Source organism: Coregonus lavaretus, assembly GCF_964263955.1.
Source record: "Coregonus lavaretus genome assembly, chromosome: 27".
Classification (NCBI taxonomy): Eukaryota; Metazoa; Chordata; class Actinopteri; order Salmoniformes; family Salmonidae; genus Coregonus; species Coregonus lavaretus.
The window spans coordinates 18,513,550-18,585,638 of record NC_140014.1 but is presented as its reverse complement, the minus strand read 5'-3'; the positions used below and the strand labels follow the sequence as shown (position 1 = coordinate 18,585,638).

Below are 72,089 nucleotides of genomic sequence, written 5' to 3'. Positions count from 1 at the left end.
CTGTTTGGCCATAATGACCATCGTTATGTTTGGAAGAAAAAGGGGGGTGCTTGCAAACCGAAGAACACCATCCCAACCGTGAAGCACAGGGGTGGCAGCATCATGCTGTGGGGGTGCTTTGCTGCAGGAGGAACTGGTGCACTTCACAAAATAGATGGCATCATGAGGAAGGAAAATTATGTGGATATATTGAAGCACATCTCAAGACATCAGTCAGGAAGTTAAAGCTTGGTCGCAAATGGGTCATCCAAATAAACAATGACCCCAAGCATACTTCCAAAGTTGTGGCAAAATGGCTTAAGGACAACAAAGTCAAGGTATTGGAGTGGCCATCACAAAGCCCTGACCTCAATCCTATAGAAAAGTTGTGGGCAGAACTGAAAAAGCCTGTGCGAGCAACGAGGCCTACAAACCTGACTCAGTTACACCAGCTCTGTCAGGAAGAATAGGCCAAAATTCACCCAACTTATTGTGGGAAGCTTGTGGAAGGCTACCCGAAATGTTTGACCCAAGTTAAACAATTTAAAGGCAACGCTCCCAAATACTAATTGAGTGTATGTGAACTTCTGACCCACTGGGAATGTGATGAAATAAATAAATGCTGAAATAAATCATTCTCTCTGCTATTATTCTGAGATTTCACATTCTTAAAATAAAGTGGTGATCCTAACTGACCTAAAACATAGCATTTTTACTAGGATTAAATGTCAGGAATTGTGAAAAACTGAGTTTAAATGTATTTGGCTAAGGTGTATGTAAACTTCCGACTTCTACTGTAAATATGTATAGCAGCCTTGACGTAGGTAAATGGGAGTTTCTTCCCTGTCTATAGGCTGTGTGTCTGCACTGCGGAGGCCCATTGAAGGCTTTACCACTTTGGGCAATCAGAACGTCGGGAAAAAAATCCAAATTCACTGTGTGTCTGCCATCAATGTTCATAGAACTCCATGGAACCCTTCTTGTGCAGTGGAACCCAAAACGATATGTGACCACTTGGTAACTGCGACACCATTCTGCCAAGAAGACCAAACCCAGTGGCCACCGCAAAGCCCAAGGAGCCTGACCCTCTCTGGAAGTTGCTGTAGCCTTGCTTGTGATATTTAGCCTACATTGGCTATTGGTTGCGATGCTTGGTATGTCAGGGTGGGCAATTGAAAATGTGAATTACGCCAAGTTGGAGGTAATAATGCATTTAGGTTATAGTTTATTAAGATGCATGAATACACCACACCAAAAGCTTAATTCTAAGACTGTTTTAAAGCACATTTCCTGCAATTCTATGTAGTAATGATTTATGTTAACTACTTGGTCAATTGAATTGATAGCATGTTTAATCTAGGCAAATAAATTATATGAATTGATAGTTCACCTGTTTTATTTTATTCTGTAATAGGGTATACTGTACCCATGTGTTCAAGCTAATCAAATCTAAGTTTATTTATGATAAAGTGTGTAAGATACACAAAACAATTAAATGCCTACCCACAATAAAGCTCTCCTTGTAAACAGTGCAACGATATTAAGCTATATGTATTTGTATTTACATTAGGCTATAGCCTACAAGTAGCTATACCACGTAGCCGTTGGCCTATTAAGCTATAGGCCTACTGCTAATTATTGTTTGTTCCTGAACTGGCCGAATGGCAGAGCTATCCTTCAGCACCACAAGTTGGTTCAACTTCTTTAACATCATTGCGCAATCCTGGCACTGTCCTTTCAGCACCACGAAGGGCACTCCAATCGCTTAAAATGACACCTCATCAAGATCTGTTGCGCTACGCCTAATAGTCATTCTCATCACTTATTACAAATAGAAGATTATCACTTCTCACAATGGTGCAGTGCTCATTTATTAAAGTTAGATCAAAGCTGAATGAATGTCTTGCAAGATCACATAATGATTAATTAGCATTTTGCATAACAGAACTGAATATAATACCATAGCATAGTAGGCCTATAACGTTACTGTTACACCAAAAACACCTAATTTCGAATTAAATGGTTAGCTGAAGCTGAAAAGTCCCCCCAAAAATATCATGCCCCAAAACTCAACACAACGTGCCACTAGGCAGGATACAGCACCTTCAGAAAGTATTTATACCAATTGACTTATTCCACATGTTGTGTTACAGCCTGAATAAAAAATTGAAGTAATCGTTTTTTTCCCCTCACCCATCTACACACAATACCCCATGATGACAAAGTGAAAACATGTTTTTAGAAATAAAAATGTATTGAAAATTAAATACAGAAATATCTAATTTCCATAAGTATCTACACCCATGAGTCAATACTTTGTAGAAACACCTTTGGCAGCAGTTACAGCTGCGAGTCATTCTGGGTAAGTCTCTAAGAGTTTTCTACACCTGGATTGTGCAGCTTTTGCCCATTATTCTTTAAGAAATTCATCAAGCTCTGTCAAATTGGTTGTTGATCATTGCTAGACAACCATTTTCAGGTCTTGCCATAGATTTCCAAGTATATTTAAATCAAAACTGTAACTCGACCACTCAGGAACATTCACTGTATTCTTGGTAAACAACTCCAGTGTAGATATGGCCTTGTGTTTAAGGTTACTGTTCTGCTGAAAGGTGAATTCATATCCCAGTGTCTGGTGGAAAGCAGACTGAACCAGGTTTTTCTCTAGGATTTTGCCTTTGCTTAGCTCCATTCCGGGTTTTTTTCTCCAGAAAAATGTACCAGTCCTTAACGATTACAAGCATACAGAAAATAGAAATTAAAACATGACTAATATTTACACCTTTGAGACTTAGGGCCTCTGTCTAATCCTTACCCAAGGCTTAAGGCCCTGGTCTCAACATTATAATCACACTCTTAATAAATCCCCCTATCTGTCATTACCCCTCCTACTGTACAACTGATAATGATGTTTCAGCTGGAGCTTTAGACTTTCTCTTCCTCCTTCGGGTTCCTAAGAGAGTGATAGCAACAGACTTGGAAAGAGAGAGAGAACACAAAATATTGCTGTTGTTATTAATGCGTTAAGCTCAACATAAGCATATATGGCAAAAAATCAAAGTTTGACATCATGATTCCCACTCTCCCTTATCCTGACTCTATACCGTTGGGATACATTCTGCTGGGGTCCACAAAAATAAAGGCTCAATACACCTCCTAATGCTTGTACCCAGACATCCTCCTCAGGCTGTAGGTTTACAGGTGTTCCTTCGCCATATCATCCTCACTTCGCCCTCAGTCTCCCTCCACGGCCACACGATACACACGTGCTGTAGCCTTAAATCAGCTTTACCTCATTTTGGGGCAAATCTGCACTGTATACCTGTTTCAGCATCAAAGCTTTCAGAAGGTGATATACTAGCAATGCCAACGTTACTCCTGCTACCACTAACACTGCCCATGCTACATACTTCAAGACATTCCTCACTTGTTCAGTGGTCCAATTCCAGGATGTTGCTATAGCATTCTTCACCACCCCTACAGCTCCCTCAGTTGTCCACTCTCCTATCCATTGTATTGGCCTTGAATTGCAGTCATTATCATTGTTCCCATAGGTCACTACTGCTAGTGCTAGGAATACGGTTATCAGTGCACAGGTGGATGCTGTTATGACAACACTTTCTTAACATAACTCCTTCTCTCCAGTCTTGCCTCCTCCAGCTCACCCGTTAGTCAGCCGAAACTCATTTCAGATGAGAAGTATGGACCCACCTGAGGAGAGGCTGTGTTTTTCACTGCTGTGGGCGCGGTGAGGAGAACAGTGCAAGCCTGGACCAGTGCTGTCCGGACACTCCGGCCTGGTGGACCTTGATGTTCACTCGGTTCCCCGAACTCAGCCCTTGCTCTCGGTTATCTCCGGAGGTCTGCTCCTCATGTGCTGCGTTCACCTTTGATTACACACACTGCAATGCATGGGTCATTTTCTGACAGTATGACAACATTAATTCACCCATAATTGCCAAATCACTCATTTGTGACATATGAATTATATAGCTTAGGACTCTTGTCGGTCTCCAGTTACCACCTCATTAGGTGCGAGTCCTGTGATTGCATTTGTTAATGCCCTCCATCTGCAGTGACAGAGGGTCTGTTTGGTAGCGGCAGCTGTTTGATGGGTGTAGACACTGTGGGTGCAATGTTACATTGTGCAGACACATTGTTTAATCTTAACCAACTCTCCCTGCCCCCACCACATGGTCTTGAACTGAGAGTACATTTCCACCTCTGTTTGGTGGGTCGGTTCGTGATACATTTCAGCAAGAGTAGTATGAATCCCATTTGGCGCCACTGGTTTCCCATTGGTCGTATTATACCACACCCCCTCTGTGTCTACTTTACACCCGCTCTCTAACCACGCCCATATTTCTCCCCTAGGTGTTTGTTGCAGAAGTTCTCTCAAACTGAGAATCCCAGCCTTGTATTTACAATATTTACATGCGGTTTGATAGTATTCTCTATTTTAGATAGTGCCACCGCCTCGTCTGCTTGGCGACTCCCTTCTGCTATTTTATCCGTATGACTGGTGTGCGCTTCACATTTTACAGCGGCTAATTATTGGGTAATAGATGCATTTCCAGTAGGCCTAATGCCTCTACTTCACACCCATTTTCAATTGGTGTTACAACGTTTACTTTTTTATTTGGGGCTATAGCAGTCAATTGAAAAACATTCTAAAAGTATTTCTGATTGTCTTCTCAACTACCCATCACATACTTTTAATGTGGGGCTATGACAGTCAATTGCAAATTAGTCTGACATAATGTCTCTTAACTCACCACCAATGAGATGGGTGTGCTCGATGCATGTTGCGTCGGAGCTTCTCAAAGTCAGGGGGCGTAGTCGACAGTGCGCACCTCATCTCAGCAGTCACATCCAACCTGGATCAATATTTGGTTTTAATGCAGACGAGAGCACTAAATCCAGCTTCACACAGATATGAGCTGGTGAAGGGGAGCCTACCATGAGTTTTATGGTGCTTTCAAGACAACTGGGAAATCCGAAAAATAAGAGGTCAAATCATGATTTCAGTGATCTTTAGGTCAGGAAGTCAGAGCTCTAGAAAGATGCCTGAGTTCCCGAGTTGGAATTCCAAGTTGGATGACCGTTCAAAACTATTTTTCACAGTCGGAGCTCGTTTCTATCCGAGTTCCCAGTTGTCTTCAATGCACTGAAGTCTGAGCTTTCAGAGTTCCCAGTTTTTTTGAAGGCAGCATTCAGGCTCAGGGGGAGACAGCAGGGTATTTATTCCTTTTGGCCTCCCTGCTGTCCCGTGATAGATTTTACATTTACGTCATTTAGCAGACACTCTTATCCAGAGCGACTTACAGTTAGTGCATCCTTTTTCTTTTTTTTTTATACTGGCCCCCCATGGGAATCGAACCCACAACCCTGGCGTTGCAAGCGCCATGCTCTACCAACTGAGCTACACAGGGCTAGATCTGTGCAAAAGCCCACCACTTGATCCCATTCGGAATCTGTTTTTCGTCAATATAGCCACACAGCACAGTGAACATCCCATATGGGATCAAATACTGGCCCCCCGTGGGAATCGAACCCACAACCCTGGCGTTGCAAGCGCCATGCTCTACCAACTGAGCTACACAGGGCTAGATCTGTGCAAAAGCCCACCACTTGATCCCATTCGGAATCTGTTTTTCGTCAATATAGCCACACAGCACAGTGAACATCCCATATGGGATCAAATACTGGCCCCCCGTGGGAATCGAACCCACAACCCTGGCGTTGCAAGCGCCATGCTCTACCAACTGAGCTACACAGGGCTAGATCTGTGCAAAAGCCCACCACTTGATCCCATTCGGAATCTGTTTTTCGTCAATATAGCCACACAGCACAGTGAACATCCCATATGGGATCAAATACTGGCCCCCCGTGGGAATCGAACCCACAACCCTGGCGTTGCAAGCGCCATGCTCTACCAACTGAGCTACACAGGGCTAGATCTGTGCAAAAGCCCACCACTTGATCCCATTCGGAATCTGTTTTTCGTCAATATAGCCACACAGCACAGTGAACATCCCATATGGGATCAAATACTGGCCCCCCGTGGGAATCGAACCCACAACCCTGGCGTTGCAAGCGCCATGCTCTACCAACTGAGCTACACAGGGCTAGATCTGTGCAAAAGCCCACCACTTGATCCCATTCGGAATCTGTTTTTCGTCAATATAGCCACACAGCACAGTGAACATCCCATATGGGATCAAATACTGGCCCCCCGTGGGAATCGAACCCACAACCCTGGCGTTGCAAGCGCCATGCTCTACCAACTGAGCTACACAGGGCTAGATCTGTGCAAAAGCCCACCACTTGATCCCATTCGGAATCTGTTTTTCGTCAATATAGCCACACAGCACAGTGAACATCCCATATGGGATCAAATACTGGCCCCCCGTGGGAATCGAACCCACAACCCTGGCGTTGCAAGCGCCATGCTCTACCAACTGAGCTACACAGGGCTAGATCTGTGCAAAAGCCCACCACTTGATCCCATTCGGAATCTGTTTTTCGTCAATATAGCCACACAGCACAGTGAACATCCCATATGGGATCAAATACTGGCCCCCCGTGGGAATCGAACCCACAACCCTGGCGTTGCAAGCGCCATGCTCTACCAACTGAGCTACACAGGGCTAGATCTGTGCAAAAGCCCACCACTTGATCCCATTCGGAATCTGTTTTTCGTCAATATAGCCACACAGCACAGTGAACATCCCATATGGCGTTTCATGCTCGGGAATTGTGAGACAGAATAATATGTCCTAATGAATAGCATCCCCCTACATGTATAGTGAACAAAAGTCAATGCATGGGCATCTCAGCCCTCACAGCTAACGTCCATTTGGAGAGCATAAGCTGGGGAGTTTGAGTCATTCAGTCAGTTTCCTCTTGATTGCTAGCAATAGCATAAATTCTTCGTTTAACTGTATTATCTGACAAAGGGATTGATGTGAGTTTCTGTGCCTCTGCCTCTCCACACATTGCTTTCACCATATCAATTGCGGCTGGTAATATCAAAGTCTCTGCAATAGTGTGTGGTTTCATAGCGTAGCGGGCCTAGCCATTCACAGTGGGAATGATTCAAGTGCAAAGGTCAAGTGCTGCCTTTTTCCATGATCTAAGGGCGCTCTCTGGTTGAGTTTAATCTTTTAGATTTGAATAATTTTCATTTAGATTTTTAAGGTTAACCACATAACAATGATTTTGAGATACAAAGACGATATTATAATATACATATTATAATATACCCCATTTTCATATCAGGCGACCCCACATGGGGTTGCGACCCCTAGTTTGGGAACCGCTGCTTTATCCCATTGTAGATTTGTTTCTTGCAGATAGAGGCGTGGTTTTGGAGTGATTTGGTCTGAGTCACACATGAGGTTCTCTCTCATCGGGCAAGGGCATTAATGACGCAGGATTCAGAGCACCAACTTGGAACGGCAGAATTTCACTAACTGCTCTCCCAAGACAGCAACCTCACAAAGCATTTCAAAAGGAGCGATAGGAACACCACATCCTCTCCTGAAAGAGAAAATAAACATTTTTAGTTTTCACTATGCCAAAATCTTAAATCAGTCCTAAAAATCTTACTTTCTTACTCACTTCCACTCTTCCCAAAAGGAAAAAGCCCTCTAATACTTTACCAGGTGAACCAAAAAGCTTTTAATTACAGAAGAAAAAAAAACATGATCACTTCTGTTCACAGGGAGGCCACTGTCCCCTCTTTATTATTTTCTTATTGGAATCTGTATTTTAATGTACCCTAACGTTTTACTGTATAAATTATATTTATTACCAATCTCCGTTGGATAGTCACTATTTGCTTCACACTCATTCATGTCTATTATTTTTGCATTAATATGTAATGCGCCCACATTATAAAACACATTAGCCAGATACCAATGTTCACCTAATTAAAACGTACTGTGTCGGTTGTACTACCCCCTACCGCTTTCTATGTTGTCTCCCATTTTTGTCCAGCGGGCGCTAGTAACGTACAAGCTTTGTACTTTTACCGATAATCGCTACTGCATGTTGAACATACAAACATACTTTTTTACCCATAATAATCGAAGCGGTGTTATGCAGAATAACCATTTCGGTTGTTTGAACTAATAGGCACGGTGGCCTTCCTCTTGCCACTGAGTATAAAGATTTCCTCCAGTACCTGGACTGGTCTGCTTTTCCTCCATGATTCTACGTAACTACAGCGCTACAGTGCCCATCCTATTCATGCACAAAAATGTAAAAAGGTAATTCTACCCCAATGTAGGCGCTTAACACAATTGTTTCTCTAACTCTACAAACGCTTCCTCACAATCTTGATTCCATTCTATTTTGTCGTGAAGACGCCTCCTCCCTTTCTTCAATTCTGTAACAATATTTCAGAATAAGACGGAATAAAGTGTTAAGAAATTACAAACACCCCCAAGGACTTTCTGAGCTTGCAAGGAGTGTTTGGTCGTGCCAACATTAACTTGTTACCTTTTAGAATTCATTCCCCTGGCATTTCGCACAGATTATCCAAACCCGGTTTTACCCCAGCTACCATAAATAATGAGCCCTGTAGTATAATATAATAATAATATGCAATTTAGCAGACGCTTTTATCCAAAGCGACTTAAAGTCAGGTGTGCATACATTTTTACGTATGGGGGGTCCCGGGGATCGAACCCACTACCCTGGCGTTACAAGAACCATGCTCTACCAATTGAGCTACAGAGGACCACAACAGAGGACTGTACTGTTACTGGACCCATTGTAAACGGCATGGTTAGTAGTTGTATTACTTTTGATTCTGTCCTTGTTACGCCACTGAACGTAATTATTTTTATTGTGGTAAATGTAGGCAATTTGAACCAAACACCCCTATGCGTTATCCCCAACCCCGGCCGCTTTAGTAATGTTTGCTGTTGCTCACAAGTCAGTGAAGAAAATGACTACATACCGGCACTTACCCCAGAATGAGTCTTCTTCTTTGAGGTTTAATGGAAGACTACACTCATAAAGTGTATTGCCGTTACCTACTGTACGAGGTTGTAAAATATCCCCAAAAACAAAACATGTTTTGGATGAACAAATTCATACTAACTACCAAAAACACTAACAAAATTCCAATCTGATCCCTACACAAGCTCAGGAGCCTGGGAGGGTGGTACTTCTTCAGTCGTCAGAATGAGTTGGCGCAGAGGGATCAGGCACCACCGTACAGTCTCTCACCCAATTACCAAACGCACCGCATTAGTGACAGGGTTTGGTGGCTTTTCGCTGCCAAATGCTTTTGCTGCCAGATTTACCACTCAGCTTTCTTTTATTTTCCTTACTCTTGAATCCATTATCGGTGCTTGGGGTATGGAGAGCAGCGACAACACGCACTGCTGTGCTTACCTTGTTTTGGTGCTGCCTCCTGGTCCACTGATTTGGACTCTCCAGTTCGACTGTAAATCGTGATGAATCCTGCCAACAACGCCTACTGTTGTACAAACAGAGTAAAACTCAGACGGACAACTAGAAAAAGCTCAAACCAAGTTTATTCAACCAACTGGGTGCCTCAGCTGCAAGCACATTTTGCACATGATCAAACAACCATTTCTACTGAATGTCAGGACGAGGGTAGGGGTGTTGTCTGCCGTCGAGCAGTCTGGTAGCAGTTCCTCTTTATCCGGTCACTACTCCATGATGTTTATCAGTGATCTCGTGTCCACCTTCCTCAACAGACCTGGGTCATATGCTCTTTTCTCTCACAAAGTTCCTATACACTCTTCATTGACCCCTAAAATGTAAATGTATTATACATGTCAATTAATCAATAACTAATACTGTACAGGGTAATAAAAAATGTGATTAACAAATTCATACTAATTACAAAAATCTAATAAAAAAATTACCAAAGTCACGCTACTACCCTGAATTTTCAACAAAAAAACTGTACTATTCAGCTCCCTACACAGGCTCGGGAACCTGGGAGGGGGAGGACCTCTTCATTCAGTACTTCCTGTAACATTTTGGCTGTAAAGTCCTGGAGATCCAGAAATCTATTTGCTACCTTGACAATGTCTAGTTTCTTTGATTTGTTATTAGTTTGACTAGTGCAATTAATCACTTGCGCTATAAAAGCAACAAAGTCCACCTTCTTTCCTATTAGTTTGTCGGGATCCTTCTCCTGCACGGAATTCACTGCAGACTGTGGGACATCCATTACCATCTCTCTACTCACTCCAGCTATTTTCACTGCCTCCACATAGGAGACCTGCTGGATGGCCCTAATCCTAGCTACTGCAACCTCCTTCATCAGTACAGAGCACTTCGGTAACTCGGGAACGTGATTCCCATCACAATTACAACAACATGCTTAATCTGACTCTTCAACTACTACATATTTATTCCTTCGACAAACACTTGCTACGTGTCCAAACTTTTTACAATTGTAACACTGCAGCGGCTTCTGTACATACGGTATCACCGCATACCCAGGTTTTACATAAATTGGGAGAACCACTTAATCAAACGACAGTAAAACCGATAGGCTTTGCTCCTTCTTTCCGTCTATCATTCGATTCAAGCGACGTGCGTCTACCACTCCTGGAATGTTATCCCTAAACCACACAGCCTCTATGTCCAACGAGACACCAGAGATGACACCTTTAACCGGTGCCCAACTCTGTAAATCATGGCTGTCGACATCTTGTTGAGCACAGAGCTTTCTCCTTTTGCGCTTTTGACACACACGAAATCAGCATCATACCGCTCCTGGTCACCTATTCCACTTTACCCAATTCGATTCCACTTTACCCAATTCGTCCTTCACCATTTTCGACACCGCAAACGGGTCCCCCAAAAAAACATTGTTGCGCTAAATTCACAGCTGATCTCAATTGCAACCAATATCGGTCACCTCATTACCACGCCCTAAAAGATGACATCACTGTTACTTTAGTCAGAGATCTATATATAATGAAGAGATGCTCATGTTTCCTCCATAACAATGGGAGTCATTGTCCCAAAGGCAGGAAGGCAGGCAAAAAGCATAGGTCTGCATATTAAAGCCTTCAGAAACGCATTGGGTTTATTCTGGACAGATTTTGGTGAGCGTGTGCCCTCTCGCTTCACCTCTTCCTATAATATATAAAATTATATGCCATTTAGCAGACGCTTTTATCCTAAGCGACTTACAGTCATGCGTGCATATATTTTTGTGTATGGGTGGTACCGGGGATCAAACCCACTACCCTGGCGTTACAAGGGCTGTGCTCTACCAGCTGAGCTACAGAGGACCTATTTGCTTGCAACCAGTCTTTCAACATATGTTCGCAACTTAGTCCCTTTTTAACAGTCTAAGGGCGATTTATCTATTTGACAATCATTCCGTACAATATAAATAAAGTATTTCCTCGTTTACCACGATAAATCAACAGTGGGAATTTATCCGACACTTTGTATGTATGGAAACTAATGTTGGTTTAGCCTATTGTTCATATTTTATTCGTTTCCTATTTATGTTATCCAAAATAGTCTGGTATGGTCATTTCTTGTCAAGATCTGGGGTAAAATATCGCTGGACTGTCCATATTTTAAATGTGTAACTAAATCAAGTCAAGTCGGTAGATCTAATTATTTGTGCCAGTAAGGCATGGGCTGGACTCGTGCGGCCTATATGTGCGCGCAAAAGACAGCGGCCCTAAACGCTCGACCACCCCAGGCCACGATTAAACTACATTTTGACAGTTAATTCATTAATAACCTTAGGATACGCTTCACACTTGTATGTCGTAGCCTAGTGGAGACCAATATATATCGTGTGTTATTAAGCTATATAAAACGACGGTTGTTGATGTGTATGGCTGCATTTCAGATGCATGTTTGAATATTTGAATGTTGCAGTAATAGGACCTCGGCCTAACGTTTGACTGAGCGAGAGAACATTATCACAGAGTTTCTAAACCTAGAGTCGCAACACCGCGAGACTTCGGGGAAAACTTGCGAAACAGACCAAGAAGACCAGGCCGGGGTTTGGGTTTTGAGAAGACAATGAGAGAAGTGAAACATTATTCCTTAGTTGTTCATTTTCTCGAAATCTAAAGGCACAACCTAGATTCGGCCCAATGTCTTACGTAGTTCAAAATGTTGTTACTCCAACCTCTTGAAAGCGACAAACTGACACGTTTTCATTTTCATCAAAAACAACTTTATATCGAATGAGTGCCTTTGATTTGTCACGTGCCGAATACAACAGGTGTAGACCATACCTTGAAATGCTTACTTACAAACCCTTCCAATTAAGTTTTAAGAAAAACAAGAGTTAAGAAAATATTTACTAAACAAACTAAAGTTTAAAAAATTCACACAATAAAATAAAAATAAAGAGGCTATATACAGGGGGTCAAATCACATTTTATTTGTCACATGCACCGAATACAACAGGTGTAGACCTTACAGTGAAATGCTTACTTACAAGCCCTTAACCAAAAATGCAGTTCAAGAAATAGAGTTAAGAAAATATTTACTAAATAAACTAAAGTAAAAAATAAAATAAAAAGTAACACAATAAAATAACAATAACGAGGCTATATACAGGGGGTACCGGTACCGAGTCAATGTGCAGGGGTACAGGTTAGTTGAGGTAATTTATACATGTAGGTAGGGGTAAAGTGACTATGCATAGATAATAAACAGAGAGTAGCAGCAGCTTTAAAAATGGATGACCTTAGACCCAATGATGTGTTTCTACGCATGTGTTTACAGATGTAGGATCTTAATTTGACACTCAATCAACACTTTTTTGTTGCTGAGAATTTTCCTGCACGGCAGGAAAGGCAAACTTGTAATGTATTTGAGTTTTTAAAAGGCTTCTAAAGTTTGTCAATTCCACTGTGAAATGTCAGACTTGATTTGCCCTAACGAAAAATGTATCAACCCCTACAAAAATGTCCATTAATTATAAACCACATAATAATTCACATTTCCTGTTGCAGCAGGATTATTTTACTGCTGTAGCAAACTGGCTCAAATTAAGATCCTACATCTGTAGGTAGCCAACATCACCATGACATCACCTACATGTGTGATCGGGGATTTCTATTGGAGAAACAGTGTCTGCCTCTCTTCATACTGTACTGTGTTTGATATTATTTTGATAGCAGGCCTGATCCCAATGACTCAACTGCCCGCGCATGGAGAAAGAGAACTGATCATTTTCAACGAATCACAAGGCTCATTTGAATTTCCTGGTGCAGAAGGAAAGTTCTCAGTGACAAAAATAGTGATCAAGTTAAGATCCGACATCTGTACAAGATGACATGTCGTTATACCCTGGGTTGTTCTGAACAGAATGGGCCTATGTTTGTTTATTGTGAAGAAAATGTGCTGTGGCACACGCACCTGAACGCACTCATGACTCTTTTTTATGTGCACCCAAATTACAATATTTTTCTCTGAATTGCCTTGTGAAAGCCTAACGCTGTAAGATCATATTTTATTACTTAGCTAGTCATGTTGGCAATAGAACAAGCTTTCAAATCATGCCCACCTGACCCAGATTGCGATGGACCGTTTTTGGATTGCGTAAACAACAACAGTAATTATGTGATGTCGGGGTTGCAGGGTTGGGGATGCAAGTGTGCTTTCTCTAGTTCCTCAACAGCACATCTAGGAAAGCAACAAAAAAAGTACCTCATAGTTGAAGACTCTTCTTGAGTCATAACAGTGCATTGAAATTGCTTAGGAACTGTGCAGTGTGCACACTTTGGAGAGGTGTGTAGCCACTTGGAGACACCAGTTTATCCTCTCACTCAAACCCTTATAATTGTTTTGACTTATGTGGCACATACCCCACGTCTTGCAGGAATAGTTTTATCATGTTACTGAATGTATCCAGAATATTTTCAGATTTCGTTATCAACAAATGAGGCGATGTGTACAGTAAATGTAAAATGCCTCTCTCACTCTGAGTCACTCACCGTCACTCACTCACTCACTCACTCACTCACTCACTGATTCCCTCACTCACATACACTCACTCACTGATTCCCTCACTCACATAATTTCCATATGGTTTGAGTTTCCTAGTAAAAAATTATTACAGGAGGATGAAGTATCATGTGTGCATGTGTTTAGTTGACATTGGAGCTCCAAAATCATAGGCTTTGTGTTGACAAGCAACATTATGTCTGTCAACATAAGGCAAAAAATAGTTGTGTGAAGTAGTATTGTGACTTAGTTTGTGAAAATGAGGTCAATATCACACACTGTATGAATGTAGCATCCTGAGTTCAAAGCCTCTGATTAACCTGTTTGTTGATTCTAATGAAAATGAACATATTTTTTATCTTAGTATAGGCCTAAGACAAAAGTTGCCTGGGGCGATTGTGTACAGATTAATGAGAGGAAACCCCTCCCTGTCAGTCCTCATGACTGTTTTCCTCTATGCAGTGACCTACATTGGCTTCGGAAAGTATTCAAACCCTTGACTTTTTCCACATTTTGTTACGTTACAGCCTTATTCTAAAATGGATGAAGAAAAAAAAATCATCAGCAATCTACACACAATGTATCATAATGACAAAGCGAAAACAGGTGTTTAGAAATGTTTGCAAATTTATTACAAATAAAAAACAGAAATACCTTATTTACATACGTATTCAGACCCTTTGCTATGAGACTCGAAATTTAGCTCAGGTGCATCCTGTTTCCTTTGACCATCCTTGAGATGTTTTTGCTAGGACTGTCTCGGAGAGGACTGAGTGGGGAGGGGAAAACGGAAAACTATCTGTTTGGAACTCTCTTTCTTATTGGTCAGTTAACAAACGTACTGCCTGGTGATGTCACTAGGCAGGCCAAAATAGGCTGAAATTTCAGGTGGCCTTTTCAAACAGCTCTTACAGTAAAAGGGCATTAACATCATTATCACAATTATACACTATTATTCCAACCTCAAAGTGTGGATATATATATAAAACACAGGAAAATCACGTTTTCTGACTGCACTGGGGAACAATGGATACATGGCTATAATGTCGAGAGGAAGCTCTAGCAGCCTGGTCCCATTACTTAAATGTCCCCCCATAGACACGTTTCCAAACACTCACACTAATAGAACTAACACACAAACAAGCATGCACACGCACACATTTATGTACACACACATTAACACAACTGTGTGTGTTTTATGTGTCAGTATGACGGATCAATCCTGAGATAAACGTCATAAAACACCCAGTCTCAGTGAAGAAAATTGCTTAATGTCGCAATCTCTTGGACAGTTAGTTATAGAGTAATTTCAGTTTTACTTCACACAATCCAATAACGATGTCAGAAAATAATGTAGAAATAAAAACGTACGCTCATCTATGTGAATGGATGCTATGCCTGTCTTTTTCGCTCCCTACATGAATAAGTGTTTACCAATAATCAACACCAGATGGCAGTCAAACTCAGCCAATGCAGACACCAAGTTGAAGACATCTGTACTGATGTCCTCTCAGTCAGTCTCCTTTATACATCTACCTTTTTCTCTGTGACACTTTTCTATGATGTGTGTTACCGTAAAAACATGCACCATATCACTTGGTGTAAGCTGGAAACAATGACTTCTGACTGTCTGAGACTTCAATTACAAATCTCTCTCTAAAGTGCAATATTTTCCAAAGACACCTTTCTAAATATGTTTTATAGACACTTTGGAATGACCTTTTTTTCTGCTAGTGGAAATGTAAACTGATGTTTGTGTTTTTGTGCAGTACTCTATGAATCATCAGCGCAGTGCTCTACTTACACAACACAAGGATCAGAAAAGAGTTGTCAGTTTAGACAGACAACATAGTCTGTTATCTTTCTATCAATCCAATAGATGATTCCAATCAAATTCTCAAGATTTTAGTATTCATTATATTCATACCATTATTATACCATGCTAGAGATGGTTTCACCATACTAGTCATGATCACACCGTACTGAGAAGGTGTGGCAGAATATGGTGCAATACTTCCCTCGGGAGCAATAATCGTTTTCTATTAGGTTTTATTATTTTTACTCTGCTAAAACTTTCTCCAAGCAGAGGGTGACAGGACACCTTTGACTTTTTTAAAAAGATGGTATATATTAGAGTGGGAGGAGAAGTTCAGGGGTCAGGGGCTAGGGTGTTAAAGGAGTTGTGGGGAATGGAAGGGTACCAGACAAAGGGACACTTCCAGGGATGTTCTGAGAACCCCTGAATTCCAGAAGTGCATTCTAATGTCTCTGTCACTGTGCCATCTTTTTATGGGTGGCTGAGTGTAGGTGTTAAATGTGCCCTGCTTGACTTCTCTCCAAAAGTGAGTCTCCTCCCCCACCCCCTACAGCCCCCCCCCCCCCCATGTCTTCCTCCTCTTCACACACATATGCTACTCTGACAATACGGGACAATGGGAGCCACTTGAAGTGAAGCTGGAGTTGACTTGGGGAGCTACCCCCGTGAGGCTATTGTTAGTGTTAAGCATTGTTACGCCAACAATAACCCTGCTGAGGAAAGACTAAAAGTTTTCATTCCTTATGAAAGAAGAGGAGAAAGAGGAGGAGTAAAGCCCCCTATTGGAACTGTATGAATCCAAAAGGCTTTTGTTCTTAGTGGTGGGGAAACATTTCTCCAGAAGTAGCAGATTGGAGGGTAGTCCTCTATGCACAGTGTGATGAGCCTGAGTAGGGTCTGTGTGAGACTGTGGTCCTGGCTGCAGTGCAGAAGAGATGAGCTAGTCCACACAATCAGTTCTACATGTAGACATCATAACTGTCCCTTCTGAGCTGTTTGATTACTGTCGCCACCTCACTACATGCCTGATTTCAATGCATTTTATATTACTCAAGTTGAAATTCCCACACAACTCCCATCTTTATTCACTAGCCTGTATTCATCAACCCAACTCTTATGATACATTCAGGGACACAAGCTGACTAAGACTGAATATGTCATAGGTAAGGCCAGGACCTTTCTGGACCACGTGACCTGATAGGAAAAACTCAGGGTCCCATGGTCTTAATTTGGACAGCAGGAGTGGACAGAAGCCACACTGTGATAGTGACCTGAGGATCCCGCCTGGGACGTCGTTCCCTCTAGCTTGGGGTGGTGACACCACATGGTAGAAGTGTGTTTGACCTAAGGCTTGTCTGTTACAACAGATGTCCATCACTAATCAATGTCATTACTTTGTCCTGTACGGACAGGGCCCTTGGGGGTCTCCCTCTAATACAATGATATATAATTATTCAAATCAAATCAAATTAGGGAGAAGATGGAGTAAGCCAAGGTCCGCTCTGATCAATATGATGGGTAGGGGTGGAGGAGTAGAGGAGTGAAGGGGATAGTGTTCTATGATGGCGACCTTGTCTTGTCTCCTCTGCAGACGTTGGTGACCTTTAACTCAAACTCTGTGAAAGGCTAGAGTCCGACTCACCATTTATCTCCCCTTCACTGACTGCAACCCAGACCAGACTGGCGACCTCAGAGTTTGGAATTAAATTGGTTTGTCTGTCTACTTCATCAATGTTGTGTTTTAATTGTGCCAATGAAGCTAGATGAACCAGGCCAGTCTGTTGCTACCAAAGCCACAGCAGCTCATAGAGCAGTCATCTGCCATTGCATCTTATTTTACCAGAAGATTTAAAAGGCTTTATAATCCCTTCAGAAGTGGTTAGACATTCACTTCTAAATGAGAAAACCCCTAGTTAACAATGAATGGCGGAAGTGTTTTCCCTCATCTCTTTGCTGTGGTAAGGAGCATTTCAATCTGAGTCCTTTAAGGTGAAAAGAGGGAAACTGACTTTAATTACACTCAAAGACAATTCAGCTCCCCCACTCGAAACATTAGTTGTATCTTTCTGATGTTTTTAGTTGTGTTCTGTTTGGTTATTTTGTATTCCTAAACTCCTGTACATTCTCTAGTCTCAAGGACCCACTTTTTAACAGTCTCAAGTCACAAACAGATGACATGTCAGCTGCACTAATTTGCAACTCCCCCTCATTTACATTCTCCACTGTGTGAATGTTGTGCAAATAAAGGGATGTTCCTTGCATATACTGCATAGCTATTCAGTGAAGTGATAGTTCTGCCCAATGTTCTCTGGCACTGCTTTCCTTTTAGAATGCAAAAAGAGTGATCAACACCATATTAAAAGCTTGCTTATCACTTTTCACCCATTTTTGGGCAATCAACTGAACACCCCATTTATCTGGCATGGACACGTATGACATACTGTATCTTGATAGGTTATGCTTTTTTAAAGAGTGGGAAATTTTTTAATTAAACCAGTTGGTTCATCAGATTAAATCAATATTTCAAGTTAAGACTTCCAGTGAGCGTTGGTTTTTCATTTCTATACTATACCAGAAACCTCTCTGTGCCTCTGCAGTGCGTAGATGGTTGGGGTCACACTGGCAGATGGGGTGTGGAGGGTAGGACCAACTAACCAACGTTTTGCATCAGGGTTAGCACATGCCCATCTTCACCACAGGATAACCAATATTGGTTATTGATCATAGAGATTATATGCATCACTAAAACAAGAGGCACACAGAGACATCTGCCCTGCAAAGACACACGCCACCCTTCACTCAGAACTCTCCATCTGGGACTGAACCAAGCTGTTCCGCAATATGATTTCGAACACATCATTGACTCAAAAGGTTAAATTATGGATGCAAAGAAAAGGTTTATGTTTTTCAAAAGCAAGTTAATGACCATTGCAGTACTGTATAGCCTAAATATAATTTACATGATCGACAACAGCCATCTTCTCATCCACTCTGTAATTGTTCTATCATATGGATACTTCAATAGAGGTTACATTATACTCAAAACCACAGAAAATGTCATCCATAGGGATTTGCTTCTCTAAAAGACCTATCAATTGTTGTGGTTTTAATGTGTAGCTTTAACTGGGCGTGTCCGTGTATGCTAATGAACCTCGGGGTTTACTCGGATCTAGCACTGCAGATATCTACTCCCTACTTTATCATCTTCACACTGGCGCGAAAAACGCTCTGTGTGGCTTCTATTTACCAGACTGTAAGTGGAGTCTATTGCACCACTTTTTCCACACTCCACTGCTGAAATAAATACCGAACTTTTAAACTTTGTTTTCATACATTTCGTTGGGAGTGACCTCTTTTACTTATTTTTTTTTATGAGGAGTTCAAACTACTAGCTAGCATACCAGCTGATACGGAGTAGACACCCATGCCGGAATTTGCGGATTGTGAGCCTAGATAAACCGGTGAGTGTTATAGACAACTAATCTAGCTACCTAGCGTAATGAAGAGAATATGGAATTGTATTTCTCTAAGAATAAGTAGTTGCTACCCATTCCCTTTTAACATCCATACAAGGCGAATATAGCCGACTTTAGTGAAGTAGCCTAGCCTACTTTGTTTTGTCTGAATGCACGGCTGCCTGAGACGGCGCTTTCAGCATTTAATGTCACCCGACAGCGCATCTACAGAACATTTTAAGTCTCTGCTTAATGGCCAATTATGCAATCACCTGTAAGGAATTGTGCAAAAGTCTTATTTTAAAAAAACCTTTATTTAACTAGGCAAGTCAGTTAAGAACAAATTCTTATTTACACCGATCAAACCCGGACGATGCTGGGCCAATTGTGCGCCGCCCTATGGGACTCCCAATCACGGCGGGTTGTGATACAGCCTGGAATCGAACCAGGGGGTCTGTAGTGACGCCTCAAGCACTGAGATGCAGTGCCTTAGACCGCTGCGCCACTCGGGAGCTCATTGCTTGCATTGTCGAAGGTTGAACCGGAGCATAAAACTAGATTACGTAGCTAATAACCTTGCCATGTCTGGACAGTCTATCAATGCAAAGCGCCCACAAGATGAAATCAATTATTAATTTAGTCCCATTTGTAGACAGCACCAGGCTAAGATTAGAACAAGGGTGAAATTGAGGGGGTTGAGCCGTAGATGGGGTCCCAGGGATTGACATGATTTATTATACCTCCCTTAAGTGGAAGACCCCCCCTCCCCCTCCCCCATTTCACATTTTGCCATGAGGATGATAAATCATTTTTCAGTTTTAAAGTAACTTTCCAGTGAAAATCTCACTTTTAAATGTTCGTATGCTGTTAACTCATACCCAAATAATGTTGACCATTCTATACTCGTATCTGTGGCCAAAGTAATAAATTGTAGGGGGAAAAAACACCACCTCAAACTTGTATCTCAAAGAGACCGTTTCAAACATGCTTGCTATTTCCTCATTGAGGATGCCAAGTATGAATATGTTATGACCACTATACGCCCACACCGTTCTGTTGTTGGGGTACGCCCACACCATTACAACACAGAACAGCTGCTTTCAACATACCTAATTACATTTTTTGGGAAATGACTATTTCACTCATATGGTAGTTCATTATAGGTCATATTTCATAGGAATCTGGAAACACTAGACAATTACTTTTACATTATAGTAATTTAGCAGATGTTCTTGTCCAGAGCGACTTACAGGAGCAATTAGGGTTAATTGCCTTGCTCAAGGGCACATCGGCAGATTTTTCACCTATTCAGCTCGGGGATTTGAACCAGCGACCTTTCAGTTACTGGCCCAATGCTCTTAACCGCTAAAGGTAGACTTTGGGCAAAACTGCCAAAATAACGGCTTTAAACTGTATTGCTGATCAATGCACCATCATACCAGGTCATTTAATGATTAAAAACATTTTAAATAAATTATTGGACAGGGACGAATCGTCCTGTTCTGAATATTGCATGCCTCCCCCGTGGCAATTTCGCATGTGGATTAGAATGCACTGTTGCAATGTTTAAAGTACCTATTGATGATTGCAGAGCCATGTTTAAATGCAGTCTTGGAATGGAAAATGATGATCCTTATGTAAAGATTATTTATTGTGAATCCTAAATATTGTCTAGATTAGAAAAGTAATTCAAATCTTTAAAGAATAGGACTAATGCACTACTTCTGAATTGCTTCTTCAGGTCGGGTAAAGATTTTCTCAACGATCAGTCGTGTGATTATCCATGCTTGGAATAAACTCAAGAGCATCGCGTTGTGACAGCTGGGAGATGGAGTACGACTGCTATCAGCACTATTTCTTAGATGACATTGACAAAGAGGAGGATTTCTACAAGTCAACCGCACCAAGTGAGGACATATGGAAAAAGTTTGAGCTATTGCCCACCCCTCCCATGTCTCCTACCAGGACACTCAGCGGTGGTACCTTGTACTTTACCCCTGGAGACAAGCTCGGCTGGCTGTCCAAGGTCTTGGGTCAGGACGATGAGTACGAGGGACCCGGCACCGAGGAGCTTTTTGGGAACATGAGTTCCATTATTATCCAGGACTGCATGTGGAGTAGTTTCTCGGCCAGTCAGCACTTGGAGAAAGTCAATGAGCGCCTGTCAGCTGCAGCCCAATCTCGTCTCTCCCCACCAGCACCCAAGAACGTTGTGACTGTGAGTGCCAGCAAAGCTCAGTGCACCCCGCTGACCCCACCTGAATCTCCACTGCCCAGCACCGTGGCAACAGAATGTGTTGACCCGGCAACTGTGCTCACCTTCCCAACCATCAGCTGTAGGAAACCGGCATCATCGGGCTCTGAGTCTCGCTCTGATTCCTCTGGTAAGAAACTGACCATGCTAAACTAATTCACCTCTGCTAGATGTTTCCCTCTCAATGTGTCAAGGGGATGCAGCCAGGGAAACTCCCACACTAGGCTGGATGTTGAATTTTGCTGAGTCAAAGTATTCAGCTTTACTTAAGCCCTTATCTTGAGCACAAACCATTATCTCTGTGTTTCTCACTCTCAAAGGAATGTCACTTTTCCACATTCAATATTTGTAAACGGTTGCCGCAAATGCTTTGGTCCCAGGCGCAGGCCTAGTAAAAATATATTTTTTCCCCCCACATGCTTTGCACACCGATTTTGGGGTATTTCTGTCCTAGAATTGCATGACAATTTAAGTGTTGTAGGGGTGGGAGATGGGGTACTTGGGGATGTTATTACATGGCGTCAGACCGTATAAGAAACGATTTCCTATTGCTTAAACTCCTCTGTGCAATGATGTGTGGTTGTTGTTTCTTTTGATGGAACAGACGATGATGATGTGATTGATGTGGTGACTGTGGAGAGCCGAGCCCGACTGGTTGGCAGCCGTAAGCCTGTGACCATCACTGTCCGAGCTGACCCATGCCCAAAGCGTTTCCACATGTCTGTGCACCGGCAGCAGCACAACTACGCAGCCCCTTCCCCTGACAGCGACCCTGAGGATGATGAGGAACCACAGAGTAAACGGTCCTGTCCAGACTCCAGCCACCACCAGCAGCCAGACTCCCCAGCCTCCATCTCCCCCACAGCGTCCTCTGCAGACAGCCCCCAGAGCTCCGACGCTGAGGACACTGACCGCCGGAAGAACCACAACTTCCTGGAGCGGAAGAGGCGGAACGACCTTCGCTCTCGCTTTTTGGCCCTGCGGGACGTGATCCCGGGCCTGGTGGAGTCGGCCAAGACCCCCAAGGTGGCCATCCTGACCCAGGCGACAGAGTACCTTCTCCAGCTGCACAGCAGAGAGAAGCACCAGGCTCAGGAGAGGAAACGCCTCAAAGCCCGCCAGCAGCAGCTCCTCCGGAGGCTAGCCGATCTGAAACGCTCCTGAGGATAGAAACTAACTATGCAACAGACTCTTAACAAATAAACGGCCTCATTCTCAGAAGCCAATGACTATTCTCTGCCGCTTTCAAAAAGCTAGGACTTTTTATCAAACTAAATTCCTCATGCAAGAAAACTGTGAACTTCTCTGAAAATATATTCCTAATTCATTATGCTATGGACTTCTTTTAAAACTAAGTGGATCTCTCAGAGCCTGTGAACCCATGGTGGGGAGGCTGGCGGTAAGGACCTTTTTGTGTTTATTTATGTTTTCTCTCTGCACATTGAGTGATGACAAGGTGGTGGTGGACTAGATGAGACAGAAACATGTTGTGTTGTTGGTTCCTGGTGATATTGGAAGATGATGCTGTAATTAAACCAGAATGAAACTTACTTCCAAATGTCATGTCTCTTCTTGTTTGTCATTTCAGTTCCTTGATAGCCTTGTCTGTTTATTTCTGTGATGAATAGTTCATGCACACTTGGATTTAAGTTTATTGGTGAAACACCGTAATGTGTACACAGGGAGTGACAAATGTTTTTGTTTTCTTAATGACAGATTTATTTTGATGTACAAATTGTTCTGTAAATAATAGCATATTGCTCTCAGTTTAGGAGACATGAATATTGCTCTTCTCTGAAACTGGCTTTAGAGCTTCTATTTTGTTAAAATGACAAAGTAGAACTGCTGTACTTTATAATTACACATGTCACTTTGAGATGCTATTTTCACTGCTTGTTCTTCTTGGGTTGAGTTTGACTTGTGTATACATGACCAGATCCATAAAATGTTGATACCATATTCCAAGAATTGTGATTTTGTTCTTTTGATGGTTCTTTCAGATTATATGGCAGCATAGTTACACTGCTTAAATTCGCTAGCATTTATTTTCTTAAAAGCAATCTAATGTAAAATCTGTAACTAAAAGTATTTATATTTTTAAACACAAGACTGAGCGTTAAAGAGAATCAGCATGACACAGTGACTAATGAATGCAAAAAGATTTTACAAAAGGGTTGTTGTATTGACTTTGAAGGTAGTATTTGTTTTACTTTGTCCCATGCTTAACTGTCATGATCTTTCCAGATTGAAGCATGCAGAAGCTTGGTCTAGATTTAGAGGGAGTGTGTCATTGATGTGTCCTTGAAATGTGTGATACCTCGGAGGATCCTCTCCTCTGCAGTTGCTGCTGCATGCAGGGCAACTGATGTGCTCTCAACTAGGTTACACACACAAACGGTATCTTTAGAACAGTCCCTGGGGTATGGAGAGAGGGTCTGTGTGTGAGCTGCTACTCTGGGCTGGTTCAGTCATCCTATTATAAGCAGTCATGTAGTGACTGAGAACCCTTGCTCTCTCTTCCCCTGCATGCATGGTAGAGAGTGGTTTGAACATTGACTGTAAAAGGGAGAGGTGCTGTGACTGGTCAAGTGGAAAAGCTGGTGTAAGAATGGAGCTCTCCCTGATTTCATAGTTTCCGATCAGTCAACATTTCTACACTTCTCTTAGGCAGGTAGTCTGAGGGAGAATTTGCGGTTGATCTGTACGTTTAAAGGCTCAGTGCAGTCAAAAACTAGATTTTCCTGTGTTGTGTATATACACTGAGTGTACAAAACATTAGGAACACCTCTTTCCATGACAGACTCTCCAGGTGAAAGCTATGATCCCTTATTGATGTCACTTGTTAAATCCACGTCAATCAGTGTAGATGAAGGGAAGGAGACAGGCTAAATAATAATTTTTAAGCCTTGAGATATGGATTGTGTGTCTGCCATTCAGAGCGTGAATGGTCAAGACAAAAGATTTAAGTGCTTTGAACAGGGTATAGTAGTAGGTGCCAGCCGCACCGGTTTGAGTGTGTCATGAACTGCAACGCGGCTGGGTTTTTCATGCGCAACAGTTTCCCGTGTGTACAAAGAATGGTCCACCACCCAAAGGACATCCAGCCAACTTGACACAACTGTTAGTCAATATGGGCCAGCATCCCTGTGGAACGCTTTCAACACCTTGTAGAGTCCATGCCCTGACGAATTGAGGCTTTTCTGAGGGCAAAAGGGGGTGCAACTCAATATTAGGAAGGTGTTCCTAATGTTTTGTAAATTCAGTGTATATTTTCACACTGAGGTTGGAATAATACTGTGAAAATTATGATAATGCTCTTTTAGTGTAAGAGCTGTTTGAAAAGACTGCCTGAAATTTCTGCATGTTTTGGTGTAATGGAGCTTTGGCCTGCCTGATTACATTACCAGGCGGTAAACTAGTTAATAGACCAATAAAAAAGAGCATTCCAAACCTCCCTGACAATAACATCTAGTTTTCATTTTTCCACTCCCCACTCAGACCACTCCTAGCAAAATTCTTGCTTGAGAAATGGCTCTTTGCTAGGAAGCTATTTGTGTTTATTTTTGACCATTTTAATTGATGTTTGAAAAATGTATGCACTCACTAACTGTAAGTCGCTCTGGATAAGAGCGTCTGATAAATGACTCAAATGTAAAAATGTAAAACAATCTCAGTAAGGTTTTATGATTTGATATTGAGATGAAAACGGCTGCATTGGACCTTTAAGGCCCGTCAGCTTTTGTATGTTTTGTGAAGAGCCAGTTGGCACCTGGTCCTTTGTTCTTCCACCCATAAAGTGTAGCTAGCTGTCGCGTGCTATCCTGCCATCTCACACAGCTGGTACTGTTCTTGTGTGCTTGAGAAGCACTTAGCTATGCATCCAAGGCCAATTAGCACCTCGATCTCGTTAGCGTAAGAAGGTGGAACAGTCTTCTGCACTGGTGCAGGTTGCTTTGATTCTTGATTTAGCCTATAACTAGGGCCCACATAAAGAATTCTGAAGCAATAATTTGAATGTCTTCCTCAGTGTTGAGAAAGAAGTAACACAGGCTGCCATTGGTGATGTCAGTAACCTGTCTGAACAGGAGCTCAGTGAATGTCTGAATTTTAAGAATTAGGATTATTCGATTATCAGTTGATAGAGCAGTCAGCCTTACCCGTCGCACCTCAGCCCTTTGTCCCACTGTTGAAGGTTGGTAGTTAACCTGCATTTACTGAGCCCTATCTGAGCCCTAGGGGCATCCTGTCTCTGTCCCCATTTAGCTGTGAATGTTTTCTCTAAAGGCTTGCTCAACGAGGTAGAACGCTCAAGATCATTTCAGTTAGAAATGCATTGCATAGAGCTGCTGCAATTCTCTATTTCATATGGTTGTGAGTCTTTAGCCAACTCCCCTGACTATAATTGTCATGCCATACAGAATAAAGCACATACAGATCTGTGACCATGCTAATAGTAGATTGTGTCTGTTCCTGTGGTCTATGAATAACTGGCTTACATGTTTGGATTGTACAGGTTATAGTGCTTTACCATTAGAAAGGATCATTATTTAACAGTAAACTATGAGATACTGCTGTGATTAGTGATCAGCAGCAGGTTTTGTGTGGTAATGTGGGTGTATATTTCTCAAGTCGAAGCATCCTGAGATCAGATAGCATGGTCTTGGATCAGATAGGAACAACCTGCTCTGTGTGTTTCCTGTTCAGTAAGCTGTGCACCCAGAGAAATGCACTGCAACCGTGTGAAAATAGTGTAATCTATACACTTTGGATACTCTCATTCATCCTTACAAAACTTTATGGGAAAGCAATATATTTTACTACAGAAACCACACTGTTGTTTCTGACAAAACAGTTGTGTGTTGCTTTAGTGGTTATGCACATTTTTTGTAAAACATTTTTATTTAACCTTTATTTAACCAGGTAAGCCAGTTGAGAACAAGTTCTCATTTACAACTGCGACCTGGCCAAGATAAAGCAAAGCAGTGCGATAAAAACAACAACACAGAGTTACATATGGGGTAAAACAAAACATAAAGTCAAAAATACAACAGAAAATATATATACAGTGTGTGCAAATGTAGCAAGTTATGGAGGTAAGGCAATAAATAGGCCATAGTGCAAAATAATTACAATTAATATTAACACTGGAATGATAGATGTGCAAGAGATGATGTGCAAATAGAGATACTGGGGTGCAAATGAGCAAAATACATAACAATTGCGGTAATGCATAAAGAAACTAATATGCAAACTACACAGCCCACAGTGTGTTTGTCTTTATTGAGAGTCACTGGAAGCGGTTTCCAAAAGGTACTGCACTACCCAATGATAGTAGTAACGATAATGAGTGAAAATGCAAGTGAAACACTGTCTGTTAAGAAATGTCAAGTGTGATCTTAAGAGTGTGTCTCTTTTCGTACGTAGCATCAGGATCTTTCCCATGCAGGAAGTGGTGATGTGAGAGGATCTCTTTGTCCCGAGACCTGCTCTGTTTTGTTGGGGCCCCTGATGGTTAAACTCCACCGGTTCGTCCAACTGGCTTTTTCCAGCTCGTCCAACTGGCTTTTCTGGTCTGAAGCCACTCCCACACAGCAACCGATGAAATGCTGCATGTGTGATCACTTCCACACAGATGTTCTGGAAGTGGCCCGGCATGTGTGTGTGTTCTTAACAATCATATGTGTTTCATTCTCACACATCTATGTTCTATGGTTATCCCCATTACAACCCAACTCTTTTAATCATTACAAACTGCATGTGTGTCAGTTCTCTCACGTGTCTGGTGTGAAGGCATTGATACTGTATGTCTGTGTGGGCATATCATGTATGTGTCATGGAGGCCTGTGTATCCTGAATCAGTGTGTATGTGATCTCTAGTGGTGGTCAGACCACAGTGTGTGTATGTCTGATCAGGGTGGGGCTGTGGAGAATTTATGATTTGGTCGGCCAGCTGACAGGGAACTGTCATCTTCCTGATTTATAGGTCCTTCCGTCAGCACACTCTCTATTTCCACCTCAGGAGGCTGGCTCATAATAATAATAATAATATGCCATTTAGCAGACGCTTTTATCCAAAGCGACTTACAGTCATGCATGCATACATTTTTTGTGTATGGGTAGTCCCGGGGATCGAACCCACTACCTTGGCATTACAAGCGCCGTGCTCTACCAGCTGAGCTACAGAGGACCATAATGGCCGGAATGTAATGTATTTGATACAATTCCACTCATTCTGCTCCAGCCATTACCACGAGTCCACCTCCCCCCCCCACCATCTACTCATTCACTCCAGTCGACACAAACGCATGGACCATGTGCTGACGATGCCTATATAAATCAAGAATAGAGTTCAGCAAAGCAGCTCACATACAATATAATAGAGAATCTATGAGTGGGGGCTGACTTTGCGATGCTAAATGGTTGATTGAATGGCTGTTGTTAATTGACTATGTGTTGTTCATTGGATAATTGTGGTTAATTGTGCTCAATAGGATGATCAGGGCTGTGGCAGTGGGCTGGGTTCAGAGAGGAGACAGTTTGAGAACAGAGGCACCTGTATGAAGCATCTCTGTGTCTGCTGTTTTGTCAGTGGGTCAATAATATCCCAGCTCAGAGAGATCCCAACGCTGACGTTCTCAGAACAGCCAGATCAGTGTGTGTGTGTACACTACGCTGCAGGATAGCTTTCTGGGGAAGCAGACAGTCCTATATGATAAACAATATAGTTCTATACGCTACCCTCTGTGTGTATGTGTATATTTGACTGTCTCTGTGTGTGTGTGTGTGTGTGTATATGTTTCGCTCCATTGCGGCTCATTTTCACACAATTAATTACCCAAATAGATTATTTCCTCATCACTGAGCTGAATAGTAATTAGTCTGGTTAACCAAGTGCAGTAACGTTATCCCAACCGTCTCACAGCACAGCACAGAGAACAGTGGCTGAACAGGTCTGAGCACAGGTGATAATGCAGCTATAGTGGGGGAAAAAAGTATTTAGTCAGCCACCAATTGTGCAAGTTCTCCCACTTAAAAAGATGAGAGAGGCCTGTAATTTTCATCATAGGTACACGTCAACTATGACAGACAAAATGAGAAAAATAAATCCAGAAAATCACATTGTAGGATTTTTTATGAATTTATTTGCAAATTATGGTGGAAAATAAGTATTTGGTCAATAGCAAAAGTTTTATACCCTTTTATACCCTTTGTGTCACGAATTCCGCCGAGACTGCTCCTCCTCCTTGCTCGGGCAGGCTTCGGCGTTCGTCGTCCCCGGAGTACTAGCTACTACCGCTTGATGTCTCAATGTTTGTTTGGTCTTGTCTTGTTAGTGCACCTGTTTCGTGTTATGTATTGATTAGGTCACCTATAAGTTTCCTTTAGTTTTGTTTGCAGTTGTGTGTGATTGTCCGCCTGTCCGTTGATGTATGGTATTTTGTTCTCGTATTGATAGTGTATTTATGCACTGTTTGCGTAATCGCTCGCCTCCAGTTTTGAGGCCCGTTATTTTGTATTTGTCCTGTTGACTAGTAAGTCGTTTTGACTGAGCTTCTGTGTCCTGCGCCTGACTCCAACACCGCATCCACATCAGCTTGTGACAGAATCACACACCTATACTATGGAGTCAGCAGGAGCAGCGGCGGCGACCGAGTCGCTGGAGGATCGGGTCAGCTGCCAGGACGCCAGGATCCAGCAACTCGGCTCCGCCATGCAAGAGGTGATGAACACCCTGCGCCGATGGGAAAGGGGAGGCGTGCCCACACCTCCTCCTACATTACCACCACCATCGGCCAGCCCCACCAGACCAGCTCCGGAGTCCAGTGGGATTCGGCTCTCGCTCCCGAGGGCGTATGATGGCACCGCAGCCGGGTGTCAGGGGTTCCTCCTTCAGGTGGAACTCTACCTGGCCACCAGCATTTCCGCCCTCATCTCCTGTCTCTCCGGCAAGGCGTTGGAGTGGGCCAACGCCAAATGGAGGGGAATAGACGCCGCCACCATCAGCTACGCGGAGTTCTCCCGCCGCTTCAGGGCTGTGTTCGATCACCCTCCTGAGGGTAATGCGGCGGGGGAGCGTCTGTTCCACCTCCGACAGGGGAAGAGGAGCGCACAGGAGTTCGCCCTGGATTTCCGGACTATAGCGGCGGATGCGGGGTGGAATGAGAGGGCCCTCATCGACCACTATCGGTGTAGCCTACGTGAGGACGTTCGACGAGAGCTGGCCTGCAGGGACACCACTCTATCCTTCGACCAGCTGGTGGACATGTCCATCCGTCTGGATACCCTGCTGGCCACCCGCGGACGTCCCGAGTTGGGGCCGTCCATTCCATCCCCCAGCATCTCCGAGCCTAGCCCTATGGAGCTCGGGGGTGCTGGCGCTAGAGAGAGGAGGAGAGAGAGCCCGAGGGGGGCCGTCCCCTGCACCAACTGTGGCCGTGGAGGACACACTGCGGCTAGGTGCTGGGGAGGGTCTCCAGGGAGTCGGGGCAACAGGTCACGCACTGGGGAGTCATTCCAGGTGAGTAGGCGCCCCACTCACCCAGAGCTCTCTGTTGTTCACTTGTGTATACCTGTGGTATTTCCTCAGGTTGCATCTCATTCCCAGCATAAGGCGCTAGTCGATTCAGGCGCAGCTGGGAATTTTATTGATCGGAAATGTTGTATTAAGTTAGGGATTCCCCTCCTGCCCGTTGATGCACCCTTCCCTGTCCATGCCCTAGATAGCCGCCCGTTGGGATCTGGGTTGATTAGGGAGGTCACAGCGCCACTAAAGATGAAGATGCAGGGGGGTCATGAGGAGATCATTCAGTTGTACCTGATCGACTCTCCTGCGTATCCCGTGGTGCTGGGGCTTCCTTGGTTAATCACCCATGACCCCACCATTTCGTGGCAACAGAGGGCTCTCAAGGAGTGGTCTGACCAGTGTGTTGGGCGATGTTTAGGTGTTTCCGTTGGGGCGACCACGGTGGAGAGTCCGAACCAAGTGCCCGCAATGCACATTCCCCCTGAGTATGAGGATTTGGCACTCGTGTTCAGCAAGATTAGGGCGACGCGATTGCCACCTCATAGACAGGGAGATTGTGCGATAAACCTCCAGACAGGTGCGGCACTCCCGCGGAGCCATGTGTATCCTCTGTCTCAAGAGGAGACGGCGGCTATGGAGACATACATAGCCGAGTCCCTGAGACAAGGATACATACGGTCCTCCACTTCCCCTGCGTCCTCGAGTTTCTTTTTTGTGAAGAAGAAGGATGGAGGGTTGCGCCCGTGTATTGATTATCGTAGTCTCAATCAGATCACGGTTAAATACAGTTACCCTCTTCCTCTGATTGCGAGTATGACTGAATCATTATGCGGAGCGCGTTTCTTCACAAAACTGGATCTCAGGAGCGCCTATAACTTGGTGCGCATTAGGGAGGGAGATGAATGGAAGACGGCATTTAGTACCACCTCAGGTCATTATGAGTATCTCGTCATGCCATACGGGTTAATGAATGCTCCTTCAGTCTTCCAATCATTCGTGGACGAGGTCTTCCGGGACCTGCATGGGCAGGGTGTGGTAGTGTACATTGACGACATCCTAGTGTACTCTTCTACACGAGCCGAGCATGTAGCCCTGGTGCGCCGAGTGTTGGGTAGGCTGTTGGAGCATGACTTGTATGTCAAGGCAGAGAAATGTCTGTTTTTCCAGGAGTCCATCTCCTTCTTGGGTCATCGGTTGTCCGCGTCAGGGGTGAAGATGGAGATTGACCGTGTGTCAGCCGTGCGTAACTGGCAAACCCCAACCACTGTTAAAGAGGTGCAGCAGTTTTTGGGGTTTGCCAATTACTACCGGAGGTTTATCCGGGGTTTTGGACAGGTAGCAGCTCCTATTACTTCCCTGCTGAAGGGGGGCCCGGTGCGTTTGCAGTGGTCGGCTGAAGCGGACAGGGCGTTTGGTAAACTGAAGGACCTGTTCACTTCGGCTCCGGTGCTGGCACACCCGGACCCCGCTTTAGCGTTCCAGGTAGAGGTGGACGCGTCAGAGGCCGGGATTGGGGCAGTACTGTCGCAACGCTCAGGCACGCCTCCTAAGCTCCGTCCCTGCGCTTTTTATTCTAAAAAGCTCAGCCCGGCGGAACGTAATTATGACGTAGGGGACAGGGAGCTGTTAGCCGTGGTTCAAGCTCTAAAGGTGTGGAGGCATTGGCTTGAGGGGGCTCAACACCCTTTTCTCATTCTGACTGATCACCGTAACCTGGAGTACATCCGGGCAGCTAGGAGATTGAACCCTCGTCAGGCTAGGTGGAACATGTTTCTGACCCGGTTCGTGTTTAAGATAACCTACATCCCAGGGTCCCAGAACGGTAAGGCAGACGCCCTGTCCAGGCGGTATGACACAGAGGAGAGGTCCATTGAGCCCACTCCCATACTGCCGGAGTCTTGTCTGGTGGCACCGGTGGTATGGGAGGTCGATACGGAAATTGAGCGGGCGTTACGCACCGACCCTACTCCCCCAGAGTGTCCAGTGGGTCGGACGTACGTGCCGCTCGAGGTCCGTGATCGTCTCATTTATTGGGCTCATACGTCACCCTCCTCTGGCCGATCTCCACCGCAGTGAGGGTCCAGTATACGCACCTGGAGATCGAGTCTGGCTCTCGACTCGAAACCTGCCCCTTCGCCTGCCCTGCCGGAAGCTGGGTCGGCGGTTTGTGGGGCCATTTAAAGTCCTGAGGAGATTGAACGAGGTTTGCTACAAGTTACAACTGCCTAATGATTATCACATTAACCCCTCGTTCCATGTGTCTCTCCTCAGGCCGGTGGTAGCTGGTCCACTCCAGGACAATGAGATAAGAGAGACTCCTCCGCCCCCACTGGACATCGAGGGGGCTCCGGCGTACTCGGTCCGGTCCATCGTGGATTCGAGACGTCGGATGGGGGGTCTACAATATCTCGTGGATTGGGAGGGGTACGGCCCGGAGGAACAGTGCTGGGTGCCTAGGAGGGACATTTTAGATCCATCCCTCCTGACTGAGTTCCACCGTAGTCATCCCACGCGCCCTGCTCCGCGTCCTCCTGGCCGTCCCCGAGCCCGGGGTCAGCGCACGGCTGGAGCCGCGCGTCAAGGGGGGGGTACTGTCACGAATTCCGCCGAAACTGCTCCTCCTCCTTGCTCGGGCAGGCTTCGGCGTTCGTCGTCCCCGGAGTACTTGCTACTACCGCTTGATGTCTCAATGTTTGTTTGGTCTTGTCTTGTTAGTGCACCTGTTTCGTGTTATGTATTGATTAGGTCACCTATAAGTTTCCTTTAGTTTTGTTTGCAGTTGTGTGTGATTGTCCGCCTGTCCGTTGATGTATGGTATTTTGTTCTCGTATTGATAGTGTATTTATGCACTGTTTGCGTAATCGCTCGCCTCCAGTTTTGAGGCCCGTTATTTTGTATTTGTCCTGTTGACTAGTAAGTCGTTTTGACTGAGCTTCTGTGTCCTGCGCCTGACTCCAACACTGCATCCACATCAGCTTGTGACACTTTGTTGGCAATGACACAGGTCAAATATTTTCTGTAAGTCTTCACAAGGTTTTCACACACTGTTGCTGGTATTTTGGCCCATTCCTCCATGCAGATCTCCTCTAGAGCAGTGATGTTTTGGGGCTGTTGCTGGGCAACACGGACTTTCAACTCCCTCCAAAGATTTTCTATGGGGTTGAGATCTGGAGACTGGCTAGGCCACTCCAGGACCTTGAAATGCTTCTTACGAAGCCACTCCTTCGTTGCCTGGGCGGTGTGTTTGGGATCATTGTCATGCTGAAAGACCCAGCCACGTTTCATCTTCAATGCCCTTGCTTATGGAAGGAGGTTTTCACTCAAAATCTCACGATACATGGCCCCATTCATTCTTTCCTTTACACGGATCAGTCGTCCTGGTCCCTTTGCAGAAAAACAGCCCCAAAGCATGATGTTTCCACCCCCATGCTTCACAGTAGGTATGGTGTTCTTTGGATGCAACTCAGCATTCTTTGTCTTCCAAACACGATGAGTTGAGTTTTTACCAAAAAGTTCTATTTTGGTTTCATCTGACATTCTCCCAATCCTCTTCTGGATCATCAAAATGCACTCTAGCAAACTTCAGACGGGCCTGGACATGTACTGGCTTAAGCAGGGGGACACGTCTGGCAGGTCATTCACTAGGTCCCCCCGTGTGGTTCTGGGATTTTTGCTCACCGTTCTTGTGATCATTTTGACCCCACGGGGTGAGATCTTGCATGGAGCCCCAGATCGAGGGAGATTATCAGTGGTCTTGTATGTCTTCCATTTCCTAATAATTGCTCCCACAGTTGATTTCTTCAAACCAAGCTGCTTACCTATTGCAGATTCAGTCTTCCCAGCCTGGTGCAGGTCTACAATTTTGTTTCTGGTGTCCTTTGACAGCTCTTTGGTCTTGGCCATAGTGGAGTTTGGAGTGTGACTGTTTGAGGTTGTGGACAGGTGTCTTTTATACTGATAACAAGTTCAAACAGGTGCCATTAATACAGGTAACGAGTGGAGGACAGAGGAGCCTCTTAAAGAAGAAGTTACAGGTCTGAGAGAGCCAGAAATCTTGCTTGTTTGTAGGTGACCAAATACTTATTTTCCACCATAATTTGCAAATAAATTCATAAAAAATCCTACAATGTGATTTTCTGGATTTTTTCTCTCTCAATTTGTCTGTCATAGTTGACGTGTACCTATGATGAAAATTACAGGCCTCTCTCATCTTTTTAAGTGGGAGAACTTGCACAATTGGTGGCTGAATAAATACTTTTTCCCCACTGTATATGATGAATCCTGACAGGTATCCACCATTATAAATGCAAATAATATAAAGCCCTTCTGGAGCCAGGAAAGCCGGTTTGACGATTGCAACACACCTCAGCTACGTATTAGGCTTTAACCCTATCAGTCCCGAGACCCCAGCAAAAATCGGCTTTTCATTTATCTCTTTAATTTATTTGCATGTCCAGTCCTTATATTTAGCCTCACAGTGAAGTGTTTTACCATTTTCTTTTCAGGGCAACCAGGGCTACAAGTAGAACACAAAACAATTTGACATAAACAAATCAAATCACATTTTAGTTGTTTCATGCTTCGTAGACACCAGGTGTAGACTATCAGTGACATGCTTATTTACAGGTCCTTTTCCAACAATGCAGAGTTAAAGATAAGATCAAAAATAAATAATACAAAATGGAAATAGTGACACATGGAATAAATACACAGTGGCATTCATGAGTTTTATTGAAAAATGTCAGGTTCGCCAATTATGTGAACTTATTACAGTATTATAGACACTATGTCCTAGGATTTCCTTTTAACTTCTAAGTAGAATAACCCCTTACCTTCTAACGACTCTTGTGTAGCTTTTGAGCATCAAAGAGCATAACACGGTACATGTGCGTATTTGTGAGAGTCTCAGCTTTTCATAAATAGATTAATAGCTCTACAGACGTTTCTGTAAAAAAAATACCTGGCCCCTTCAGAATCCGCCCTTGTCTCACAAGCACCACTCTATATTAGTCCCTGTTAATCACACCAACGGATGCATCTCCATTCTTGTCGATGAAAGTTTCATAACATACCCTCCTTCAGCTATCATGGTGAGGAATCTCATACCTCTGCACTTTAAGACAGAGAGATATTGGGCCATGTTATTTCAGCCATGTTAACTCATTACATTCCCCTGTATTCTTCTCACTGGCCTGGTTATGCAGGCTTTACATAGTAACTCAGAGAGGAAGCCGACCATAAACACACAATAGCACAGGTTTATGACCTAGGTCTGGTTGAAACTGTCTGACCTACAGTGCCTTTTTTTTCTTTTTTTTTTCATACTGGCCCCCCGTGGGAATCGAACCCACAACCCTGGCGTTGCAAACGCCATGCTCTACCAACTGAGCTACATCCCTGCCGGCCATTCCCTCCCCTACCCTGGACGACGCTGGGCCAATTGTGCGCCGCCCCATGGGTCTCCGGTCGCGGCCGGCTATGACAGAGCCTGGCAGAGTCTGTATGATATGATGGTTACTTAAGGCAAAAACGAAAGTAGGGTGGGTGGTCAGCGTAGAGGGGTAGGTGTATGATGCGAACGTTTAGCAACCCAAAGTTTGCGAGTTCGATCTCATCACAGACAACTTTAGCATTTTTGCTAATTAGCAACTTTTTTACTACTTACTACTTTTTAGATACTTTGCAACTACTTAGCATGTTAGCTAACCCTTCCCCTAACCCTAACCTCAACCTTAACCCTTTTAGCTAACCCTTCCCCTAACCCTAACCTTAACCCTTTAACCTAACTCCTAAACTTAACCCTAACCCCTAGCCTTGCTAACGTTAGCCAGCTAGCTAACGTTAGCCACTTAGCTAGAATTCGTAACATATCATACGTTTGGCAAATTTATAACACTAGTACATTTTGTCAATTTGTAACATATTGTACGTTTTGCAAATTTGTTAAATATAATACTAATTATAATTTGTAACATATCATTTGAAATGGGTGATAGAAAATCACAAATTAAATCATACCATACGAAACGTAACATATCATACTAAATGGATTATCTCTGATTTACGTAGAGAATAATACGAAATGCTCTGAGACAAGGTTGATGTTCCTGAGTGTCTGTTACAGTTAGGACATAAATCTACTTAAAAATCTATTAGAAGACCTGAAAATGGTTTTCTAGCAATGATAAACAACCAATTTGACAGAGCTTGAATAATTTTGAAAATAATAATGGGCAGATGTTGCACAATCCAGGTGTGGAAAGCTCTTAGAGACTTAACCAGAAAAACTCACAGCTGTAATCCCTGCCAAAGGTGCTTCTACAAAGTATTGACTCAAGGGTGTGAATACTTATGTAAATTAGACATTTCTGTATTTCATTTTCAATACATTTTTGAAAATGTCTAAAAACATGTTTTCACTTTGTCAATATGGGGTGTTGTGTGTAGATGGGTGAGACAATATGTATTTAATCTATTTTGAATTCAGGCTGTAACACAACAAATTGTGGAATAAGTCAAGGGGTATGAATAGTTTATGAAGGCACTGTAGATGATGTAAAACATGCTGCTTTGGTATTTTTATTAGTTTTTTAGTTTCTGTTTCCATTAATTAGATTATCTTTATGGTGCTGCAATCATGGTGCTGCAATTACCAATTTGACTGCCTGTCCCTTATACTTAATCTTATGTCTACTTTGAGTGTAAGATTGGAGGTCTTCTTGGACTTTGTGTTTTGCAGTTCCTTTCCAGTAAAATAGCTTAAAAAATTGCCGTATTTCAACTGGAGAATGCAGAAAATATCGCTGGGTGGACCTACTTTCATTTCTGTATTACTCAACATCAAAACATTTCGGCACACACCCTTTCCCTTATTCTATTTTAAAGTGACTGAGATAGCAGTTAAGGGAGAGAGGAGAGGAGATTGTGCCTGTTTTACATGGATGCACTCACATGCGCATGCGCACACACACACACACACACACAAACATCCTGATTGCAGTCCTCCATCTCTCTCTCTCTCTGCCCACTGACCAACATTCCATCCTGGTTGTGTCACTAGAACTCTGTCTGGCCCCTGGCAGCCACTGTCCATCTGATCCTAATGAGGCCATGGGGCTGCAGTGGTACACACACACACACACACACACACACAAACACATACACCCTGTTTGTTTCTCCATCTCTGATCCCATCTCCTTGTCTCCAGTCCCTTTATCTCACCAACAGGTTCTTCCTAATCTCTAGGTCCATATTTCTGTTATTCTGATCCTCTCTGATATACACTGAGTGTACAAAACATTAGGAACACCTGCTCTTTCCATGACATAGACTGACCAGGTGAAAGCTATGAACCCTTATTGATGTCACCTGTTAAATCCACTTCAATCAGTGTAGATGAAGGGGAGGTGACAGGTTAAAGAAGGATTTTTAAGCCTTGAGAAATGGATTGTGTATTTTATGTATTTTACCTTTATTTAACTAGGCAAGTCAGTTAAGAACAACTTCTTATTTACAATGACAGCCTACACCGGCCAAACCCGGACGACACTGGGCCATTTGTGCGCCGCCCTATGGGACTCCCAATCACGGCCAGTTGTGATACAGCCTGGAATCGAACCAGTGGGTCTGTAGTGACGCCTCAAGCACTGAGATAATAATATAATATGCCATTTAGCAGACGCTTTTATCCAAAGTAACTTACAGTCATGCGTGCATACATTTTTTTTTTTTTGTGTATGGGTGGTCCCGGGGTTCGAACCCACTACCTTGGCGTTACAAGTGCCGTGCTCTACCAGCTGAGCTACAGAGAACCACTGACTGCAGTGCCTTAGACCACTGCGCCACTCAGGAGCCTTGTGTGTGTGCCATTCAGAGGGTGAATGGGCAAGACAAAATATTTAAGTGCCTTTGAACGGGGTATGGTAGTAGGTGCCAGGTGCACCGGTTTGAGTGTGTCAAGAACTCCAACGCTCAATAAGGGATCATACCTGGATTGACCTGGTCATCAGATTTGATTTGATTTAAGTGTGTCAAGAACTGCAACACTGCTGGTTTTTCACATTCAACAGTTTCCTGTGTGTATCAATAATGGTTCACCACTCAAAGGACATCCAGCCAACTTGACACAACTGTGGGAAGCATTGGAGTCAACATGGGCCAGCATACCTGTGGAACGCTTTCGACACCTTGTAGATTCCATGCCCTGACGAATTAAGGCTGTTCTGAGGACAAAAGCGGGTGTAACTCAATATTAGGAAGGTGTTAATACTATGAAGTGGCAGTCCTGTCCTCTCAGCTTGTTTGTTTAATCTGGAGATAATCCTAACAACATAGCCATCTGTGCTCAGACAGAGCTGAGAATAATGATCCCGTCAAAAGGTCCCCAGACCTGGACAAGGAGTGTAGCACTACCTAGCCAGGGCCTGGTAGAACCCAGATTCACTCTGAACCAATCTGAGGGCTCCCAGAAAGCTGAAGTCAAGACAGGGTCACAGGGATCAAATTTCATCCCAGTTCCATATTCAAAGGGCAAGGTATGGCATTAGGAAAAATGTAGATGAATGTAAACACAACATGATAGTCAGTAGTGTTGTTGGAAGCATGCAGGAGTCAGAGGAGTAGGCCTACTGTAAATTGTCCTAGCAGTGACGTAAGAGTAGGTTTAGCACTTGTGATGTAGGCTAGCCATGGAGCTGAATGGTTGATCAGGGCTACAGGAGAGGGGGAACGGGGCCTCAGCTCTGACAGCTGGTCTATGACCCTCACCCTGGCAACGTTGCATACAGAATGTTTGAGAGGGTGTGTAGTGTGTTCTTGTGCATGTGTGAGTGAACTGTGAATACTAAGATTGATCTCTAGGGCTGTGGTTTTTATTTTGAAACCAAAATAAACACTGTATTACTCCCATACCACTTATTGGAACTAAACGTGCAAAATAGAGTTTAAACCTCTTTTGATTTTTCAACAAGCACCTTTGTATATGATGCTCTTATTACATATGTGACATAAATCTGACCTAACTCATGTTTTATTCTCGCTATATTTCCTCAATTGTTAAAGATGTACTCCAGCTATTTTACCTTTACTGTTGAAAAACAATATCCCAAGTATAAATACAGTGATGTACACAAAAATATGTTTTGATCAAAATTAAGTTTTTTTGACTTCAAGGAGTAGGCCATTCATGGAGTTGGACTGATGTGATGTCATCAGGCACCCCCCTTCCTTGCAAGAACAATACATTTACATTTACATAGAGGAGCAATAGAGGACAAAAGAGGAAAGGCACAGCACCCCAATTGTGCCATGTCATTTTCATGTCATACCTGGACCATCTATTGAGATTAAGTTTTAAGTAAAGATTTAAGTAAAGCAGGTAATAAATGAGGTGAAAATGAGACTGGAGTGCCACTTTAACCTGTTGCTAGTTTTTAAACCAATCTGAAGCATCTCAGTGGAGAGCCGTTGCTGTGTCTGAATGCTTTGTCAGTAAGCAGATGTTTCTTTGTTCAACTCCGCAGCGCTTCACAGTATAAAATTGCTTCAGTTGTAGTCGGGAGTCAGGAAACTTGCTGCATCTTTTGAATTTCGTCCCATTGAAGATCTCCCTCCCCCTGCACACCCTCAAGCTACTCAGAGGGGAATTAACCCTCCCCCACCACATTTAACCCCCTGCAGACCCCATAGTTGTCACAGAGGCTCTTTTTGGTCCCCCTGTTCTTTGTCCCTAATGAAGCGACAGCCAGACCCTAACTAATCAGTCTCTCTCTCCCCCCATCACCATGCACGCAATAGCTAATTCAACACCGATGGAGAGAGAGAGAGAAAGAGAGAGAAGGGGGGGGGGAGAAAGAGATAGATGGACTGACAGACTAGACTAGAGAGAGAAGTGGGAGAACAGAGAGAGAGAGAGAGAGAGAGAGAGAGAACAAGTGAGTGAGCTCATGTCGGATACCAGATTTTGAATGTAAAGCCTGTAGATTGTTGTGCTCTCCTCTGGCCACCATTCCCAGTCGCTGTCTGTCCTGCCTCAGTGCACAACAGTCACACCTCTTTTTTTCCAACAGCAGCCAGGGCCGCCGGAAAACGTGTGGCGAGACGGCATTTGCCCCAGCACTTTTCAATCAGTTGTGGCAGCTCCACACCACTTTTGATTTAGTATAATAAAATATATTGATGCAAAATTTTAAAATAGAGGGAAAGTGCCGTTTTTTAAAACCGATTTGCCTCATGATTTGCCAACTCGCACACAATTTCTCTGTTCTTCACGTTGGAGTTCTGCTACAGGCTGTGTGCATGTCTTGACCAAACAGATTCATGGAAATCGCAAGTCGTGCAGGCCGTGCACAATGCACAAAGCTGAAGACGCACTCTCTATTGATGAGACTATTACTGACTAAATAGACCTAGAAAAAACTATAACTAAACTAAAATTATTATTTTTTTCAGTTGACTAAACGAGGCGAGACAAAATTATCGTTGTGACTAAATTCTGACTAATAAGTGGACTGGACAAGAGTTTTTGAAGAGATTGAGAGCTTTTCAGTGATAAGCACAATTAATATTAGCAGCACAGATGCACAGCGCAGTTCTGTTCAGCAGTGGGAAGGACAGTCACACCCGGGAAACACAGCCTACATCAGCTGGTGAGCTGCGGGGGAGCAAGCGATGAGTGTGGGCAGACAGGCAGACATGCTCTGCTCTGGCTCCGCCTCTGATTATAGCCTACACATTGCACAGGTGACTCTTTTGCTTCACCGCCAGCCTTCTAGTTAGCAACCCTTTGCCTGGTAAAGAAACAGAAGCTGCTTTACGAAATTAAAAACAATAGCAGCATTGAATAGTAAAACAACAGTCTAGCTATGTTTTTCTCTCCCATGCGTAGGCTATCTTCAAATTTATAGTCTTGCTCAACCCTCCCACTTTTCCCACTGCATTTCATAGGGAATGGGAGATACCTAGTCAGTTGCACAACTGAATACATCGGAATCAGAGAGGTGCGGGGGGCTGCCTTAATCGGCATCATCGGCACCCAGGGAGCAATTGTTGTTAACTGCCTTGCTCAAGGGTAGAGCGATAGATTTTTCCACCTTGCTGGCTTTAGGATTCAAACCAGCATCCTTTTGGTTACTGGCCCAAACACTCTTAACCACTAAGCTACCTGCCTAGCAGTTCTGTAGCTGTCACGACTTCCTCCGAAGCTGCCACATCTCCTTGTTCGGGCAGGCTTCGGTGTTCGTCGTCACTGGCCTTCTAGCCACTGCTGCTCCTCATCTCATCATTCCATTTGTTTTGTCTTGTTTATTACACACACCTGGTTCATATCACCTCATCAGTACCTGTATAAGTGTTCCCTCTGCCCCCTTGTCTTTATGTGTGATTGTTTATTGTGGAGGATAGCGAAGCTCGGTGGAGCGCCGTGTATTTTGTATTGCCGGGATATTTCCCTGTGTGCCTTGTATTTTCCAGTGCGCCTGTGTTGCGCACTAGAGTGTTTGACGCATTTCTGCGTAACTCTGTATTTGCAGAACTGTGATGAGGTGTGAATGACGGAGTCAGGCGCAGGAGGTAAAACACCGAAATCCAGAGTTTATTCAGTGTACATGAATAAAGTGCAGCAAGCGTCAAAACTAAACTAGCACAAGGGGAAAATCCACCTTGGCTCAACCGAGCTACTCACTCTCACAATGAACAATCACTCACAAAGGGCAAGGGGGCAGAGGGGACACTTATACACAGACTAATGAGGGAATGAGTATCAGGTGTGTGTGATTGACAAAACAAGACACAACAAATGGAGTGATGATATATGGAGCGGTAGTGGCTAGTAAGCCGGTGACGACGAACGCCGAAACCTGCCCGAGCAAGGAGGAGGGGCAGCCTCAGCTGAATTCCAGACTTTTGACGTGAACTGGGGACCTCGGTCAGACACTATATCCTCTGGTACCCCGTAGTGCCGGAAGACGTGTGTAAACAGGGCCTCCGCAGTTTGAAGAGCTGTGGGGAGACCGGGCAGAGGAAGGAGGCGGCAGGCCTTCGAAAAGCGGTCCACAACGACCAGGATGGTGGTGTTCCCTTGAGAGAGAGGCAGATCAGTTAAAAAATCTACACTCAAATGAGACCATGGTCGTTGTGGAACTGGTAAAGGTTTTAACTCACCCGCTGGGAGGTGCCTAGGTGCCTTACTCTGGGCGCACACTGAGCAGGAGGAAACATACACCCTCACGTCCTTAGCCAAGGTAGGCCACCAGTACTTTTCGGTCAGGCAGCGCACTGTACGACCGATACCTGGGTGACCAGAGGAGGGTGACGTGTGTGCCCAGTAGATCAGATGATCACGGATAAGCGCAGGCACGTACTGCAGCGCAGCTGGACACTACGGTGGAGATGGATCTGTGCGAATGCATGAGTCTGGCAGTATAGGGGTATTGTCTCTGGGCCTCTCCTCTGTATCATACAGCCGGGACAGTGCGTCTGCCTTCACTTTCTTCGTACCCGGAATGTATGACAGTGTGAAATCAAACAGGGTGAAGAATAGGGCCCACCTGGCCTGGCGAGGGTTCAGCCTCCTCGCTGCCCAGATTTATTCCAGGTTAAGGTGGTCCGTCCAGACGTGGAATGGGTGTTTCGCCCCCTCGAGCCAATGTCTCCACACGGTCAGAGCTCGGACAACAGCCAACAGCTCCCGATCACCAACGCCGTAATAGTGGGCGAAGCTAAGGAAGCGCTGCACCTCCTTTACCGTGGTTGGAGTCGGCCAATTACGCACGGCTGCAATGCGGTCGCCCTCCATCTCCACACCTGTGGTAGAAATGCGGTATCCGAGGAAGGAGACGGACTGCTGGAAAAACATACACTTTTCTGCCTTAGCATAAAGGTAATTTTCCAACAGTCGGGCCAGTACTTTGCGAACCAGGGACACATGCTTGGCGCGTGTAGCGGAATACACCAAGATGTCATCGATGTAGACCACTACACCGCGACCAAGCATGTCCCGAAACACCTCGTTCACAAAGGACTGGAAGAGTGAGGGAGCGTTCATCAAACCATAGGGCATCACCAGGTATTCATAATGCCCCGTGGTTGTGCTGAATGCTGTCTTCCACTCATCTCCCTCTCGGATACGCACCAGGTTGTACACACTCCTGAGATCTAATTTAGTGAAGAAGTGCGCTCCATGCAATGACTCAACCACTGATGGAATGAGGGGGAGAGGATAACTAATTCTAATTGTCTCCTTGTTCAGTGGTCGATAGTCAATGCACGGGGCCAGACCGCGGGTGAAGTGGAGGGACATATGTACCCCTGAAGCAGGGGCTCGGTGACGTATATCTCCATAGCCTCCGTCTCCGCCTGTGACAGGGGATACACATGACTCTTGGGAGGTACAGTGTCTACCCAAAGGTTTATTGCGCAATCCCCTGCCCGATGTGGTGGCAATTTAGTTGCTTTATTCTTGGAGAAAACTTGTGCCAGATCATGGTATTCGGGGGGAATACGCATGGTGGAGGCACCGTCTGGACTTTCCACCGTGGTTGCACCAACGGAAACACCCAGACACCTACCCTGACAATCTCGCGACCACCCTGTGAGAACCCTCTGTGGCCATGAGAAAGTGGGGTTGTGGAGTGCTAGCCACGGAATACCTAACACCACAGGGAAAGCAGGAGACTCAATGATGGAAAAAGTGACCTGCTCACAATGCGTCTCCTGTGTGATCATGGTGACTGGTACTGTGACTTCCTTTATCAACCCGGACCCTAATGGTCGACTATCAAGTGCTCTGATGGGGCGTGGAATGGATAGGGGAACTAATGAAATGCCTGGCGGCGTGCAAAAGTTTTATCCATAAAGTTCCCAGCTGCGCCTAAATCTACTAGCGCCTTACACTTGGGAACTCTCATGTAATCAGGGAAGTATATGGGTATGGTACAGTGCACAGCAGAGGGCTCTGAACAAGTGTGGGTGCTCAATACCTGGGGTGATGTGAGAGTGCCCTGTCGGCCGCCTCCTGACCCAAAAGAGCGCTGACGACAACGTGTGGTGGAATGTCCCTTCGTGCCATCCGATTGGCACTGGCGCTGTCGTCTTCCGCGCTCTCGGTGCGCGGTACCACCCAGCTCCATGAGCTTTGGATCCGCGTTGGTCGGGGTGGGAACGGGCAGACCTCCTCCAGGACGTCCTCTGGTTGCCAGCAGGTTATCCAGACGAATGGCCATGTCCACCAGTTCAGTAAAAGACAAACTGGTGTCACGGCAGGCTAGCTCCCGTCGGACGTCCTCCCGTAGATGGCACCGGAACTGGTTGATCAGGGCTCGCTCGTTCCACCCGGATCCGGAACTCCAGCGCAAACTCCTGTACTGTCATCGTCCCCTGCCTCAAGTGGACCAGCTGCTCACCCGCCTCTCGACCCTCGGGCGGGTGATTGAAAACCACCCGAAATAGGCGGGCAAACTCCCTGTAGTCCTCCAACGCGGCTCCTCCTTCTCTCCAAACCGCGTTGGCCCACTCCAGGGCTTTCCCCGAGAGGCAGGAAATGAGGACGGACACCTGCCCTCGATCTGATGGTGCCGGCCTGACACTGGAGCAGTACAGCTCCAGTTGGAGAAGCAATCCCTGACATAGAGCCGGCATCCCATCGAACGCCCGTGGTCGAGATATCTGGATCCCACCGGGTGCTGTGATGTAGGTGGCTGGATCCGGTTAGTCAGCTGGTCTCGACGGATCGGTTCCTCTTCTCTCCAGGCGTTGGACGACCTGAAGAACCCGATCCATCGCTTCCCCCAAGCTGGCCAGCATAGTGGAATGTTCCTGGACCCTTGCCACTATTCCAGGCATGCGCTCCTCTCCTGCTGACTCCATAGAGGTGAGTGATTCTGTGATGAGGTGTGAATGACGGAGTCAGGCGCAGGAGGTGAAACACCGAAATCCAGAGTTTATTCAGTGTACATGAATAAAGCGCAGCAAGCGTCAAAACAAACTAGCACAAGGGAAAAATCCACCTTGGCTACATACAAGGAAAGAGTAGCTTAACCGAGCTACTCACTCTCACAATGAACAATCACTCACAAAGGACAAGGGGGCAGAGGGAACACTTATACACAGACTAATGAGGGAATGAGTACCAGGTGTGTGTGATTGACAAGACAAGACACAACAAATGGAGTGATGATAAATGGAGTGGTAGTGGCTAGTAAGCCGGTGACGACGAACGCCGAAACCTGCCCGAGCAAGGAGGGGCAGCCTCGGCTGAATTTGTGACAGGAACAAAGCCTGTTATTCTGTGATTTACCCTCCTGCGCCTGACTCCTTCGACATTACCTCATCACAGTAGCCAAAGTAGCCAAATCTCCCTCTTTTCCTCAAAGAAAATGGCTCGATTCTGACCCATAATACCGGCGCTACTTGCTAATAAGTGCATTGGCAGGCCATATTTTACATTCATAAAGCATATCGGGTGCGGTGGCGCGTGCCTGTAATCCAAGCCACTGGGAGGCTGAGGTTGGCGGATCGAGTGAGCTGAGGAGCTCTGGGCTGTAGCGTGCTATGTCGAACGGGTGTCCACACTAAGTTCGGTATCGATATGGTGCTCCTGGGGGAGCCTGGGGTCACCAGGTCGCCTAAGGAGGGGTGCACCGGCCCAGGTCGGAAACGAAGCAGGTTAAAGCCCCCGTGCCGTCCAGTAGTGGGATAGCGCCTGTCAGTATGAAGATGTATGCATGTTTAGGCTACACCTTGTTCAGTCATGTTACCTCATTAGTTAGCTATAGCTAACAACCTGGGGCGCGTTCAGCAGGACGCACGGTTTTGGAATGTTAAAATATAAATATGCTATGTCGAACAAACATGCCTTTCTGACATGTTGAATAAGGAATAACATTGTCTCTATTCATGGGGTTTCTATCTGCAACGTTCAAGAATGTGGCCCTGGTACATTACCAGTAGCCTTTATGCAAACATTTGGTGGCACAGAAAGAAAGGAAAAGGGATAGCAAACTATTTATTGACTAAATTCCTCTTGCCATTACGCTATATCTGACTGGGTAAATCACTTTATTTTGAGTTAATGTGGACCCAGTGACTCAGACTTGAGCACTTGGACCAGGACTCGGACTTCAGCCATAGGGACTCGTGACTTGACCATTGGTGACTCGGACATGGACTCGGACTCAAGCACATGGGACTTGGGACTCGATTCGGACTCAAGGTTTAGTGACTCGACTACATCACTAGGCGAAATTGTCATTTATTCCCATTCAAAGTCATTAGCCCCCGTTCTACTTCTGGACATCAATGTGGCTGTGGAACGTTAAATGGCAATGACACGACCGAGTGATGGAGGTGCAAGCCATACTACTGTGCCAATACTTTGCGGCACCAGTTGTGTGGTCATGTGCGCCAAAGAAGGACATAGGAAAATTGCAGTTGGTCCAAAACAGAGCAGCACATAGATGTACACGAAGGGCGAATGTCAGTGGTATGCATGTCAATCTCTCCTGGCTTAAAGTTGAGGAGACATTAACTGCAACACTATCGGTCTTTGTGCGAGGTGTTGATGGGTTAAAGCAGTTGGCACACAGTTCAGACACTCATCGGTACCACACAAGACATGCAGCCAGAGGTCTCTTCACAGTCCCCAGGTCCAGAACAGAGGCTGGGAAACGCACAGTATTAAATAGAGCCATGACTACATGGAACACTCTGCCACCCCAGGTAACTCAAGCTAGCAATAAAACCTGATTTAAAAAACGGATAAAAGAACACCTTATGGCACAAACATTTTTATATATTTTGTATTGTATTATGTAGTGTATTATGTATTGTATTATGTAGTGTTATGTATTTCATGTATTTCATTTGTTGTGTTTTGTTTCCTGTTTGGATCCCAGTAAAAAGTAGCCGCCTAATTGGGGATCCTAATAAAATACTAAATACCAAAGGCCAGGAGTTATTTTAAACCATGTGACTTGATTAGAAAAACTCTGGTCCCATCATAGCCCATATTAAACCCAGAATATTTGTTCTGCCACGCCACTATGGGACCTGTGGTGCCATCTCTGACAGTGGCTGCATGTGTGTGGTGCTGTAGAATCAGCCTGACCACTACAGCAATAATGTCACAGCACATCGCCTGCTTATGTAATAATCAATGTCCTCCTTTCCCCTCTCTGTCTCTGTCTGTGTCCGAGAGCTGCAGTGGTTGTGGTTCTAGCCCTTGGAAGTGGGAACAAAGAGGCAGCTCACACTTCCTGTTTTTGTATAGGGCCCCTCGGGAGGCAGGAAGTGATAGGGAAGTCTGGTCTGTAGTCTCTCTCTGCTGACTGTGGTGGTATCTCTAGACTAGTCTGTGCTCCAGAGAATGGCCTCTCTCAGAAAGTGGATTTTCAACACTTCTTGAGTCTGAGTGTGGTGTTATAACATGCCTATATAAACAAGGAAAGGTGTGTGTATGTGTGTATGGAGGGGGGTGTATTGGGGAGGAGCAAGAGGTGTAACCTAATTATCCTGCCTAAATACTAGCTAGAACAAAGAGAATGAATGAATAGACAGACTTGTGCAGTTATTTTGAGGGTTGATTAAGGTTAAGATCATTTGGCTTCTACCCTCAGGGATCTGTGTGTTTGTGTCTGTTTATGTGTGGGTGTGTGTGCGCGCTCTATCCTACTGTCTTTGTTCTGACCCTCCACTCATGCATGATTTAGTCCCCGCCCACTGGCCTACTGCTGTGAAAGAGTTTTATCTCTCTATCTGTCTCACGCCAAAACAAGGAGGGTGTGGGGCTGGGGCTATAGTATTTCTTTCTCTCTTTTTCTTCCCCTTCCTCCTAAGTGCTGCATTTGACATGTTGCCAGGGCAACCCGATTGCAGCAGGTAGAGAGAAGTAAATACGCTCCTTATTTGGTTCAGCTACTGCAGTCCCCCCTCTCACACAAGGATTTCCCGCCACCCCAGGGCGAGGAGCTGCCTGCTGTCGGCATAAAGAAGACTCACACCAAATGTCAGCGTAACTCATGCTGCGTTTATAACCAAAAAGCGAAGATGGTAATTACCTGTTGTGAAGTTGGGTGCATTCACGTTTTGAACAGGGAAATACCATCAAACATGATCATTAGAAGGCTTGTGATCATTTCCCTATTTTTTTGCCCATAAAAAGTAGCCTATATCCGGAGATGCTTTCACTTTTAATCAAAAGGAAGATGAGCAGAATCAATTTTTTATTAACAATTTGTATTTTGTTCTTACCATAAACAACAACAACTGCTGAATTTACTGCCATGCTTGCTGTCTTTTCTGTTGACAAATGGGATGATAGACGAATTTCCCAATGATAATTACCAGTTGGAGGGGCATTCTCGTGGATTTTTCCCAGTTGTATGCTGGTAGTTATGAAATTACGAAACGTTGGAACGCAGCATTAAATCAGTGGGTGCTGCCTCCTCATCCTGTTAACCCCATACACCCCCAGAGCACTGTGAGCTTTTATAGAGATCACAAAGACTGAGGCTTTACTCTAAAATAGATACAGTGGATGGGTTCCTCTCTCTCTATCTTCAGAATGCCACTTCAAACTACTACAGTTCCTCACCCCTCTGAACATCCTTGTTTTGGGCATAATTGTTAAATTTTTTATTTAACCTTTATTTAACTAGGCAAGTCAGTTAAGAACAAATTCTTATTTACAATGCATTTTTCAGATCTTACTGCTACATCATACACTGAAAGGCTGTAAATCATAATTTCATTTCTATAGCACCGTCATTTGCAGAGGACACCAGAAAGCATTGCATGTGATGTAATCATAATCATCAATTATCAATGTAAACCATACATTCTCAGGTTACAGACATTTTAGATTCACTTCTTCCAAATTCCCCCATTGTTCTTTCACATCCCCTCTGGATACTTTGGAATTTCACTTATCCATTGCTGCCCTCTAGTGGGGATAATGACCAAGCGTGAGGACCCCAAAAAAAGAGTCCTATGAAATTGAAGTCTTGTGTGTTGAACTTGTTATTTGAATGAAAGTTGCTGCAAGTGCACACAAACACCATGAACAATGTAAAACAGACTTTAAACATGAACAGGGTCACACAAAGTGCTTCTTGGTAGTCTTAAACAAATCTACTTTGAAACAAAAAACCTGTAGCATGTCAGATAAAGAGTTGAAATGTATGGAATTTTAAGTTTGTATCCCAATATTACATTTTATATACATCAGAGAAGACTGAAATATAACAAAAACCGTTTGACATAGAAACACCAGATTTTCTGAGTAAAAAACAAAGAAACTTTTATGAATTATGAAATTATGAACAATATTAATAACATTCCACCCATGAGGATACTAGAGGGCGATTTGGTCATTAGACTGCAGGAAAGGGATGTATTATGCTTTGCATCCCTGTAATTCAATACTAAGAAAGCTAAGTAAGTATTACATTTGGTTAAAAGTTAATATTCCTGAACATATAATCTGTATTATGTCCAATGTCCTTATAGTAATTTAATAAGACCAAATCTATAATATTTAGAATGAAAATAGCATTAAAAATGTGTTATGTGGTATGCAGATACTTTTTGTAATGAAGAAAGTATGTAAAGTTTCTCATTTATTTAACACACGAGTTAAAAAAATATCAGATTTTTCTATGGTGGTCCTATACTTTTCTATGCCACAAATATGAATCATTTTCTAACAGGATTGTAAACGCCAACCCAGCCTGTAAACGTCTCCAGACAATCAATGAAGAGCCTCTGCGTCTATTCTCCAGACAGCCTGAAGGAGAGGGTCACAGCTCACATCAGGCCACATTATCCTGCTGCTGCTCACACGGAAGGATGGAAAATATTATTAACAGTGCATTCGGAAAGTATTCAGACCCCTTGACTTTTTCCACATTTTGTTGCATTACAGCCTTATTCTAAAATGGATGAAATAAAATGTTTTGTCATCAATCTACACACAATACCCCACAATGACAAAGCGAAAACAGGTTTTTAGAAATGTTTGCTAATTTACTAAAAATAAACAACAGAAATATCTTATTTTCATAAGTATTCAGACCCTTTGCTATGAGACTCGAAATTGAGCTCAGGTGCATCCTGTTTCCATTGATCATCCTTGAGATGTTTCTACAACTTGATTGGAGTCCACCTGTGGTAAAATCAATTGATTGGACATGATTTGTGGTCCTCTGTAGCTCAATTGGTAGAGCATGGTGCTTGTAACGCCAGGGTAGTGGGTTCGATCCCCGGGACCACCCATACGTAAAAATGTATGCACACATGACTGTAAGTCGCTTTGGATAAAAGCGTCTGCTAAATGGCATTATATTATTGTTTGGAAAGGCACACACCTGTCTATATAAGGTCCCACAGTTGACAGTGCATGTCAGAGCAAAAACCAAGCCATGAGGTCAAAGGAATTGTCCGTAGAACTCCGAGACAGGATTGTGTCGAGGCACAGATCTGGGGAAGGGTACCAAAACATTTCTGCAGCATTGAAGGTCCCCAAGAACACAGTGGCCTCCATCATTCTTAAATGGAAGAAGTTTGGAACCACCAAGACTCTTCCTAGAGCTGGCCACCCGGCCAAACTGAGCAATCGGGGGACAAGGGCCTTGTTCAGGGAGGTGACCAAGAACCCGATGGTCACTCTGACAGAGCTCCAGAGTTCCTCTGTGGAGATGGGTGAACCTTCCAGAAGGACAACCATTTCTGCAGTACTTCACCAATCAGGCCTTTATGCTAGTGGCCAGACGGAAGCCACTCCTCAGTAAAAGGCACATGACAGCACACTTGGAGTTTGCCAAAAGGCACCTAAAGACTTTCAAACCATGAGAAACAACATTCTCTGGTCTGATGAAACCAAGATTGAATGCCAAGCGTCACATCTGGAGGAAACCTGGCACCATCCCTACGGTGAAGTATGGTGGTGGCAACATCATGCTGTGAGGATGTTTTTCAGCAGCAGGGACTGGGAGACTAGTCAGGATCGAGGGAAAGATGAATGGAGCAGTACAGAGAGATCCTTGATGAAAACCTGCTCCAGAGTGCTCAGGACCTCAGACTGGGGCGAAGGTTCACCTTCCAGCAGGACAATGACCCTAAGCACACAGCCAAGACAACGCAGGAGTGGCTTCAGGACAAGTCTCTGAATGTCCTTGAGTGGCCCGCCAGAGTCTGGACTTGAACCCGTTCTAACATCTCTGGAGAGACCTGAAAATAGCTGTGCAGCGACGCTCCCCATCCAACCTGACAGAGCTTGAAAGGATCTGCAGAGAAGAATGGGAGAAACTCCCCAAATACAGGTGTGTCAAGCTTGTAGCGTCATACCCAAGAAGACTCGAGGCTGTAATCGCTGCCAAAGGTGCTTCAACAAAGTACTGAGTAAAGGGTCTGAATACTTATATAAATGTGATATGTCAGTATTTATTTTGTAATACATTTGCAAAAATGTCTAAAAACCTGTTTTTGCTTTGTCATTATGGGGTAGTGTGTAGATTGATGAGGGGGAAAAAAACGATTTAATCCATTTGAGAATAAGACTGGAAAAAGTCAAGGGGTCTGAATACTTTCCGAATGCACTGTAGATTCAATTTGTAACCATTCGAGAAATGTGTGTTTATGTGTTATGTACGGTTCAATCAGAGTATGTTAGGTAACCATCTCTGATACATCTGATAAATGAGTTGACGGTGCATCTGATAAAAAAAAATATTTATTAAGCCCTTTACAGGATGTCTGTGTAATATATCTTCCAGAAACTAGTAACAGATTGTACAGTAACTGCCTCTGTTGTGTTGAAACCATATAACCAACGCGGATATGGTTATCCATTTGTTCTCTTCAAAGCATTTTCCTGGGGCGTCTGCCTGCTTCTCTAACATAATTTATCAGGCTACACACATAGCCTGGACTCACAGCAGCCAATCAGCTTCCAGCGTGGGTGTCCCATCGTTGCTTAGTAACTGCTGCTGTGCCTTAATTCTATCAGTTGAGAGAGCTGCAGGGGTTGGGAAGAGAGGCAATAAGAAATCGTCATAGAATGCAGAGGGGAACAATGATCCAGTGACACCATTTCCCAGTCCACTAAGCAGGGAAAAGGAAAACGCCACTTAGCACTCAAGGACACTGGAATGGTGTGAGGGAAACCATGGGTAAAGATTGAACCTCCCTTTATTGAACCTGCCTCGAACCTGCCTTGAACCTGCCTGACTGTAGTAACACATCACATTAACATTTAAAGTTTAGCACAAGCCTCAGCTTTGGTGATCTCTGAAGGTTTTCATATATGTTCCAGTATCCCTATAGCTCAGTCTTCCCTATAGCTCTGCTCTGTCTATGTGTGCACGCGGTTGTGCAAATGTGTAAAAACATTTTTACATGGGTTTTATAGTAAAGACATGTAATTTAACTGTAGAAATATATTACCTTTTAATGTGCCATGAACACAACCAGTCATTATGTTTTCATCTGATTGTCAAACAAATCACATCAAAAAGTAGGTTACCTCAGCACGTTCATCCAAAATAATTCCAGCATCTGAACAGTGCACGGTGCACCTGCCAACTTTCCTTAAATTCGCAAGTGGCTGAAACTACTGTAACTCACCGGATAAAGCATCCGAGTGAGCGAAACAGCGCCCCTCTGTCTTACTACAGTATACAGTATGTAGCCCATGTACAGTATCGGATGCTGTCTGCCCAAAAGTGTATGCCATATTATTTTTGGCCTGACAGCATTAGATACATGGGCTACACATACCTCTGCCTCTGCATTGACGACGATGGCAGTATTACCAACAGCACCTGTCTTTTTACTAAAGAAATGCATTAATTTAGGTAATTTTTCTGTTAAAATGAAATCGTATTTATTTATTTATATTTTCTGTGCCCCGCTCTGAAACGCCTCAATGCTGCAGCTTAATTTCAATGAAAGTCATGTTTGCGATCATATTGCGTGAAACAATGCACAGGAACTCTGTCAGGGTGGAATAGTTCATTATGAACCAGTCCGTGGGTGATTAATGATACTTGTTTCTACTATTATGAGAAAAACATGGATTAAATTCATATTGATATGAAATACTGTATAGGTATGGAAATAAATGATTGCTCTATTATGAATTATTATTCGGCTGTATGGATTCATTACATTTTTTGTAGGCCTTTTTTTGTTAACAATGTGGTTGAGGGGACTCGAGCAGAGCATGGGGAGGCCTCAAGCAGATAAAAACTAAAAACGATTACTAGTATTATTATTTTTTATTATGCCCAGCTCACGAGGCCCCGTGATGATGTGAAGCCTGAGGCAATTGCCTCTTTTACCTAATGGTAAGTCCGCCACTGCATACATGCCTACTGTTAGGCACGCCTATTCATTTGGTGGGTGCTTATATGGCTGTGTTTACACAGGCAGACAAATTCTGATATTTATTTTCCATTAATTGGTCTTTTGACCAATCACATCAGATCTTTTCACATCAGATGTTTTTCAGAGCTGATCTGATTGGTCAAAAGACCAATTTGTGAAAATGCAGCCTATTTGTCCTATTTCACACATGTAAATCAATAAAAATAAAATAAATTGGTCATTTAGCAGACGCTCTTATCCAGAGCGACTTACAGGAGCAATTAGGGTTAAGTGCCTTGCTCAAGGGCACATCGACAGATTTTTCACCTAGTCGGCTCGGGGATTAGAACCAGCGACCTTTCGGTTACTGGTACAACGCTCTTAACCACTAAGCTACCTGCCGCCCCAATTAATACGTACACGTGTGTATTAATTGGAAATGTGTGTATTAATTGAAAATGTGCTACATTATAAAGCAGGTAAAACAAATGTAATCAATAGTGTAATAACTTAAACCAATAATGTAATAACAACCTAAATTCACTCTCTTTCTTTAATGGAATGCATATTAAGTGTCACACACTTGAGGAACACTTTGCATTTGCACTACTTTAATTTATACGCCTCTATAGTCCTCTTATGAGCCTCACATATGGAAGTGTTACACCTTTTATTTTTCAGGTCAACCAGTACAAGAAACATTTTAATTAAACGTTTTCTTCACGGCTCCATTTGACATATGTTCTGGTCTTGTGTAGATATAACAAACTTTTGGGACTCTGTATTATCTGTAATATCTAAGTGTGTCGGAATTCCCCGTTTATGTCTGCTGGAAAACATGAGTATGGGCCCTCCAACATTAGCCCACTGGTTTAATGAACTGTCCAGTTACATTCCCTTAGTAAGATAAATTAAATAATATCAATTAAAAATATCAAGTAATATCAATTAAAATATTTGTTCTACAAACCAAAACCTGATGAAAAAAATGCATGAATAAGAATGATTAGATAATGCAAATCCAATTACCTAATGATGACTGTGAGTAAGTTGGTGTATGTGACAACAACCAGAAGAATATTCAGCAGTAACAATTGTTGAAAATGTCTTGAATTGTTTCAAAGGCTTTTGTGCCTTAACAGTAACATTAAACAGCATCTTAGGAGGTGAAGCATTTGTTTGAAGTCAGGTTTAGAGCTATGATTTAGGAATGTGATTGGGTGTTTAGTCAGCTATTACTGAAGCATGACACTTTATATTCTCAAGAGAATAAAAAAAAGAGAGTGAATGTAGTTTTTTGTAAGTCTTTTTTGGGGTTGTTTTTACGTTATTGGTTAAAGTTATAGCCAATACACTATTCATTTTTTTTTACCCACTTCATAATGTAACAATCAACGCATAATGTCATACATATTACATTATGCACAAAAGTGTTATTATGTTATGCATTCAGCATATTCATTACATTATTGGCAATTTATTACATTATCAGCATTTATTACATTACAGATGAAAAAGTTGTTATTATTAGCATCTATTAGATTATTGTAAGTTATTACATTATCAGTTGCTACACACCCTCAGAGATGTGGGGTCATAGCCAGGGTCAGCCATTATCAACGGCGACCCTGGAGCAATTAGGGTTAAGGGCCTTGCTCAAGGGCACATTGACAATGTTGGGGAAGCTACTCTGAACATATACACTAACGTTACCCTTAAGAAAAATATAGTTCACTACATCCAGACTACTTCATGAAAAATTATTATATGTAAATCTGAAATGTCATAAACTACAAATTGCAAGAACACACAGTTGTCACATGCATTAAATCAAATTAACGGAGTGATGCAGAATTCATATCCAGCAAAGGGTTAAGAAAGGGAGGAGGATGTAGGATGTCTAATAAAAACATTAGAGTGGGAGAGAGGGAGAGGGAGAGCACAACATCTATACGAATGATGCATGCCAAAAACAAGAAGGACAGTTTCAACAGCTAGCATTCTGCCTCTCTCCATCCATACAATATCTGTATTTTCTTCCTCCTCTGCTCTGAGCATTCAGCTGAGTGGTTGCACTGCCGGTCAGTCAGCTGCTCTCATCTCTGAGTGCACCGGGGATGATGGTGTAAATGAGTATAAGGCTACATGAGGACTCCGTAAGGACTGCCTGAGAGAGGGAGAGAGGTAAAGAGAAAGAGGGAGAGAAAGAGACAGCAAGAGAGGCAGTGAGGTACTCAGTGAGGACTGCCTGAGAGAGATAGAGGGAGAGAAAGAGACAGCAAGAGAGGCAGTAAGGTACTCAGTGAGGACTGCCTGAGAGAGATAGAGGGAAGAAGTGTGGGTGAAGCAATAAGAAAGGCAGAATGATGAGTGTAAACAATGGTGGGACGCTGACCGGCCAGGACACGGCACCCAACGGCACAGCAAGAGCATCCTGGGAAAGAACCAACACTCTGTCTAACCCATCCACCCCCACCAAGCATCTCAAATCGGTGAGTGTCAATGTGTCATGAGATGAGGAGAAAAATAATGAGAATCTCTCTCCCTCTCACACACACTTTCTCTATCTCTGTCTGTATTGTGAGGAGTTTGCATGCCTTGCTTTAGTGGGAAAAACTATTTAATATGCTAAGGGTACATGTTCAATGTTTGATATGTATCTGTTACCTGTCAATTAGTTCATTGAATGTAGGCTACTGTATATCCTTTCATGTGGCAATTACACTGACATTTAGAGCAAATAAGGAATCAGTTCCTTCATTTTTAAAACGTTTGTTAGATAATAGATAAGGATTTCATAATGCATTTGGGCAACTGTAGAAGAGAGTCCATCTGTTAACATGTCTGTCTGTAATGACACAAGTAGCCTACAGTCACCTGCTGCACTGAGTGATAGAAGATAGACACACTCATAACCTTATCTATGAGCCTGCCTGTGGGGGATGGGGGGGGGGGGGGTTATTTCAAGCAGCCTAGCTGGCCAAATGATCAAATATGTCTCCATGTCCAATGGTTTGAAAGAATATATTGGTAGTAGAATTTAACTCTACATTTTGTCATAAAAGTGTACCAAAATAAAAGACAACAATTCCGTCTCTTTGAAGGGTCTGAGGGTTCAGTTGGTGGGGTCAGTTTTGCTTACCGTATGCTCGCTGTCAATGAAACAGGATGAAGTCTTTACAGACAAACACATTGTGACAACATCAAATGGGTCAACAAGGGACTGAATAATAGTTGAGTCCAGTTGTTCAGTATCGCAGACAGCACTCTGACAGGGTACCAGCAACGGCGGCGATAAATATCTAACCTGCCAAATTTCAGAGAGGACAATGCATCGAAACGATACCGCTCCCACCACATGCAAGAGGCAGGGAGGGATCTTCTTTTAAGTGAACTTATTTATTATCTCGAAAATCATTCAAAACTTTAGGTGACAGTAATTTAAAGAATATGTTTAACTCCACAATCTGCTTTCGGCCTTCTTGATATGAAGAAGTCTTTATTATTTTATCTCAGCGAAGTTGTCATAGGCTAGTAAATTGATTGATTATATGACAGATTATATCAGGTTACCACTTGGCTCTATCTGTCTTCAGGGCTGAGTTTTATAACAGAGACCTGTACAGACTGAGACACTTTCTCAGGCTCTTTCCCTCAATCCACTATTTTCTCTCTTTACTCCTCTCTGGGCATTTTTCTCTCTTTGCATCTTTGGATCTCCCAAGCCATTGGTAACTGTTATCTAATCCCCTGAATTACAGTCAGGAACCAGTACATTGACTCTATGTCCTTCTCTCTTTCCTCTGCAGGGCTGTTCATTGAGCGTTTCTGTATGACGGGTGGGAACAGTCCCATTGGGTACCTGAAGGCTTACCACACTAACCTGTACTTGTCCGCTGACCCCATGAAGGTCCGAGAGGCCCTGGAAGAGGGTAAGTGGGGAGAGCCAGATCTGGCGCCAGGATAAAGTGACTAAGGGGGCTGTTGAAATCACAGAGGTGGCTAAATTTTTTGGAGTTCTTGCATTGGAATTATATTGAATTCTGCTTATATAATCACGCTATACCATAATAAACAAAAAGTTCAAATGCTGAGACTCCAAGATCACTGAGTGCTTTTGAAATTTGTAGCCTATCTCTGCTGCACTGTATCAGCAAAATGGACAGCCCCCTACAGCAGATGGGCAATTACCGTACTATAAACAGCCTATGTAAATGCAACGTACACACAGCTGTCTTACCAAAATAATGCAGACTAAATGCTCAAAGTAGTAGCCTAGTTATTCATGCATGCAAACAAAAATGCTGAATAGCAGTTTGGCTTAGAATATTGACACAATATGTGAACGAATGTGAACAGAACAAAACAGTGGTAGTAGTAGGCCTAGTAAACAAAATATTCCATCGATAAAGGCATGAAACAATCCATATTTAGGCTAGTTACATTAACAGTAAACAAAAGCGAATGGAGATCCAAACAGCCTACAGCCTACTACAGTGAGATGCAGCCATGCACAGCTGTCTTGCCAAATAAATAGGCCTATACAGGCCCACTTCAAACATGGAAAATCATGCCACTCCCCTCATGAGTTCAGCAACACGTTGTGATATGGCACAATACACTTCTGTGAATCAAATTCGACTCACGTAATCAATTAAGCAATACCAGCCTACATAAACACATTTCCAATATGTACAGTTCCATTTACAGCAATGAAAACCTACAGGCTACCAAGAAAACCATAATAGAATAATGCGTATCTATTTCTATGATGAAAAATACCGATATGTAGCGTCATTTGGGTTCTTGCATTGGAATTATATTTAAAAAATGCTTTTCACCAAGAAGTGACAGGTTCAATGGCACGAAATCTTGCTGCGCTCTATCAGCTCCATGGACAGCACCCTATACAAAGGAAGATTTTGATAAAAACCAACCAGCTAGATTGTTTCAATCTTACCTTTTCAAAAGAGTTGCAGCTTCCTTGATGCTCTGTGAAATTTCCTGAGTAATCGATCATTCCATTCTCCCCGAAATCTTCTTGTAAGATCCCCCTCAAAATGCCAGTTGGATTAGTTCAGCTTTCTTCAGGTGTTGCATGCTTCTAATGTGCTGACTGAACATGTTTGTCAAAGTGGAAAATTAGTTCTCGTATGTTGCTGTGGATGCCACAAAAGGAACTCAATAATGTCCACAATCGCAGACAAATACAGTACCAGTCAAAAGTTTGGACACACCTACTCATTCAAGGGTTTTTCTTTATATTTACTATTTTCTACATTGTTGAATAATAGTGAAGACATCAAAACTATGAAATAACACATGTGGAATCATGTAGTAACCAAAAAAGTGTTAAACAAATCAAAATATGTTTTATATTTGACATTCTTCAAAGTAGCCACCCTTTGCCTTGATGACAGCTTTGCACAGTCTTGGCATTCTCTCAACCAGCTTCATGAGGAATGCTTTTCCAACAGTCTTGAAGGAGTTCCCACATATGCTGAGCACTTGTTGGCTGCTTTTCCTTCACTCTGTGGTCCAACTCATCCCAAACCATCTTAATTGGGTTGTGGTCGGTGATTGTGTTAGCCAGGTCATCTGATGCAGCACTCCATCACTCTCCTTCTTGGTCAAATAGCCTTTACACAGCCTGGAGGTGTGTTTTGGATCATTGTCCTGTTGAAAAATAAATTATAGTCCCACTAAGCACAAACCAGATGGGATGGCATATCGCTGCAGAATGCTGTGGTAGCCATGCTGGTTAAGTGTGCCTTGAATTCTAAATAAATCACAGACAGTGTCACAAGCAAAGCACCCCCACACCATCACACCTCCTCCATGCTTCATGGTGGGAACCACACATGTGGAGATCATCCGTTCACCTACTCTGCGTCTCACAAAGACTCATCAGTCCAGGAATGGCTAAAGGATTGCAATATTTACCTGGAGCTAACCTTGCAGATAGCATTACTGGGTGATCTGAAAAGTCATAGTCAATCAATCAATAATATAATAATACTTTTAGCAAAAAAAATATATTTTTAATTCACAATCTGTAGAAGCAATGAGAATAGAAAGGTTCAGAACTTTTGTAAAACATCACAGTACGGTTGAAATATATATGGCAAATAGAAATCCTATATGGATGGTGTTAAGAGATAGATGGGAGGTATTGAATAGAGTTGAAGGATGGGACTAATAACAAATAACAACAAATAATAACAAAGATAGCTAATAATGTAAGCATACTGTGTCCATAATAAGTATATAGGTTGTATGTTGGGAGCTTTTGGGAAAGAGCACAGTTAGAAAGATATGGCATATAGAAGCAAACCGGATGGACATCATGAAAATGATCGGAGAGGTTGAGAGTAGAAGAATATATATATATAATATAATTATTGTAAAATTAACTCTGTCCATAAGGTGTAGATAGTAAGTATAGACCGGAAGTAGAGGCCTGGACATTGTTGTTCACTAATTTACTCCAAGTAGGGAAAGGATGGTGGGGTTGAAAAGTAATAAAGGGGAGTATATATATATTTAAAAAAAACATAATAATAATAATAATAATATGCCATTTAGCAGACGCTTTTATCCAAAGCGACTTACAGTCATGCATGGGGGATTGGAAGTGATGCAGACAATTACATTGATAGAAGATACAATCTATCTGCAATATTAAGCTGATCCATTCCCCCTCCAATTAAAAAAATAAATAATAATAATAATAATAATAATAAATACAACTATTTAAAAAAATAAAATGAAAAAAATATAAATAAAGAAAATAAAATTACAAAATGAATAAAAATATTGAAAAAAACAAATAAAAAGACTCATCAGACCAAAGGACAGATTTCCACCGGTCTAATGTCCATTGCTCGTGTTTCTTGGCCCAAGCAAGTCTCTTCTTCTAATTGGTGTCCTTTAGTAGTGGTTTCTTTGCAGGAATTCGACCATGAAGGCCTGATTCATACAATCTCCTCTGAACAGTTGATGTTGAGATGTGTCTGTTACTTGAACTCTGTGAAGCATTTATTTGGGCTGCAATCTGAGGTGCAGTTAACTCTAATTAATGTATTGTCTGCAGCAGAGGTAACTCTGGGTCTTTCTTTCCTGTGGCGGTCCTCATGAGAGCCAGTTTCATCATAGTGCTTGATGGTTTTTGCGACTGCACTTTAAGAAACTTTCAAAGTTCTTGAAATTTTCCGGATTGACTGACCTTCATGCCTTAAAGTAATGATGGACTGTCGTTTCTCTTTGCTTATCTAAGTTGTTCTTGCCATAATATGGACTTGGTCTTTTACCAAATAGGGCTATCTTCTGTATACCATCCCTACCTTGTCACAACACAACTGACTGGCTCAAACGCATTATGAAGGAAAGAAATTCCACAAATTAACTTTTAACAAGGCACACCTGTTAATTGAAATGCATTCCAGGTGACTACCTCATGAAGCTGGTTGAGAGAATGCCAAGAGTGTACAAAGCTGTCATCAAGGCAAAAGGTGGCTACTTTGAAGAATCTCAAATATAAAATATATTTTGATTTGTTTAACACTTTTTTGGTTACTACATGATTCCATATGTGTTATTTCATAGTTTTGATGTCGTCACTATTATTCTACAATGTAGGAAATAGTAAAAATAAATAAAAACCCTGTAATGAGTAGGTGTGTCCAAACTTTTGACTGGTACTGTACATGCGATTTCTTGCCAGCTGCCCATCATTAACAAGTGTTGACACCGATGTTCCCATATCACTTCGAACTAGTTTGTTTTTGGTGCCGTTATGGCGACGCTTGTGGAAGGGTGGGTATGCTCTGCACACAGAGCTAGCTGGAGCTCGGGAGCATCATCACTGTTGGGCTTGGCGGTGGCCTCTGTGGTTTGATGCTGCTGCTGCTCATGGCTCTCCTTCTCCTTTGTTTGGATACTATTGGCGATGCCAATTTCTGATATCCATCGTGGCAGATTAGCTGGTTTGAGCTAGCTGAATCGGCTAAGGCTAATAACACTAACGCTTTTTACAGCTATAGTTAAGAGTGAAGCAACTTCAATGGTAAACTTGAACCCGCCCTTTTAAATCAAAATCAAATACTACAGGCGGAGGCATATCATTATTCACTTAGCCTACCAGAGATGAGAAGTGTTTTTTTCCTGCTTTTTATGGAAACCCAAAGGAGTCATACCTAACCGCCCAGTGGCTTTCCATAGCCCCCCTGCTGCAACCGGGTCTCAGAGCATTTAGTATTATTCTGTACGTAAATCCGAAATACTCCTTAGGTAATATGTTACCTTTCATATGGTATATATTAATTAGAGAATGTCCATTATCAATGTTGGTATAATATGTAACGAATTACAATTCGTATGATATGTTCCGAATTTGCAAAACATATAATTTGTTACGAATTTGTAAAACGTACAATATGTTTTTACCTTAACACTGCAATATGTAACTTTTTGGGATAAATTCAAATAGATCCGTCAGTCTCATTGAAAGCAAGTCTAAGAAGTGGTATATCTGTTCTATGTGCACTATTTCTATGCTTCCCGTTCTTAAGTTCAGTTTCTGCATCTTTTACTTTTGATTTTGTACACCAGCTTCAAACATCTGAAAATGCTATTTTTGATTATGGAAAATATATTTCACAGTGATTTAGATGGTACAATGATTCTCTGCACAAAGACTGCTTGTTTTGTCACATAAACTGAAATTAGGCAAAATAATTCTAATTTTAGCAACCAGGAAATGGCGGAGCGATTTCTGCATATTGCACCTTTAAGCAACCTTACCAAACATAACATATCATACTAATTTGAGTGTCCCGGATTTACTTTTACGATATTACGTCTAGTCTATGAGACCAGGCTGCCTACCCACAGCAGCACAGTGCAGCAGATATACAGATATTTTGGCGCCAACCTGCCACTCAATCATTGTAACTTTTTTGCTATTTTTATACAGGGACATGAGGGGGCTGAAGTTTGAACTAAAGGAGCTAAGCCCCCTTTAGCGCCCTCGTGACTCAGGGTCCAGCAAGAACATAGTCTTGTTAGTTACAGACACTGTTGACTGTGACATATCAGTCTTATCAATGGACACTTTGATCTGTCTCGTAACACTGTTATGTAGTTGTTTAATACAGTGAAATAAGCTTACCTTGAACAAGTGACGCTGAGTAATCTCTCTCTCTCTCTCTCTCTCTCTCTCTCTCTCTCTCTCTCTCTCTCTCTCTCTCTCTCTCTCTCTCTCTCTCTCTCTCTCTCTCTCTCTCTCTCTCTCTCTCTCTCTCTCTCTCTCTCTCTCTCTCTCTCTCAGGGATTGCGGCAGCCACCATGTTTAACCCACCAGAGAAGAGAACAGAAGTTTCAGAGACTCAGCTACGGGTGGCCTTCGATGGGGACGCAGTGCTCTTCTCTGACGAGTCAGAGCGCATCTTTAAGGCCCATGGACTGGACAAGTTCTTTGAGCATGAGAAGGAACACGAGAACACGCTTCTTGACCATGTATGTTCAGTACAAGTTAAATTCCGTAACACATTAAAACACAAATGGATATGCAGCTAAATCTAAATAGTTTGTAAATTGACAAATCAATATCCCTCTGTACGTCATATGGATGGTGAAATGTAGTGTGAGCAGAAGTGGTTTCATGTCTCTGTAGATTTACTGTAGATTTTGTGACATGTTCAGTGTTAGGGCCCATCGTGGAGCAACTCACTCTCTATCCTTTCCTCTCAGGGGCCACTGAAAGGGTTCCTGGAGTCACTGGGCAAGCTGCAGAAAAAGTTTTGCGCCAAGGGCCAGCGTATGGACTGCCCCATCCGCACCTACCTGGTGACGGCACGCAGCGCAGCCAGCTCAGGCACCCGGGCCCTGAAGACACTGCGATCCTGGGGCCTGGACACCGACGAGGCCCTCTTCCTTGCTGGGGCCCCTAAGGGGCCTATGCTGGAGAAGATCCGGCCTCACATATTCTTTGACGATCAGATGTTCCATGTGGAGGGGGCTGCGGAGCTGGGGACTGTGGGGGCTCATGTGCCCTATGGTGTGGCTCAGAAACGGCCCCAGAAGAAGCCTGCTAAGGAGAACGCTAAGACTCTAGCGCTGCCACCAAGTAGTCTGTAGCGCGCCCTCTTCCCTATCCCTGTGACAGCGAGGGACAATAAAACAGCATTGTGGATTTGAACGAGACAGTGGTACTGTCAGTCCTTTTCAGTCCCCTCTTAGTTGTCTGGGTAGTGAAGCCCATTGTACATGACAATGGGAGGGGCATAGAGTGAGAGCATGCCTTTTTCACCCGTGCAATGTGATCAAAGTTTCCTCACAAGAGGAAGCACCAGTATACCTAAAACAAAAGCTTCAAATATCTTCATGCTTGCAGTAATGTTAGTACACTATCCTATCTGTATCATAGCATTAAAGGTCCAATAACTAACATCTTCATCTAAAAATCGACTTAAATACAGTATCTCACAAAAGTGAGTACACCCCTCACATTTTTGTAAATGTTTGAGTATATATTTTCATGTGACAACACTGAAGAAATGGCACTTTGCTACAATGCAAAGTAGTGAGTGTACAGCTTGTATAACAGTGTAAATTTGCTGTCCCCTCAAAATAACACAACACACAGCCATTCATGTCTAAAACGCTGGCAACAAAAGTGAGTACACCCCTAAGTGAAAATGTCCAAATTGGGCCCAATTAGCCATTTTCCCTCCCCGGTGTCATGTGACTCGTTAGTGTTACAAGGTCTCAGGTGTGAAGATAAACTTATTTGGTTCAGATGGTGTCAAGCGTGTGTGGCGGAAACCAGGTGAAGAGTACAAAGACAAGTGTGTCTTGCCTACAGTCAAGCATGGTGGTGGGAGTGTCATGGTCTGAGGCTGCATGAGTGTTGCCGGCACTGGGGAGCTACAGTTCATTGAGGGAACCATGAATGCCAACATGTACTGTGACATACTGAAGCAGAGCATGATCCCCTCCCTTCGGAGACTGGGTCGCAGGGCAGTATTCCAACATGATAACGACCCCAAACACACCTCCAAGACGACCACTGCCTTGCTAAAGAAGCTGAGGGTAAAGGTGATGGACTGGCCAAGCATGTCTCCAGACCTAAACCCTATTGAGCATCTGTGGGGCATCCTCAAATGGAAGGTGGAGGAGAGCAAGGTCTCTAACATCCTCCAGCTCCGTGATGTCGTCATGGAGGAGTGGAAGAGGACTCCAGTGGCAACCTGTGATGCTCTGGTGAACTCCATGCCCAAGAGGGTTAAGGCAGTGCTGGAAAATGACAGTGGCCACACAAAATATTGGCACTTTGGGCCCAATTTGGACATTTTCACTTAGGGGTGTACTCACTTTTGTTGCCAGCGGTTTAGACATTAATGGCTGTGTGTTGTGTTATTTTGAGGGGACAGCAAATGTACACTGTTATACAAGCTGTACACTCACTACTTTACATTGTAGCAAAGTGTAATTTCTTCAGTGTTGTCACATGAAAAGATATACTCAAATATTTACAAAAATGTGAGGGGTGTACTCACTTTTGTGAGATACTGTATATGCTACACAATATTTATAGAGTTTACAAATCTGTGACTTGTAGCAACAACATTAGATGTTATTCACACCTTGAAGTTAGATGAAACTCCAGAACCAAAACCTTTAAAAATGTTATAAATGTACAGTAGGCTATACGTGTATCATTTCAGCATATCACATTTATCTCAGATTGAAAACATGTTTACTGAATATGTATTGTATATTATTGACGTCATTGTTTGCTCTAGTCTTTTGTTTCTAATTTAGATACCTTTTATGAACTGCATTTGGTGTACATTTGCATGGTCCTCATGCAAGTTACTGTATGTGCTGTAATGAGATGTCAACCTAAAGTGCTAATGGACAATCTCCTCTCTCCTTATCAACATGGACGCTGATCCATTCCGTAAAGACTTGGCTTCTTTGAGGAGATATTGGCATAATGTGTGTTAAGTTAATTATATGGCTTTTATGTTTCTGTCTATTGCCAATTTGCCTTTCAAAAATCCCATAGCCTGCACTGATTACCAATTGCACAGGCACCCCAACTGATAATTGTCTTGTTAATCATTTTGGTGTTATCATTGCATGTTTTGTTTCACTCTGGCAGTCTGACTCAGGTGCACGTCATTTTACGTAATTAAGGAGAAAAATTTTACCTGTGAAGTTGGTTGCCAAATGCCATATAAACTCCACAGAAGAAGAAGAAGAAGAAGTGGAGGAGGAGGAGGAGGAGGAGGAGAAGTGCTGCTCTTACATGATTGCTTGCTAAAATGGATGATGAGGAGGAGACCTGGCTGACAACTGTGGCATGTTTTGGGAGCATGGAGAGGCCAAAGATAGCCAGACTAGTAAATTGAGCTAAGGAAAAATAAGGTGGGTATTGGAGAAAGGCCAGCAGTGCGTGTTCTGCAAGCAGTACAGCGGATGAACGCGCGGCATGAGCGTGCTGAGCGGATAGACGTGGTTATGGACATCGAAGGAGAAGAGCCGAGTGCAGTGGGAAGATGTGTGTTGAAGAAGAATGGCGCCAAGTACAAATTGTATTCTGCTGTCTCTGATGGCTAAGAAATTGAACCTGACGAGAGTGAGTATGAATGACCTGTGGTGGCATGTGTGGTGAAGACCAAGTCCAAGCCTCACTCCGATGGTCATGCAAAGGATGATTCAGGCCCAGTGGGAGTGGAATGTTTGGAGAAAGTGGATCCCTGCCTTTTGCCTGAACCATATGTAGTCTCAGGCTGGGTAAAAAATAAGTTGGGTACTGTTAAATGGGTGAAGGTAGCTCGAATGATTTTCTGTGTTTCTCTCGTCCAGAGGGAGTGGGCGCTTCACGTCACGTGCCTAGGGATAAGACCTGTGACTTGCTTTGCTCTCCGGAGCTGGGAGTGATTACTTGGGTGGCGTTAAGTGTTGAGGTGGAGCAACTGAATTGGAAGATTCCCTGTGTCTGACGCCCGCCGTTTTGTGCGATGCGGACCCGGTGACGAGCGTGGTAAAACTGAGAAGACACTGTTTGTCCTTTTGACTTTCGAAGCAGAGGCTTTACCTGATAACGTCATGTTAGGATATGTCAGTTATCCTGTGAGAGCTTTTGTGCCGAACCCAGAAAGGTGTTTCAGATGCCAAGCTTATTTGTATTTGTATTTATTAAGGATCCCTGTTAGCTGCTGCCAAGGCAGCCAAGGCAGCAGCTACTCTTCCTGGGGTCCAGCAACATTAAGGCAGTTATATACAATTAAAAATATTCCATGACATTACATTTCATAACACTTTTCACAACACATTAAGTGTGTTCCCTCAGGCCACTACTCTACCATCACATATCTACAATACAAAATCCATATTTACGTGTGTGTAGAGTGCATTTCTTATCATGTGTATGCGTGTCTGTGTCTGTGTGTGTGTCTCTTCACAGTCTCCGCTGTTTCATAAGGTGTATTTTGATCTGTTTTTTAAATCTGATTCTACTGCTTGCATCAGTTACCTGATGTCGAATAGAGTTCCATGTACCCATGGCTCTATGTAGTACTGTGCACCCCCATAGTCTGTTCTTGACTTGGGGATTGTGAAGAGACCTTTGGTGGCATGTCTTGTGGGGTATGCATGGGTGTCCGATCTGTGTTCTAGTAGTTTCAACAGACACCTCGGTGCATTCAGCATGTCAACAATTCTTACAAAAAAAGGTAGTGATGAAGTCAATCTCTCCTCCACTTTGAGCCATGAGAGATTTACATACATATTATTAATGTTAGCTCTCCGTGTACATTTAAGGGCCAGCCATGCTGCCCTGTTCTGAGCCAATTGTAATTTTCCGAGGTCCCTCTTTGTGGCACCTGACCACACGACGGAACAGTAGTCCAGGTGCGACAGAACTAGGGCCTGTAGGACCTGCCTTGTTGATAGTGTTGTTAAAAAGGCAGAGCAACGCTTTATTATGGACAGACTTCTCCCCATCTTAGCTACTGTTGTATCAACATGTTTTGACCATGACAGTTTAAAATCCAGGGTTACTCCAAGCAGTTTAGTCAACTGAACTTGCTCAATTTCCACATAATTTATTACAAGATTTTGTTGTGGTTTAGTGAATGATTTGTCCCAAATACAATGCTTTTAGTTTTTGAAATATTTAGGACTAACTTATTCCTTGCCACCCATTCTGAAACTAACTGCAGCTCTTTGTTAAGTGTTGCAGTGATTTCACTCGCTGTAGTAGCTGACGTGTATAGTGTTGAGTCATCCGCATAGACACACTGGTTTTACTCAAAGCCAGTGGCATGTCATTAGTAAAGATTTAAAAAAGTAAGGGGCCTAGACAGCTTCCCTGGGCAATTCCTGATTCTACCTGGATTATGGTGGAGAGGCTTCCATTAAAGAACACCCTCTGTTCTGTTAGACAAGTGTAACACCCTTGCTAAAACCAAGTATAGAGTTTTTTTGTTATAATTAATTGGTAGTTTAAGTTTCCCACGTATCTTGTTAAAGTTTTGACCAATGAGGTAGCTTGTTAGCTTGTTAAGTTGTGGCCAATGGGAGAGTGGACTGGTTGCTGGGAAAGAAAGGAGAGGGAAAGGTTGAAAGAAGAGAGAGGAGAGATGTTAGTGGTGTTGGTGAAGGGAAACGACTAAAGGAAACAATAAAGAGAGTTTTGAAGGGAAATTATGATTTTATTTCTATAACAGAGTGTTATTATTTCGTTAAGAAAGACCTAGTGGAGACTGAAGCTGCCTTCGCATTGTGGAGACATTCGACATCCTAGAGGTTAGCCTAGCGTTGTGCGAAACTGGGAGAGAATTGCTTGTGACGATCAACGAGTTCAGGTTTCCACGGGATGTCTGTTGCTGCTACGGAGTACTGGCTGCATTGATAGCTGTGTTTGCTGTGGATCTTATGAGGACACCTGCACGGAACTGCTATACTTTGCTGAGGCATTATCTACGAGTAGTGAGTAACTACAAATATGGGGTGGACTCAGTGTTGCCAATTTAGCAACTTTATCGCTATATTTAGCGAGTATTCAGACCCCTCTAGCGACACATTTTCAAAAAAGCGACTAGCGACAAATCTAGCGACTCTTTCTGGTGTTATTGGAGACTTTTGTAGACTCTGACGTGAAAGCACGTATCGTTCTTACTCTTCTCAACGAGCAGCCGGTGCTGCCGTGGGCCCCGTCCCAAAGCACTCACAGGCGGCCCAGTCCTCGCGCAGCAGTCCCTCCCAGCTGCAGTCAGAGCAGGAGATGTTCACCCCTCTGCGTCCAGACTGCAAATAAATCACGCATGCGGGAAGCCACCGCTGGCTGATCCCGCCCTGGCTTACATTCAGTGTGTAGAGGTCTGTAATTTTTAGCATAGGTACACTTCAACTGTGAGAGACGGAATCTAAAACAAAAATCCAGAAAATCACATTGTATGATTTTTAAGTAATTGATTTACATTTTATTGCATGACATAAGTATTTGATACATCAGAAAAGCAGAACTTAATATTTGGTACAGAAACCTTTGTTTGCAATTACAGAGATCATACGTTTCCTGTAGGTCTTGACCAGGTTTGCACACACTGCAGCAGGGATTTTGGCCCACTCCTCCATACAGACCTTCTCCAGATCCTTCAGGTTTCGGGGCTGTCGCTGGGCAATACGGACTTTCAGCTCCCTCCAAAGATTTTCTATTGGGTTCAGGTCTGGAGATTGGCTAGGCCAATCCAGGACCTTGAGATGCTTCTTACGGAGCCACTCCTTAGTTGCCCTGGCTGTGTGTTTCGGGTCATTGTCATGCTGGAAGACCCAGCCACAACCCATCTTCAATGCTCTTACGGAGGGAAGGAGGTTGTTGGCCAAGATCTCGCGATACATGGCCCCATCCATCCTCCCCTCAATACGGTGCAGTCGTCCTGTCCCCTTTGCAGAAAAGTGTCCCCAAAGAATGATGTTTCCACCTCCATGTTTCACGGTTGGGATGGTGTTCTTGGGGTTGTACTCATCCTTCTTCTTCCTCCAAACACGGAGAGTGGAGTTTAGACCAAAAAGCTATATTTTTGTCTCATCAGACCACATGACCTTCTCCCATTCCTCCTCTGGATCATCCAGATAGTCATTGGCAAACTTCAGACGGGCCTGGACATGCGCTGGCTTGAGCAGGGGGACCTTGCGTGCGCTGCAGGATTTTAATCCATGACGGCGTAGTGTGTTACTAATGGTTTTCTTTGAGACTGTGGTCCCAGCTCTCTTCAGGTCTTTGACCAGGTCCTGCCGTGTAGTTCTGGGCTGATCCCTCACCTTCCTCATGATCAGTGATGCCCCACGAGGTGAGATCTTGCATGGAGCCCCAGACTGAGGGTGATTGACCGTCATCTTGAACTTCTTCCATTTTCTAATAATTGCGCCAACAGTTGCGCCAACAGTTGTTGTCAGTTCTCACCAAGCTGCTTGCCTATTGTCCTGTAACCCATCCCAGCCTTGTGCAGGTCTACAATTTTATCCCTGATGTCCTTACACAGCTCTATGGTCTTGGCCATTGTGGAGAGGTTGGAGTCTGTTTGATTGAGTGTGTGGACAGGTGTCTTTTATACAGATAACGAGTTCAAACAGGTGCAGTTAATAAAGGTAATGAGTGGAGAACAGGAGGGCTTCTTAAAGAAAAACTAACAGGTCTGTGAGAGCCGGAATTCTTACTGGTTGGTAGGTGATCAAATACTAATGCAATTTAATAAAATGCAAATTAATTACTTAAAAATCATACAATGTGATTTTCTGGATTTTTGTTTTAGATTCCGTCTCTCACAGTTGAAGTGTACCTATGATAAAAATTACAGACCTCTACATGCTTTGTAAGTAGGAAAACCTGCAAAATCGGCAGTGTATCAAATACTTGTTCTCCCCACTGTAGATCTTGAACCTTATGTCTGTTGTATTGGTGGAGTCATTTACTGTTTCAGTTTCATTTAATGCATGGGAAAGCATATCCTTATAATAATAACCAAGTCTATAATCATTTTATCTGAAGTAAATACCCTAATTGTCATTCACCCTAGCGAGTTTACAATAGGAATTCTTATTGGAGATGTCCTTCTCACCTAATATCCCATGCTGTTCAGATATTCTAAGTAAGGTAATATCGTGAGAGTCAAATTCGAGCCTGGTGAGAGGGTTAAACAGGTAACTCTATATCCACAATATAGCAGAGGGTGTAAAGCTATAACCCATGTTTTTCCATAAGCAGACTATATTCGATAATGTCAAAAGCCGCAGTGAAGTCTAACAAAACAGCTCTCACATTCTTTTTTTCATCAATTTCTCTCAGCCAATCATCAGTAATTTGTGTTAGTGCCGTGCTTGTTGAATGTCCTTCCCTAGAAGCGTGCTGAAAATCTGTTGTCAATTTGTTTACTGTAAAATAGCATTTTATCTGGTCAAGCACCATTTTTTCCCAAAAAGTTGGTAACAGGGGGGTTGGTAACAGGCTGATTGGTCGGCTATTTGAGGCAGTAAAGGGGGCTTTACTATTCTTGGGTAGTGGAATAACTTTTGCTTCCCTCCAGGCTTGAGGGCACACACTTGTAGTAGTCTTAGATTGAAGATATGGCAAATAGGAGTGGAAATATCGTCTGCTATTATCCTCAGTAATTTTCCATCCAAGTTGTCAAACCTCGGTGGCTTGTCATTGGTAATAGACAACCATTTTTTCACCTCTTCCTCACTCACTTTACGGAATTCAAAATTACAATGCTTGTCTTTCATAATTTGATCACTTATACTTGGATGTGTAGTGTCAACGTTTGTTGCTGGCATGTCATGCCTAAGTTTGCAATTCTTGCCAATGAAAACAATGATTAAAGTAATTGTCAATATCAGTGGGTTTTGTGATGAATGAGCCATCTGATTCAATGAATGATGGAGCTGAGTTTGCCTTTTTGCCCAAAATTTCATTTAAGGTGCTCCAAAGCGTTTTATTATCATTCTTTACATCATTTATCTTTGTTTCATAGTATAGTTTCTTCTTGTTTTTATTCAGTTTAGTCACATGATTTCTCAATGTGGAGTACGTTTGCCAATCGGTTGTGCAGCCAGACTTATTTGCCATTCCTTTTGCCTCATCCCTCTCAACCATACATTTTTTAAATTCCTCATCAAACCACAGGGATGTAACAGTTTTTACATTCATTTTCTTAATGGGTACATGCTTATTAGTAACTGGAATAAGCAATTTCATAAATATGTAAAGTGCAGCGTCTGGTTGCTCCTCATTATGGTGATGTTGCAGCAGTGTGTAGGAGGGAGATTCCAAGATCTGAGAAGTGTGCAGGAGTGCATGGAGCAAAGGAATGTGTAGTATCGGTGGAAAAAACGGTGTCAATTGTGGGTGTGCCCATGTTTCTAGGGTTATCAGAAGTGCCCGGTGCGAGAGAGACAGGTTGAGGTTGCCAGGGTCAGAGTAGAACAGAAGTTGTGATATGCTGAGGCAGTGAAGAGAGTAGAGGATGATGGGTCAAGGGTGAGTAGTTGGCCTAGGCCAATACAGTGATAAGAATATGTGCTCCAGTAATGTTGGCTTCTTAGCATTTATTGCCATGGTTATCAACTGTACCGCAGAAATGGAACGTAAATCACAGAAAATAGTAGGCCTGGTGTAGGATCAGTTAGGGTCAAAGTAGTGGATTGAGG

The 72,089-nt window shown here is 43.4% G+C and overlaps 1 protein-coding gene and 1 pseudogene across 2 annotated transcripts; both read left to right on the top strand.

The window, feature by feature from the left end:
• The first annotated feature begins 18,989 nt into the window (after positions 1-18,989).
• LOC311102764 (protein L-Myc-1b-like) lies at positions 18,990-23,447 on the top strand. Its single transcript, XM_084144162.1, has 3 exons — positions 18,990-19,242; positions 20,978-21,620; positions 22,095-23,447. Exons 2-3 carry the CDS (start codon positions 21,020-21,022, stop codon positions 22,652-22,654), a joined length of 1,161 nt encoding a protein of 386 aa, XP_084000288.1. The 5' UTR covers positions 18,990-19,242; positions 20,978-21,019; the 3' UTR covers positions 22,655-23,447.
• Positions 23,448-45,597: 22,150 nt separating this feature from the next.
• LOC311102613 (cytosolic 5'-nucleotidase 1A-like) lies at positions 45,598-63,499 on the top strand (annotated as a pseudogene). Its single transcript has 4 exons — positions 45,598-45,658; positions 57,179-57,301; positions 62,698-62,885; positions 63,120-63,499. The product of its transcript is annotated as a cytosolic 5'-nucleotidase 1A-like (transcript).
• The last annotated feature ends 8,590 nt before the right edge of the window (positions 63,500-72,089 follow it).

Bases quoted from the DNA above. Each gene is read 5' to 3' on its own strand.
- LOC311102764 (XM_084144162.1), top strand. From the start codon at position 21,020: ATGCTTGGAATAAACTCAAGAGCATCGCGTTGTGACAGCTGGGAGATG. The intron at 21,621-22,094 runs GTAAGAAACTGA...TTGATGGAACAG, and splicing joins GTCTCGCTCTGATTCCTCTG to ACGATGATGATGTGATTGAT.